This window comes from Agelaius phoeniceus, chromosome 7 (assembly GCF_051311805.1).
Source record: "Agelaius phoeniceus isolate bAgePho1 chromosome 7, bAgePho1.hap1, whole genome shotgun sequence".
Classification (NCBI taxonomy): Eukaryota; Metazoa; Chordata; class Aves; order Passeriformes; family Icteridae; genus Agelaius; species Agelaius phoeniceus.
This window is the reverse complement of record NC_135271.1, coordinates 33,403,942-33,476,030: the sequence shown is the minus strand read 5'-3', so window position 1 is coordinate 33,476,030 and position 72,089 is coordinate 33,403,942. Positions and strand designations below refer to the sequence as shown.

Sequence of the window (72,089 nt, the reverse complement as noted above, 5' to 3'; positions counted from 1 at the left end):
CTAGCCCAACCAGGTATGGCTGCCATTACTGAGGTACCCAGAACCTGCCCTGTGGATTTAACAGTGATAACACCAAGGACTTGCTTTCCTTTTCAACTCTTCTACTAATTTCTTCAGAAATGTCTTCCTTCTGACTTGCATTACTAGAGTGAAACATACAGAGCAGGAAAACTAATCTACTGTAATAATGTTTTAATTATTAATTAGATACAGCTTGTTCTCTCAAGATAAAAATATTTCCATTATGACTAAATCTTTATTCTAGAGAAGGACTAAAATATCATGATTTGGGTTCTGAACCATCAAGAGAGTACAAAAATCAGGTGTTTAACAGAGTAAGTCTTCCAACAAAGCAAAAGTGTACTTCTGCAGTGTGTCAGTGGAAAGGGAGTACAAATTCTCATGAACCACAATAAGGCAAATTCAGTTGTTCCAGCTCTTCTTACAGGGCCAGATATCTCCAGACATCAAAACTGGCTTGCTTACATATTCCCCTGAAACTTGTATGTAGTAGTGTCTAATATTTCCTAGATCGTGTCTATGCTATGTCAGCTCTTAGCAACTGACTTCAAATATGATTTGCTATTATATGAAACTGGGATTTGCATCTGACTTTAAATTCAGCACTAGTTTCAGAGGAGTATCATCCGAGAGTCAGCTAATCTCATTTCACTTTCAGTGTTTCTAGATGTCTGTCTGAAGATTAAAACACTCATGAAAGCAGCTGCAGAACTAAGCAATCACAATAGCACTAAACAAGTTCATTCTTGATCTGCAATATCATTAGAAAATTTGGGGGATTAGTGTTCATTACATATGGTATATATTTGTCTTTATTTTCTACGTACTTATCTGAAAGGTTAATGAAAATGCAGATGCAATGGTTCCTTTATATGGGTTTACCTTCCACGAGTGCCAGTTTTCAGACTAATTGATTATGTCAGAAGCTCTATAAATATCAATAGCATATGGAAAGGTTAAGCCGAGGTCTCCACATAACTGGATTCATACTCTTTATTGATGGTACAACCATTATCCAACCATAATGGAAGTGCTTTGAGTGTGAAATAGAGTAGAACATTGGATAATTTTCACCAACGACTGACTGGAGGAATCAAACTGAATGACTGACTTCTGCAAACTAATGAACAAATGTATGATGTACAATGTGTAAACTAAAATTAGAATTTTAAAAAATCAAGAATAATGTAAAATTAAATGTATGTAATCATTGTTTTGTTGTAGTTTAATACTATTTAGTATGCTCTTCAATCTCCTCTGAGATGAACAGTAGGAGGCTGTATTAGAATGAAATCTTGCAAAAAGAGAAAGTAGTTGACAACACGTTAGTTTTCCCTAACAGACCTAAAGATCCTTTCTAGCTTGGAAGAATATTAGGAGTCTAAATCTAGTTCTAAATCAGAATTTGATTGTGCTATCTTTTTTAGGATGTTAACAGCAATTTTTCTGAATGGCTTTATTGTTCTCTGTTAGTTTTTCTCCTTTACTACCTCTGGTGGGGTTTTTTTGGTACAATATAGAGGATTCAATCCAATCCCTAAGTGTCATTTCCCTGATAGCTCTGGATAGCAAAGAAAGCCTGAAAGCAGTGTGGCATTGTGGCATTCCCACTGCCATCACTCCACGTGGTGGTAGTGCAGGAGGGGTATTGTAGGTTCACCAGTTGTTACCAAGAAAGCTGGATTGGTTTATTAGAAGTTTGAGTAGTTACTGATGTATGTTCTACATGCTGTGGAACAACTGGGGAGTCATATTCAGTCTGCCACATGGAGCCACAACCCCATTTTCACACTCAAGGCTGGATTGCACTTGGACTGTTCACCCTCCACTCTGTTCTTTCCTCTTCAGAAATGATCTCTGTGTCCAACAGGTTTTCCAGGAAGTGCCAAGATTGTGCTTCATTGCAGATAATAATTTAAAAACTACAGATTAGTGCTTTGAAAATAAAATCACTGTAAACATGCCAAAGTTTTTTAACCAGCTGAAAAATGCAGCCAAAAATCCTGTACATTTCCACATCTGGACTGCTTATTTCAGTAAGAGGTATGGGAAGTTGTTCAGCTGTTTGCATTAGAAACGAAAAGATATGCTCTTTTCTCAGTAGTCAATACATTTATTTTCATTGAAAAAATATACAACAGAAATTGCAATTCATTTTACTGTGTTTTTCTCTGATAATGAGTGTGCTTAGACCTCAGATTGTATCCCTTTGCCATATAAATTTCCCTTAAATTTAGCATATAGCAGCATTAGGAAATGCTGCCTTCTTTTGGTTTTGAAATATTGCTAGAGAGAATTTAGGGGAAAACTAGGTATAATCAATTCCATCTTTAACATCTGTTTCTAACTGCATGAAGCTTCGTGTGCGAGTAAAATTCCCATGCTGGTGAAAGCAACAGTAAAATTCCTTTTGAGTTTATCCCAATTGATCAGGCTATTCCTTTAGGACTAGACTTCTCCACCTTCACTTGATCATGATCCACACTCCACGTGATCTGACCCAAATGAACGCGCAGGAAGATATACTTCACTCTGACCCCCGATTCTCAAAAATCTACTGTGCCATCCAATTGATACAGAGTCTATCTCTATCTTGGAGAGATTGGTTTCTCCTACAGTTGAGAAGTCATGAGTGACTTTACGCCAGATTTACTCTTATCATTTGCTAAGCATGTCTACATCAGCCTTTGAGCTTTATCAGCTAAGCACCAATGAGGTGACCCTGGTTAGACTATTTGCATGAGCAGGACAAACTGCTGCCAGCTGTGATATGTGCAGCCCGTTACCCTGTCTGGGCGGGAGGTGACCCACATCAGCTGGGAGCAGCTTTGGGCACACTGTTAAGTAGAAGCAGCAACTCATGGGCCGCTTCCAGTAGGGAAAATGCAGGAAAATCTCCATGAAAAGCATGGCTACAGGTGCTTCCACATTCCTTGTGTCCAAATTTTCACTGGCTCTTTACAACCGTTAAGGTGAGAATTTACAGTGAACACATAGCAGAAAAATAAAGAGAGCTGTCTTTCCTACTGCTAAGAGTGAGGTGGGGGGAATATCTTTTAGCTTTTGACATGAATATAATATGATATTCTTGATGATTGTCATCCAGACCAGTCAAAAATGAAAGGTCAAATCCAATTCATTTTAGTCATGTAAAGAACCCTACAAAGTCAGTTTGACTAATGTTCTTCAGGGAGAGAAATTTAGCTTTGAGCATTATCTGGAGCAAAAGGAAGTGTAAAGCCATTGCTTTCTCAGAATTGCTGTTAAGGACACTAAAAAAAGCTTTAAAAATGACTTTGAATTGCTTCAGTTAAAAAAGTGCTAGAGTTTGACTGAAGTAGCTGAAGAGTACATTAAGACCCAGATTTTCCTGAGGTCCAGCAAAGACTTAATCCCAGTAGAACACCATGCACTCTCAAGGCAAATAGTATGGTCCTGTGTAGACTGGTGCTTCATCCACCCTCTAAATGGAAGAAAGCTGCTGAAAATTACCTCTGTCTAAGTCACCAAACTGCACAAATTATCTCTAAGAACCCTAGCATAAATAAAATGCTGTTTTGTTAAATGCACTGCTTTTTTCCATTGAGAAATGTGAAGGTCATGGGAATAGTCGTTTCTTTTTCAAATTTTGAAAATAACATAAAGCTATTGCTATGACACGAGTCACTTGATTTCTGGAAGCACCTCCAAATCCTCATAAATAGATAATACAGTGCCTATGTTGTTGTGAGAATGTCTCTGCTTATGAACTGTGCTTAAATTACCTTGTACTACCCCAATTAGATTCACAACACACCTATATTGCAAAAGGCTGTTTTCTCTCTCAATTAGTTGAAAAGGATTAGACACACTGATAGATAGTACTAAATGCTAATGGGTCAGATCCTAAAGCCATTACATTGTTTTCATGCTGCATTCTGCTGGCATTGATTTCACTGGAGTGCTGAGGAAAACCCGAATATGAACATCAGTATGCAGCTCAATATTTTATGGGTTTTCTTGTCTTGGCTTTTAAAAATATTCTCCCTCTGCTATTCTTTAGCCAGAAGAGCAAAAAGAGCTAGTTCCAGCCCTGACTTCAAAAAAAAGGCTGAGTGACAGTACAGAGGCTGGAGGAAATCACAAGTTTATATGTGGGCTTTTTTATCGTATCTAATGGCAAAATTAAAATTAGTTCCCAATTAAAAGAGAAAAGTACAAGTACAATCTGAGAACAGAAGATAAAGGGTGCCATGAAGAGAAGATTATTAAGCAGCATAGTATAACAGGACCCCAGGTGCAGAAGGGCCTCATTATACTCACATTCTTGTGCTGCAACATACGGATGTACAGTAAACCAAGGAAAAAAAAAAATATTCCAAAGGACAGTTTTACACAGTGGCTACATTTGAGATGAGTGCATGTTTTTTGAAGACAGACCATAACAACTTGGTTTTTACTTCCAAAATACAGTGGCACATTAATTGCTTGATCAGCCAAATGAAACTAAATGTAATTAAGACTAGTGTGGGGTTAATTTGGTCCATAATTATGTTATATAAAGTAAATGAAAATTGTTTCCTTCCTAAATTGCAATTCATTACAATTACAGATATTAAAATAAGATACTATAAAATTACATGAAGCATGTACACATTAATAGCCATTAGTAATAGCTTGATATTTCTATCCAAGCAACAGTTTATTAGAATGCCAAAAGGTTATATTTGACAACTCACACGACTGATTTTTTACTCATGTTTTCTCCTCCTCTAAGAAATTCAGTCTTCTTACACACAAAACATATGCCATGTCATATTTGTGCATGTTAGGCATATTAGTTTTAGTCTAAGATTTGTTTTAACAATATTGCTTACTGTTCATTAAAATATTCAGCTTTGACAGCTGTCTCTCTGGAACAAGCCACACCAGTCCTGGTGGAGAGGAGCTGCCTCTCCCAGCACAATACAGTGCTTTGTTTCAGGCACAAGAACTTCTAGGTAGTAGGCAAATGCAGACTTAGATCCTTTTGCCTCCCATTTAACTTAAGCATAAATTTAAAGCTAAGCCCATGCTTAATGGTTTTGCTATGCTTTAGTAGCTTTTTACAAGGACTTGAGTATTCTGTAGAATTGGAGCCACTGGCTCTATATGCTGAAATCAATGGCAATGGTCATGGTGTGCAGGGTCAGACCTGTACCTCTTATGAGACGAAATATCCCTAGGTATTTCTACAAAGAATTGTAAACTTCAGGGTATCACATTTTGACCACTCTTGTGAATTGATTTCCCACTGTTTCTTTTTCTGAAATTTTTCCTTTCAGGGACAGAAAATGTCTAGCAACAACATTTTAATATCAGACAAAAAGAGTGACAGAGCAGTGCTTTTAAAATCATAACATCTATGAGATTTTTGAGCTGGTGCTGAATGATGGACACTAGAAATATATGTGGTATTTTAAGTTCTTGTGTACAGATAAAAAGCTACAGGCACAATAATAATTTTTATGCACCTAGGACACTGACTGAAATGAGGGGACAAATAGGAAATGCAGGATGAATCTTGTTGTTAAGGTCCTTCAACTCCAACATGACCACATTTAGTGTCAAAGACATGAAATCTCTAACTGCATTGCACAGCTGGGTATCACATTTAACCACAAGGATTAGGATGTAATCCTGTGATTTCTGAACATCCTGAATTTCTGAAGTACTTCATACTTGCAGACTCAGGATTTTATGTTCCTTGAAAATCGGTGAGCAGGTAAGTTTTATTCAAATGATCTACAATTGTTTTTGTCCTTACATGAAATAGTAAGACATCCTTTGTTAAAGGAAGAGACCACAACGATTGAAGTGCCTTGATTTCTTTTACCATTGTTTTGTACATACTGCTCCTAGATTTACTAGCTTAAAGTAAAATGTATTTTAAAAGTAAGCTCACTGTCTCTCTTCTCTTTATAGCAACTCAGACTCAGGATATTAGTTGCTAGAATCAGGTTATTCCCACTGACAGTAAATATATTTGTCTCTTAACCATTAATTCTGCTAATTAAGCATTTCATAAAAGTGGTTTATAAACTGATGATAAGAGATCAGCACCCTACAGTGTTGGTTATACCTGTACATAACATTAATACTCATTTAATAAGATGACCAATAAAAACATTAGGTAGAATATCTTAATGATGATATCTTACTTTCAACAAACTGAGAGATATGTTTTGCAATATTTAATTGAGCAAAACTCCCAGTGGCTTCAGTGAAAGGTGTTCTTGATTAAGGACTACAGAATTTCACCTTAATAATATTTATCATTTATGCATGGAAATGTAGGTGATAACAGTTATTAGCATCCCAGGTAAAGTAGCTCATGCAAATTATTCTGCTATTAAGTAGTCAGTCACATTGTATTTAATACCCCCAAATAGTTATGTATATTTAACAGGAAAATGACAATAGGAAAAAACAGATTTAGTTCAGATGTGGAGCTGCTATGTAAACCAATTATCTATCCTGAGGGAAACAGCTCTGTCTACAACTACTTAGGCTCTAGGGCCTATTACAAATCCTGGAGTGGGCTGTTGTTTCAGTTCTCAAGGGAATCTACCACGTCATACTGGAAATGGTTGACAATAATTAGAAAGCCTGCTCCTGCCAGTACTGAGCACATTTTTAATACCTTTCTAAGTGTTATGGGAGATAATATATAAGGCTTTTAGAATTCCAGTCAGGCTAAGGTGAACCATGGAAAGGACAACTACACAATAGCCCCAAACTGGACTGTGACAGGCTAATTATTGTGGCTTCATTATAAAACCTCTTTTTGCATAGGTCACCTGGGAAGTGTAATTAAAAATGCATTATTGGTGTATATTTTTATTGAAGCAATTAAATTAAAAAGCAAAAAAAAAATTATTTGACGAGCAAATAATAATGTTGGTCAACAGCATTTATCCAAGAAAGAAAGAACAAGTTAGTGGTTCATTAGCAGTAAATGTGTTAACTGGAATGTCGTTTGAAAAATGAGCCATAGAACAGCATTTAAGTACTCAGATTAAAGGATTTATAATGTCAAGTTTAACACAGAAATTATAGATAGTATTACATTGCCATGAGTAACAGCACCTTTAATCTGACTTAGCAAAAGGATTTACTGCACATGGTATGATTTTCACTATTAGACAACTATAAATCTATCTGGTATCAAATGTCTCTATCGGCCACGTAGGGGTGTCAACACACACGTGTGCTGTGCGAGCACTCCTAGCTGGATGTGCTCACATACATGTAGGAAGATGTAGAATTGGATTCTGTAAAACTGGACAGCATCTGCTGCAGAAAAGCCTTTTAGCAATTCCTGCCTTGAGCAAACAGATCTTAGGGGGTCCACTGCAGCCACTGTTTAAATTTTCCTGACATGGAGCCGTAAGGATGTCCTGGAAGCATGAGGAGATGCAAGGGAATCCCCCTAGGAACTTGGCAGGATCACCATGCTGACAGCATAATTTTCCTGGGCAGAAGTGTGTAGTTACACACTGCTCAACAAAGCATAGCTCTGCTTACACAAACCACCCATACAACACACACATAGTAAAGGCAGCTCTTCCCAGAAAGGATTAGTTGATAGAGCACACGCTTGATGGTTATTCCTCATGGGAACAGATACATCATGAGCATATCATGTTGGCTGTGCTGCTCAGAATCTCTACAGGAAGTATAAGATGGGTGGCTTTACAACAGGCTCAGTTTGCAGGCTGTGGAGTTATCAGCAGTTGCACAAAAGACATATTTGAGACTCTCAAAGTTATGTTAGTCTTTCTCTCTCAGAAACCATTTGGTGCTCCTTAATGGTGTTCACCCCAGCTGCGCATGGAGCTCTGGTTATGCATGTACCAGAGACTTATACACAAGCACAATTATATTTTCTTTCTTTTCTTCTTCTTCTGGTAGCTCCTAACTCTCTCCTTGCCTTTTGTTGCCTATAGCATTGTTCAGGCACTGCCAATAGTCTCACGCTCATCTAAAATCTCCTGAGATGAGAATATATACTCCTGTATATATTAAGGCTGTCTACCTCCAAGTTTTTACCCTTTATTCCATCTGTTATTTTTATTGTTGAGTCATTTCCATAACACTTTGCATCATAGATTTATTCCTGAGCATTCTCATAAACTGTAAAGTGATAACTCGCTACTTAACATTTTCCAGATAATTTATGAATACATTGAACAGCAGAGTCCCAAGTGAGCTCTCCAGTGGAATTCTGTCAGTAACTGTCCTTCTCTGTGAAAACTGACCACTTACTGTTTCCCTTTGTTTCCCTCCTTTTCACCAGTTGCTAATCCTGAGGAATACCTTCCATTTAGCCCATGACTAATCTTCAAGTTTTTGTTTCTCTAAGAGTCTTTGGTGAGGGATTTTGTTGAAAGTCTGTTGAAAATCCAGTCACACTGTATCAACTGGCTGTGTTATCCATACACATATTGATGTGATCTAACAACTATAAAAGATTTTGGGGCATGACTGCTGTACAAAAGTTAATCTTGATCTTCTTCTTATATGATACTGATGTTTTGTTACAGTCTCAACTTTATTACCTGACACAAAAATAAATTTCCAAGCCTGCAATAACTAGCTCTGCAGGAACTTTAGTGAAGATCAATGTTTCATTAATCACACTTTGTTTCTCTGGCTCTGTGGATGCTTTAAACCAAAGCACCATTACTGTGCTTCACATATCAGTTCTCAGATAACTTGGTTAAATATCATCTCACCTTTGAAATTTTTTCTCATCTCCATCTGCTAAAATGTCCTAACATTTTGTCTGTTATACTGATACCATAATTTGCAAAAAACTTACCAGTTCCTTGCCTTTCCAGACTGGCACTGGTGCAAGCCTTCTGATGTGTTCTTTTGAGTAAAAATCAAAGTAGGGTTATTTTGGTTTTTGTTTTAAATTAATGTTTGTCTCTGAGGTCTCTTTTTAAATTATCTCTGCCCTTTCTATCTCTCTCCCTCAATTTTGCTTTCAGATTTGGTACAGCACCCATTTTCCCTTGGCCTGGCAAAACTTTGATAATTCAGGGGTTACTGTAGCTTTGGGAATTAATTCAGCATTCCAGAAGGAGGTTGGTTATTACTGATCCATGCACAGACCTAAGAAAGCCAAGTTCCTTACTGAAAATATCCTTCCTTATGACCACATTAATTTCTTTCTTCAGGTATATTTTACCCCACCCTAAATATTGTCATATTTTCACAATAAAAAACTTACAGGAAAGCAAAACATCTACGAAAAAGGCCATTCTGTGCTCAGTACTGTAAGTATGAATGTATTATGCAGTGACCTTCAAACCAGCAAGGCCTGATCCTGCTCCCAGTGCCGCTGAGGGAGTTTGCTGCAGGCTCTCTCCCTCAGAACAGGACCCTCTTACAGCTGGGCACAGGAGCATCCTCATCAATAAACAACAAGTGAATGTTTTGTTACTGCATTGATTTCAAGACTTTTTCAACAATAAGGAAGGATGTCTAATGGTTATATGCCTCTAAAAATAATATCTTCCAGACGTTCCTTCCTTTCTTTCTCTCTACATCTTACATATGGATGTATGCATGGATGCATGACTGTACTAAAACCAAATATAAGTTTCTGCCTTTTTTTTATTATTTTCATTCCTCACATGAGAGCAGAACTTATGCCCCAATTTGAAAAAATGCCTAAACCTAAAAATGAATTAAACACACATAAAGTTCTCTTACTGGTCAGACCAAAACCATAAGGGTTGCATTCTGTATTCAATTACACAAGTGTTACTCCCATTGGAGTCAGGACTGGAGGGCAGAATTCAGCCTGAAATTGTAAACAAGAAAAATTTGAACTGAATCTGGTCTTCCCTTAATATGCACCAGTATGAACCAAGATACTGTTGAATATAAGGTCTCTTATTTGGGAAAAAAGGGCAAGAAGAAAAAAAAAAAAAATCAGTGAGAAGTTGGAGAAAGACTTCTTCAGGATAAAATTTGCTGTCTAGGTACTCTGGCACAAAAAGATTTGTTAAAGTGAGGAAACCTCAGTTTTTAGACTCCCAAATGAGCTTGTTTTGACTTATTTTTTTCTGCGTAGATATCTTAGTAATTCATCTCTGCAGCCACATCTCTTGTACTGGTCTGCAGTTTTCTCACCCTTCTCTGGGTGAGGAACTCAGACCAGCTCCATCCTTGACACCCGAAATAAGTGGGACAGCAACTGACAGTGATTTTCTTGCACTTTTTTCAAGGTTTGAGAGTTGCTTGTGCTTTCCTCATGGAAGCTGTGGCTTTCCTTTTCTTTCTTAGTGCTTTTTTCTCAGATGGCATCCTCTCTATGCCATAACCCAAGCTTGTAATCTCACAAACTGCTTTACTTTTTGGTGAAGACCTTATCACATTGTTGAATACAGCAGGAATTTGAACAAAGGGTGCACAAAAAATATAGATGTGCCAGGAAGATTTGCAGGGCACCAAGTTGTGCTCTGTTCTCTGCACAGCTCTACAGCTTGGGAAGCTTCCTTGGTTAAACTGACTCACAAGCTGAGCAAGTCTACATGAGAAATCCACTGCATGGCTCCAGAAAGAGGGTCCAAAACCAGAATTAGAATGTGGTGTTTCAAAGAGTTATGTACATGTAGCTAAGGTACAATTATAATAAAACAGAAATTATATGAGAAGCATAGCCCAAGACAAGGCTGACATTCACTGAGTTGCCTCAGAGGATGCTGTACAGACAGTTGCCATTTCAGTGTGTGAGTGGCCTTCCTGTGTCATAGAATGGAGCCATTGTTGGCAGTGGCTGAAAAAAGTGCAGTGTGTGGGCATGAGTCCCTGAAAGACAGAGCTGGGAAAAACAGGGACTTGCTAGAGAAGGCTCTTCAAAGAACCTACTCCAAACTGCTGATGAAGTCAGTGGTTCAGAAAAACCCTCTTGTGAGATGTGGCAAAATGTATTTTTCCATTTTTGCCATTTCACATGTGAACAGATGTAACTGATAGAGTATTTTCCAAACAGAACGTTATCTGAAGCTTAGTAAGGATGTTAATAACACTTGAGGGTCCTGATGAAATTTGTTATTTCAGCTTGGAGCTGCAGTACAATTTAATATTTCTGTTTTTAAAAAACAGCTCTGTTAGAACCAAAATTTCTGATGGTCACCTCTGTCTCTCATGAAAAACATTTGGGAGACTTTGCTGTGTTATATACTGCCTGGTTTGCTTGGGCTTAGGATCCCTAACAGACAGTGCCATCCTCTTTCCCAGTGAAACTTGACCTTCTGGCCCAAATAACTCATCTGATCTCAGCTGCTACAATATCTTAGAAATAAATAGGACTGTACTAGCCATGCAGTGATCCTAATCTGTGAAATCTTTATATACCCAGCTTCTTTCTGACATTAGAGAGGGTCTAGCAACCATGCAAAAAAATCTTAGCTATCTCTAACATGTGATAAAAAATGTAATAAATGTAGAAATTGATGAAATGAGGAGCAAATGACTATGGGCATTGTTAGGCAATGCACAGGTTCAGGGAAGATGAACTTTTCTTTTTCAGAAGTTCTAAAACTACCCCTAAAAGTTTAACTGGCAACAAGAGAGCAGGCTCTAATCCTGGGATTTTATTCCTGGAAATACTGAAAGAAAAAATGCTTCAAATAAGAGGTGACTGTAGAACTGCAAGTCAAGGGTTAATTTTTCTTTTCTTAGGGAAGCAGTAAAAGCTGACTTTTTCCATTCTGTGTTATCTGTGGCATTATATGCGGCAGCTGCAACCTATTTCTATTCCTAAATTCTGATCGTTTATTGCCATTGTGGGAGATGAAGGATTTGGTCCTTGGTCAAGAGTTCCAGGTGTCTGAGAGATTTGCAAGAGCTGTGAAAAAGGGGAAAATGACACAAAAAATATGACATTTCTGGAAATATCATTTAGATTTTGGTCAACAGGGAATAGGAATGGGTGGTTCAGGTCATCTGCTGAACTGGCATTTCAGTACTTGGGCAAGCAGAGAATAGAGCAGACAGACTTGTCAGAGTCATGGGTTAAATTATTGCCTTGAAGTGTGGAGCCATCCACAACTTCAGCTTACAGGTCTAAGTAGATGTTTAGTTCTCTCCCATCTAACTAAGCTAGCTGTTTTCATTCTCAGTTATTTTGTGTTTTATTGCTAGCCCTGGAGAGCACAGACAGTTTTTCACACTTGAAACTTTGTGCAGTCACTCAGGGAAGTGCAGTGTATCCACAGTGGAAGTGGAGCTGAGGTATTATCTTCCAGCTCCTGAATAAATCTGGTCAGTACAGGTGCAAGTCTGCTCAGATATACTGGGTGGAGTCTCAGCTGCACAAAAGAGAGAGAAGTGCACACAGAGATTAGAATTTCTCACTATGTCTACTTAATTGAACTATCTTTTCCACAAATCTTTTGCATTTTCTCTTCTCTTTTCAAACTCACAATTATCCACATTTTAAGGCAAAATGCCATACTATGATTATCTATTCTATTATCCTCCTTTTTCCACATAAGTCAAAGAACATCCTTGAATTAATTCCTTTTTCTAGTCTTACAGCTATGGTTGAGCTGAATACACCTTTTAGAGAAATACCCAATCTTAGCATTTTCTCATGATGAAAAATACACTGCAGTCCTGACTTTCTAATTCCCAATGCCTAATTACCCACAATGTTAAAAATACAAGCCTTATGTCTAGTCTGAATTATTCTTACTTCTGTTTCCAGGTGTTGGATCTTATCATATCTTTCTGCTAGACTGAACAACTGCACATTCTTCAAAGTATGCTTCCCCATGTAGATAACTACAGATTTGAGAAAATCTGCTCTTTTGACCTTCTTTCTGATGAGTTCAAAGGCTTACCTCTGCTGCTTGGTAGCAATGCCCAGATTCACATTTGAGCAAGTAGCTCAAGCCAAGCTGGTAGTGCTGCACAAGGCCTTTCCTTGCCTCTGCCTCTCATCTCTCAGCTCCATTCTTCATTGTGGCAGAGGCAAGCACAAGCCTGCAGCTCTCCAGCCATCCTTTCCCACACCAGGGATGTTTGCACAGGGACAGACTTGTGTGTGGACATGCTTCTGAAGGCAAGGAGGAAATAGCTGTGCTGTTCATTGCTCAACATGTGCATAAAACACAGCAAATTCCAGGCTCTAATTGTGTAGATGGCTTTATTAGCTAAGGAGACATGTCACAACTTTTTATCTCCACCTAGACTTTGGGCCTACCCTTTTGCAATGTTTTTTACAGGAATATTAAGAGGGGAAAAGTTGCAGTTATACAGTCAGTAGCAGTGAAGCTCAAAAATTTTAGATCTTCTAAGCCACCACAAGAAGAAGTTATTGCATTAGAGTAAGTAGTAGATGTACCCCAAATTAACCACAGAAACTTAGTCAAAATATGGCATCCAAGCTATAGATGATCAAGACTCCATATTCAGATGTGAACCAATCAAGTGAATAACACAACTTTACCACCATTTATATTATTTACAGTCATTTTTGCAGCTTTTCTCTTTGTTTTCTACCTCTTTTCTGAACCCTCTAGGATTTTTTGTAATATCTTCCTTAAGGTGTGGACAGCAGTGTTGGACTCTAACAGCAGATGGTCCAATATCAAGACACTATTACCCTCAAGTGTTTTGTTATTTATTTCATTAAATCATACCTTTACTCACAGAAGCCACGATGGCTACTCAGAAGCAACATATATTCAGGTGTGCTGAATGACTGCTACTTCTTCTTTTATTTGAAATACTGCCTGATAATCTTACAATCTGGAATTTCTTTCTTTTTAATATGTGAAATTTTCTTTTAGATAAAGAACCTTTTCTCATTGGTATTGAAGCATGTGTTTGACTGTTCTAGCTCTCTATGCAGTGCAGATGTTTTTATACTAGTGATCTGGTTTATTCTTATTTACCACTTTTCAGTCTTTCCTTTATATGACAACTTCATCAGAAGGTGATTAGGTGATTTCTATGTGTAGCAATTTAAAATATGACAAAGTTGGAAAAAATTCTAGTGCAATCCTACTCGGTGAAAATTTCCCACTTATAGACTTCAAGAGCCATGAACTGATGGTTAATTTACATAATATGTAAAACATTTATTTTATACAGTTCAAATCTTCTAAAAGCACATGGAATGATTTATTACATCAACACTACTGTTGCAAAGCAAAATTTTATGTTCATCAGGTAGTTTGATAATATCTTTCTGTCAATAACTACAGTTGATCAATACTCATTCAATTATCTTGTTTAATTCTTCAAAATAAGAGAAGGTTCACCCCTTTACTGCTTTATATAAGCAGGACTGTCACTAGTAGTATTTTGTGTATGATTTTTCATCATAGTAATGTTAAGGTTTACTAGTACTTATTTAAGTCTGAGCTAGGAATTATTGAGATCTTCTGCTACCAGGCTGAGAAGAAGCTTCTAAATACTTAGCTTATTAAACAATTTTAATAATCTGACTTTAAGGTTTTTATGGCTCACTCCAATATAGTGAAAGTAGTGTATCTTTTAAATAAAATTGCTTCATTCCTTATCCTTTGCTGAGATTTTCTTAGTGGCTTGAAGGTTGAGATCTTAAGTGGAAGGGAGAGAGGTGCAAGGGAATATTAGCAATAGCTATGTATTTGCATGTACAGAGTATTTATGAGTGCAATAGTGCTCAAAGGAATGGATATTACTGGAATGCATATGACTTACCATATGTATCCATAGCATGGTGATGCACATGGGGAGAGAGTGTGTGCATGTGTATGAGCAAGACCCAGCATGAGAGCAGGGCAGGAGCCAAAGAGGGAGGCAAAGCACAGTATTGTCCTCAGCCAGGACAGAGGAGCTGGGCCACTCTCTGCTAGTGAGGCTGCATCTCTGGGAAGTGCTGGTCACTGGCATAGAGGATTAGGGAATGTGGTGTCTTTGATTCAAACAGCTGGAGCTTATAAAGCTTCACGATCTTCCAGGAGAGAGCTGCCATAAACAGCATGTGCACTGTGCCCCTTTTTTACTGGGGAGCTGTAAAGGTGGGAGCTCCCACGTGAGGGTGCTGAGCCAGCCAAGGAAAAGGCAAGTGATGAGAAGGGATCTCTGACCATTCATCTTTATCTTCTGAATCCTTTGCTGTGAATGCTTGACCTGAGCAGCTGAGAAACATTGAGACAATGGCTCAGGAGTACCAGTCTTTGATGCTTTTCCACTCCACTCATAGTGCTAGATGTATGCTAGATGTATGTTCTCGTTCTACTTTTTAGCAGTGGCCTCAGTCTACTGCTGACTAGTTTGTCCAGTCCTGGATTCCTTCAGCCACCTGTGGTGGTTGGGCCAGCACTCTAGGACAGGAGCTGTTCCATTCTTGGCAAATCAAACTCCATCACTGGATAATGACCTGCTTAAACAACCAAAATTCAAGATGGAGTAAATTTCTTGCAGTCACTTTTGTATCTCATTATACATACCTTTCATATCTAGTCCCTGAATCAAATCTCACACAGCCAATGTGAGAAGCCAATGTCATTAATATCTAGTGCATCTACATGTGCAAGCATTCATGGAGCTCTGGCTAGAGGGGTCTGCTGAGTATCACCAGTTCTGATCTTTTGCCATTGGTCAGAGTAGTCCAACATACTACAGGGACATCAGAAGCCACCACATTCTACCCAGTTACCTCTGTAGTAAACCAAATAATTTCTGCTTGACTAGAGTAATTTCCTTAAAAGTATCAAGTTTTTATCTGAAGATACTAGGAATTTGTATAACTTGGAGAAGAGCTATGGGTTTTGGTTTTATACATAGTTTCTTGCTTAGCTGTCTTTGTCCACTTCCACCTGAAATCCCAGTTTCTTGTTCAGTCTGCCTTCACTATGTTAAAGAGCTCTTTAGTACCTGGCTTTCTTCCTCTAGTAAAATTTGTCACCTCAAACTATTGCATCCAAAACAAAATCCATCAATAGAGGCAGGAAATTATCAACACCTTTGTCTTCACTCTCAGCAGAGGACAAAAGACAAATTGAGCATGGACATTCAAACAATAAAATCTGTTGAGCAATTGGACTTCTGCACTGAGATGAGGGCTGATGTCCTGCCCTTGGAAATATTGAAGGATCACTGTCATGCTGAAAGTTACTCTCACTAAAGCAAAGTGCCTCACTTTCAAGCGCGGCTGGCCTCAGAAGTCTTACATGCACAGAAGCATCATATAAATATACATATATGTATATATATTATATATATAGTGGAAGATAATTCAGTTCTATCTCATATGGCTGGTATAATTTTAATTGCATGATAAAACATGAGAGTATTTCTAGAAGCAAAAGATTCTTGAGAACACCTGCCTCCTTATGTTCAGTGTATAAATTTGTTCACTTTCAATATGAGCTGCTTATTAAGGAATCTCAGCTAGGAAGTCTAAGAACTGACTTCACAATCTGATGAATCTATAGACTTACTTGACTTTAATTTTTTTTTGTTTGTTTTTCAGAATTCTGCTAAGTCCTAGCAAAAATCATTAAAAAGTGCCCCGTATTTTACAGGGGAAACTGGTTTCAAAGCCTTTCCCAAAAGTAGCAAACTCATTCCTGTAGTTTGCCTTATTTAAACCAGGTTGGACATGGCACTTCAGAATATCCTGTAAAAAATAATCCCATACGTTCATGAGGAAGAGCAGAGAATACAGCTGAGCTCTTGCTTTTAAAGTTTTTCAATATCACCCTGAGGTCACAGAGGTCTATGGAATGTCTTTCATATTGTAAATCAGAAAAGGAGGAAAAAAGCAACAAAAATGTAATTTCTCAAATGCTTCTTTATAATGAAACACTGGTTGTTGCAGCACTGGGAACTCCCAACAGCTTCAATAGTCCCCGCATTGGGGGATGGAGCTGCACCCACAGCATCGGTCACTCAGTAACCAGCAAGGCCTCCACAGCACCTGCAAATGGCCATAATTCCCACTTTTCAAGGATTCCTGTATCTTTCAAAATGCCAGGACTGTACCTGAACTCATAATGACCTCTGCAGGAGACAGGAACTGTCAGGGAATTTCAGTGCACTGCCAGGTGTGCTGGGAGATGAAGGGTTAATCTGATCAGAGACCAGGGACTTCAGTATTACGGTTTATGCTTGTTCACAGCTTGGCCAGAACGACTGGACTATCCATCACCACAAATACACAGTAAATACAGACACACACATATATATATTTGTATTCATGTACGTACACACATACATGCACTAATATGTGTGCATGTTCTTACACTATGCACAATACAGATTTTTAAATGTACTAAGACTATCTAGTATACATAAACATCCACTTCTAACTTATAAAGGGCCAAAGTTGAGTCATAGGTGAGTCTTTTCCCCACTGCTTTCAGAACTGATTTTCACAATCAAATCTGCAGCTCTACATAGTGCAGACCTGCATTTTCTCTGACTGCTTTACATGGAAATAACACTCAGAAACTCCTAGGTCACTTTTGGTTTCTGTTGAACAATGTAAGCTTGCTAAAAAAATGAAAGGCTTTCTGCTGAGAAATGCAGTGCAAACGGCAAATAAGGAATGCACAGCAGCTCAATGAGGGCTGGGCTGGGCATGGCAAGCGGCTCCAACTCGGAAGGAGGAGGAGAGCTCCTTCCCAGGGGAGCCAGTCCTGGCTCAGACATCTCCCTGTGCCCCAGAAAGAATTTTCTCTGCGGTGAGAGTGCATGTGTTGATTACATTTCTCCAACTTCCCCAGCCACTGCACCCCATCAGCTCCATAGGGAGAGGCTTCTTCCCTCCCTCCTCTCCCTGGCTGGGCTTTGTACTTGGGCACAAGTGTAAAACTTCTTTAGGCACAGCCACAGCTGCACTTGAGAAATATTTCTCTCAAATGCCGAAATAGACATCACAAATAGGTAGAGAAATCAATGGAGGACAGCAAGCTGCAGAAAGGAACAACTCACATTGCCAGGAGAAATAAATTATTACATATCTCCATTCATCACTGGGTGATTTTCTTCTTATAAAAAACGCAACATCTTATTGCTGATCGCTTTCAAGTCCAGCTACATACAGCCTGAAAAGCAGTACCGGGAAGTATCAAATTCTTCCTTTTCAGCAGTCCCTGGGTGGGTTCCTACTCGCTCTCGCAGGCTTTCTCTGTAGTACGGCTCCTCTGGCAGTAGAGGGCACTTAGAATATGGACAAAGCATAAAGAAATGCCTTCTGAAACTTCCTTCAGAAAGCTTTTGTTTAGCTGTGTGAAACCTTCAATGCTGTCAAATGCTCCCCAGTTTAAAATAAGATTTTTAGCAGTGTTTGACTTTGGAGATTATTCAATATCTCTGCTTTAAACAAAATTAAAAAGTTAATTTTGCTTTCTGTTCCAGTCAATTTTTAGCATTGCAAAAAGTCTATTTAGCTTTATGGGTTTTGTCTGCTGTACTATCAGCAAAGCAACAATATTTTATTATTTGCTGACACTAGGAGTAAAGGAAATAATTTTTTCCTTAGAAAATGGTGAAAATAATTTAGTAATATTTTAGGTTATTCTGGGGTCAAGTGAACCCATTCCAAAATAGGGAAACTCAATTATACAAGCGGTACAGAAGAAAGACACTGCAATGAAAACTTAAGAAGTGGAAAAATATGCCCCATTACTACACTTTAATTCTTCTAGGACAAATATGAAGCTTACATGAGACCTCATAGTAGGACTATTTCTTCAGGCTGTTAATCTCTCTTATCTCCCCTGAAGCACTTAGAAAGATTTGGACCTTCAGGGGACATGTGACATCATCAATATTTGGATGTGAATGTTACAGCTCTGCTCATAGGCAAAAGATACATTTCAATTACTCCCATTAATAAATTGTACTGTTGAAGTGAAACAGACTGTATTGCACCACCGTACAAACTTCAGCAACAATCCTATAAACTTAAACTCAATAGAATTGTCCTTAAAAGTCAGTAACATTTACTGATTTGAGGTGCTTATTTTGGGATCATACTTGCATGACATATTTTCCGCCACTTATGGTAGTTGTAACAGTAATTGGTGGGAAAATTATGTCATATCTGTTATATGAGAAAACATAGGGACCAGATCCTATGAAGCAGGACAAAATAGGCAGAAATCTTCTCCTCCTGTAGCTATTTGAAGGTGTTGGATCAGGTCCATAAGTAGAATAAACTGATGTAGCTCCAGTGACTGAAATGAAACTGCAGATTTAGAGCAACTGAGGAACTGGTAAATTGTCTGTCAAAACACAGGAATCAAACAGTGTGGGTGGGTTCTGGTTATATTAAATTACTGTCAGTGTTCACAGAGAACACACTTTAAGAACAGGACAAGGAGCGGACCTTGTTTTCTAAATCTTCTTTCATATATAGTAACACAACATTTAAGTGGCTCATTATTTTTGTTTGGCCTAATTTGTGGTATCACTGGCAGTACTCCTACAACTTGTACAAAACCAACAGATTAATATTTTTGCAAGCATAAACTGGTGTAGATGTATTCATTTATATGTGACAATAATATCAGCAGAGAAATTGATTTAGCAAGGCCAGATATAGAGCAACCAGCTTGCTTTTTAGACTCAGTTAATTAAATTCTCCTAATGACACATTTTTAGGGTGTTTCAGCAGGGATGGGGTCTCTGCTTACCAAAATCCCATCTTTGTGGTCCTTTGGCTCAGCTACCAATAGATAGTGCAGAAATAGTGCTTAGCAGATCTTCCTCAGTTCACAGCACAGCTACATCTAATGTATCCATCCTACAATAGGATATTCCCAATGCCATCTACCTGGATGCAGGATTCCTGCACTCCTACCATGTAGCTAGCAAGAAAACAGACTAAGATGAGAAGTAGGGTTGCCCACCACCAGGAAAAGGATCTGCCAAGAGGGCAAAAGTTTATCCTATCTTATTTGTGTAAGAGGTTCTGGAAAATCTGCTACACCTGTCCTTGGAGCAGCTGCTGCTGTTACCCCTTCACACGGTGTTTGCAGTTCCTGCCCACGGTGTTTTTGTATCTAAGGGGAGCATCTTTCTTCTTACATGTTGATTCTATGAAAAAGATAGCACCAGCACCTTTTGTGTATCTTGGGAATCAAAGGCACTCTGTGAAGCGGAAGTAACTGCCATGCATACAGCAGAAACCAAGCACTTATTTTCCTCTCCATTTCCAAAGGCTGAAGGAACATGTTAATTACCTAAGAACACTCCATTTGACGACTAGAACAAAAAGAGAAAGCAAGCAGAGGAAAGCAAGAACCCAGCTTTTGTCAGCAAGGTATCAAACTGCGACAGTGGTTTGTGAATGTTCCCCCAGATAAGTAAAACTCCTTACTCCATTTTGCCCAGACTCTGAATGCTGCTTATCACATGGTTAAGATTCAACTCATAAAAACATGTCTCAGCAATTGGAATTTACCCTTTGACCTTCGTTCCCCTCCCCTTTGTCCCCCTGCTGTGATGAACAAGCTTTGTCTTCACTAAACACCACTGTTACACTGGTGAAAACTGCTTTTTGCACAAGTTCAAAAACTCAGCAAACAGCAGGAACAAAAGGATATATAGATATAAATATATGTAGTTGTTGTGTTGTATCTTTACTGCACCCAGAGAAACATCAGAATTTAATGGGTTTTGCCATATATTTGGCAAATGTTTCTGTGCAATGATGCATCCTGCAAAAGCAGGACAGAGGAGCAGTGAAGTATTCAGTAGGGTGAAATATTTCTTTTAATTTAAAAACTTTCTTGAACTGTGCATAGGTATGTGCATGACTGTGTGGGGCTAGAAATAGGTGTCATCCTGCTCCTGGTCTCTAAACTTCTAGATGGGGTCACTGTAGAGGAACAACACAGCTGCTTGTGCTGGTTATTTGATGACATATGGTAATAGCTACAGTGTTCAGAGCTGAATGTGACACACCACAGCATCTTAAGCAAAATAAACCTGCTAGCCTTTCCCCCCACCACTGCATTTAAAAAAAGTGTTTTTCTTTTTTGTGGTGAAGAGCCATTATTAGCTGTGGAAAAAAAAAAAAAAATTACAGTTGAGTGTTTCAAGTGCTTGGTTTCTCAATATCTGTGTGCATGTGAATAAAAACTAACCAGATAGGCGGGTCTGTTTTAGGAAATAGGGTACTTCATACACATGAACCAACATATGAGTACACACATGTTCAATATTAAACCAGCTTTTATGTAAAAATAATACCCTCAGACTAGTAGCTGAGCCAAGTGTTATTCTATCAGGCATACAAGAATGGTTTGTGGTGCAATCTGAGGATAACTCTGCTGCACAATTATGAGATTATATCCTCTTTAGAGGGTATAATTATGCTTTCTCTATATATCTTATTTAGAAGGCATAATGCTTCTCCCCTAATAGCAGACAAGCTAGTACATAGAGATGCAGTGTTTTTTGCTTCCAGCACACAAAATGCTATAGACATAGAGAAAGCTTTTGAATGCAGGATCTTTGGGCTGCAAAACACAAGGCTGGACTCCTGATACATACCTGAAAAAATTCCTAAAAATAAAAAAAGCTACACCCTCTGTGGCCTTTGGTGACGTGAAGCTATGTCTTGCAAGAGTTAATCCAAATTTTTCACAGACATCTTAGTAATGACTTCAGGACAACTTAAATTAAACATGTCAGTCAGTGGCATCAGAATTTTTCTTAACCATAATAAAATCGATGGCATCTTTTTAAGCAAAATCTATTTTGTATTTAGGGCAATTACCTACCAATATAGTGGATACAGATTGAGGGGCTATAGATGAGGTGGTAATAAGGCAGTGGTATGTTTTATCCAGAAGGTGATCCATAGTTTAGTTTTTTCTTTCCAGTTTCATTGCACTATTTAATCTTTCCAAGCTTAGATCAAATGATTGCTCATTTTGGATGATAAAGTTTATTGCTACTGTCTGGTATGTGTAATGACTACTTAATAATATGCACCATGATAAGGCAGTAGCTCTTTTTAGTTTGTTTTCAAAGGTGGTAAGGAGTCTCACTGCTACATGCTTTTTCACAGAGCTGAGGTTGCTATAAACCTAAAGATAAATCTGCAAATCTATGTGACTATTCTTTATCATTGTCACTAGCTTGGTGGTGGTCTGCCATTTTTCTTGAAAGCTGGGCACCAACTGCTGGCCAGAAGTATTTTTCACTGAATTTTTTGTACTTTAAATAAACTACTGCTTCAAGAACTGCCAAGTGTTCCTCATTCATCTTCAGGACACAGAGCTTCATGTATATCTTCGCAAACCTTGACTCTGTGAAATGTTTGTCTCATCTCTCTGCCATTTATAGCAGTCTTTGAACTCACTTCTGGTTTATTGATGGCCTTGACTAAATTAATGCAGATGTAATTTTTTTTAAAGGTTTACACTCTGACTAATTTTATGCAAAATGAATCTTCATTTAGAGAAGCTCCTCCTCTTGTTGTAAAAGGTCTTTCTGGTTTCATAGAGTAAACATTGCTGAAAGCATGCAAGGGGGGTATTGTTGTTTCCTTTGGCATGTCTCTTCTTATAGTGGTAGAAGAATATGCATCTGCTTTTCCCTGTGGAGGGGGAGATAATATGATAACCTTCTGATTATATACATAAGCGGGAACTGATCAGCTTCTCTCGTGGTTCGTTTTTAAGGGCAAGTTCCAGTTGGATTGTGCTAATGCACATATTCATGAATCTCTCCAAACAGGATTCACTGCTCTCCAGGGAACTGTTGAAGTATGCATCATTGTTTCAATGAAGTATCTTCATTATAAAACATAGGGACTATAAAAGGTGAATACCATTTGCCTGAGCCTAATATAATCTCTAGTTTGACTTTCTCCCACTATAGTGATTTTTTTAACAGAATCAGAGAGAATAATATGAGACAATTTGAAGTGAAATATTATATGAAATTAGATACACGTTCCTTGATGAACAGAATATTTTATTTTCTATTGTTTTATTGAAATAAGGAGAAATTAATAGCAGTGGAATAAAAATGATCATTAGGATCCCACAGCCAACTCAAAGCACCTCAGTGGGGATTGTTGGCCTATAGAAGTACAGAATTTCCTACTTTACTGCATTAAAACAAGTAGGTATAATAGACTGCAATGCTTAATAAAATCAAATGTTTCAATTTTGGGAAAGAAAGCAGATGCTGGAATCTACTGAAATCAATCACAAAAATGATTTTTCTCATTGCAAAGAACAGGATGACATAAATGTCTCTATAGGTTTTAAATTAGTTGTTACTTCTTTTTTTTTTTTTTATTGTATAGTTATTTTAAAGTGTCCTCAACTTTTGCTTATTATAAAAGGCACATTAAAAATAGCAGTTACCTCTACATTTAAATATTGGGAAGGAAAAAAAGAATGTAGTATTAAATGAAGAGGCTGCTTAAGTCAGGAAGCATTACAGTGAAGTAGCACAATCACTTTCCTATAAGCAAATATATATATATCAGTTTATATACATATATATTTATATATTTATATATATATACACACTATATATTGAGATAATATGAGGGTTATATAATAAATGAGGATTTTTGAGTTCAACAAATGTCTTACAATAGAAAAGTTTTTTGTAGCCTGCAACAGTCTAGGCAACACATAAACAAGGAGACAAGCATGATCTCTGCTCAAAGAGCTTGTGGTCTGAGAAGGTTACAGACAGCTCTGTTCAGCTAGATCTAATACCGTATGTAGGTTGAAAGTCTAATATTAAAATAATACTTGAAAGTTTTATTGTTTAGGTTCATATTCTACAAAAATTAACATGGCATTCAAGGTAAAATACTGGCAAAGATATTTAGGTCTAAATGGTCTTGTGGCTTCAGATAGCTTCATGTTTACATTAGAAAATACATTGTATTTTAATGTATTTTCACGTTGTAAAATTCATGCCTGTGTATAGGAGCAAAAACATGGCCTATGGTCCACTTAAATTCCACTCAAGCTGCATTTGGAAAGCTTAAGTGGGGCTTATATTGTGAATAGGACTTTTCCTGGCACTTTGATCTGTGATGGATTTCTCTTGTTGTAGCAGTGGTGACACAAGTCATGTGTTCCATAATGACACCAGATTTATGAAAACCTGTCATGGTCAAAAGCAGTCACATGCACATGGAAAAAAAAATCTGGTGCTACATCATCAGCAATATTTGAAGAATTACACATATTTCACAGTTTGGTTCAACGTCACCAGGTCTCTGACAGCAGATAGCTGACATTTGTAGTATGACTGGGAGTTTCCAGCCATCCCCTCCTCCTTCTCCTCCAAATTCTGCTTAATTGAGTATGTTGGCAACCAGACCTTGAATTATGCTTTGCTGTCATCCACTTCCTTTGGAAAGGCAAAACATCAATATGAGTTTCTATACCACTTTCTTCTGTGATTGGTATCTTCAGTGACAAACTGGTGCCCGCAGAATGTATCCATACTTGAATAATGTGATAATATCCTAGAAATCCTGTCCAGGAGAGGGAATCATTCATCACGGAGTGTGGGAATATAATATATAAATTAATATACCATATTCATATATATTACCATAGTTAATAACTTATTTCTAGTTTATATAACATACTCTTTAAAATATATATAAATGGATATTAAATATTTTCTATATATTATTCTTATAGTATAGTATAGAATAGAAAAACATGTAAATTAATATATTGTATATTGTATTATTACAATACAGTGTATATGTTTATATACCTAGTATCAATAATAATAAATTATAGAATATTATATTTCTTTTTTTTTCCAAGACCAATTGTAAGTTTTCTACTATTTCAAACTGACTATTTAAATTTGAAATTGCTCTCTTTCTTCCAGCAGATGTTAGATTGTATTTCTTTCTGTTTCTGGGCAGATAGGAAAAAATCATATGTGAAGAAGCCTCTCTGGTTCTGCATGTCACAAATAGGAATTGGCTTTGAGGGAAGTATCCTGTCTGTGAATGTCCACACTTTATGTCATACTTAGAGCACCATGTTTGTATAAAATTCAGTAACAAAGTTATACATGGGACAGGCTAATGCTTTGTCTTCTATAATTTTATTGAGTATTATTCTGTGACTTTTAGAAGTTTATATCTATACATGTCCTAGTACTCTGCAGTAGCCCATCCTCAAAGTCTTGAGTAGGTACATAGGGGAGAGTAGTTAAAATTGTTTACAGACTGTCTCCTAAGCAAATTACATCATTAGAATCAAATCAGAATAAGCAAAATATATTTTTAACATGGGCCTAGAAATCTTGTTACCTAATACTTGATGTATACTGAGTTAACTGCATATCAGTGCTTCACCTACATGACTGAGAGAGGTCTTGTTTTTCAGCAGTTTTTGGAAAGAATCCAACTTGCTTGGATCAAGATATAGGTAGAAAACTCTCCCTAGAGACAAAATAGGGAGTTGCAAAGGCAGCTGGTTCATCTGCCTCTGAAAATGGCAGGTTATGGAAATGATCTTTGAAGGAACTTTAAGAGAGGAAAACAAATGACTAAAGTTACTAAGAAGTAGTTATGGAGATCCATGGAAATGTTGGTAATTATCACAAATGTCTAATGTTAATTTTGCATTTTTCCCCCTATGTATTCCTCATGTTCAGTAAAAAATAACATACAAATAAGTGAAGACTTTCATTACCAAAGGAATGACAGAACAATATAATTATCATATCAGGTGACACAGCATTTTGTAGTAAACCAGTATATCATTTATGCCATTACAGTACTCTTTTTTTTTCAATAAAATCTCCTGGTTTTAAATGAATATATCAGAGTAGCTTGTGAGATACCCTTTACATAATATGATGGGCACCATAGAAAGATTCACATGCCTTCAGACATAGATAGGACCCAAACACTGTTGGTTTGGTTTTCTGGGTGAAATTCCAGTTCCACTGAAAGTAATCCTCCCTTTGACTTCGGTAAGGTGTGACTTTCATCCCTAGTTTTCATGTTGGGACTTGGGACATTGCTAACATAAGGCATCGAATAATTACTTCTGGTCAATCAGGGTTTTAATACAGATCTGATGGTTTGAAGGATAAAGTAAATCAGTGTGGATCAAACCTGTTCTGAAGGGATCTCAAAGGTCAAGTTGATAGTTAAGTCATCCTGATTGCTTAACTCTTCTGCTCTGTGTAGAGACTTGCTGATTACAGTGCTGGGTGTGGAGAGGTGAGTGGTGCTGGACTGGGCCCACCAGATCAATCCACAGAGGTGACTCTCCCATACTCAGATATTAACTTCTCATGCAGAATCTGAATTCTATGGAAGAGTCCTTATATGCCACTCTTAAACTCAGTCTTTCATCTGTTATAAATTTTATTGGAAAATCACATATCATATGAAGTGCACTGATATATTAAATCTATTTACAGCATCAAGTATGAAAACCTCTCCTTACAATTCTTTCAGCTCATTACCATGAAATTCTACTCCCATTCCACACAGTAAGACAAAATTCAGATCTTGTTCAAAAGTTTTGTCTAGGAAATCAAAATGGAAAAATTCTTGTTTCTGTGTTCCAACTTCTTTATATTCAGAAGGACAAAGGAAGGGCTCCAATCTATGCCTGCAGCCTCATGTAAGTGGGGCAGAAAGTCTCCAAAGTTATAGAAGTGCAGGGAAATTATTGAAAGGGAGTTGTACAGTACAGGGAAGGAATGTGTAGGACTGTTTGTTCTCTATAAACATGAGAACATTTGGCAAACAGAATTTTTATCTGTCTCAGTAACAAAAATACATCCTAGGCCACAAACAGATATTTTTCTTCTCTTAGGAGAACACATCTGAATAAAGAGAAGAGGAAATTACACACAAGGCTGAATAACTTTCAGAGAAGCAACAAAATTTTTCATACAATAGTCTTCATACATTCAAATGCTAAAAGAAACTTGGGGGGTATTATTTTGGTTTATCTATCTTCACTTAGCAGAAGAGACAGGGACTACCACTTAAAAAAAAGGAGACAAAAATGATGCATTTGGAAAAAAAAAATCAAAACAAAAGCAATTAAATAAGGGTTTCTTTTTTCTTTATATATGTATTCCCTATGTCTCTCCATGTCTCTAGAAGGCCAAAGTGAATCACAGGTATAGGGCTTTTTTATGCCATGCCTCATACAAAAAAGGTGACACGTATTGGTTGCCTATCAAACTCCTTACTTTTGTCTCTTTCATACTACAGGCAGAATGTAATATAATATATACAAAGACATATATAAAAGCAATATAATATAGACACAAGCAAAGCTATGTATTCAATAAAATTATATATGTTTTTGGAAAGAGACAAAAAAATGTGCTAGAATAGCAATGTAGCCAACAATAATTAAGGAGTAATATGTGCACAGATAAATAAAATTTCTCTGAAATTTTTCATAGTATAGGAGGATGAAATAATCATTCATGCCACCCTCTGCTCCTGTAGAAAGCATCAAATGAATCCCTTCCACTTGGAGTTGGGTATTGTACTTTTTCCCATCATCTATTTGTGCCGTCAGGTCAAATAATAAGGTGAGAGCTTCTAATAGCTCTCTTTATTCTCTGGGAGCAGATCTTTTTTCTTACCTTATCCTGTTAAAAGGTGCATGGATAACAAATAAGCCACAGATATCAATAATAAATGCAGTTTGTTGATTGAAAGCTCCATCTGGTTTATTTGGCACCAGCTCCATTTGATGATTATGACACAATCTCAGTAACATCGAAGTCATGTGTCTTTCAACTCCCTGAAAAAGAAAACATTATTTATGTATTATATAGAGAGCCATATAATGCCTCTTATTTTTCCATATGAGTAAATTTGTTATAATAACAAATCAGACTGCAATAACTACAAAGTCAAAAAAGTATTGAGTAAGGATTTAATTGGACTTTGTTTGCAGGTATTGGTGGACAGTATTCTGAGGCCTTGCATCATGTTTTCAGAAGCATAATTTATTCTGCAGAAATGGATGATAATTGGTTAAAAAATCCAAACACCTCTCTTAGAGGGTCCTTTCAAGTGCAGTGACTTACTTGACTATGGAAGCCCAGACATTAAGAAAATAATTGGGGGAAAATAATAAACTATACATTTCAAAATCACAGGCAAGCTTAATTTCAAGTTTTATTCTCCTTACAGAAAATTTACACATGAAGAAGAAAGTCTCCTTTTTCTTTTCTTCTGTTTTTCCCAGCTGCTGCCTTCATCCTGTAAAAAGGAGATATCATTAAGTGGTAGGTCAGATTGATTTACCTCCAAGTAAAAGAGAAAAGGAGTCTTTGGTTACCTTCTTTCACTGCCAGATACTTTTGGGAGGGGAGTGGAAGGGAGGGGAAGAAAGGCAAAGCATGTTAACATGCAATCCTTTATCCAGATATGGGTGAGAAGCCCTCCTTATCCTTCCAGTCCTCACGTAGCAGAGTGCGCCCTGCAACCTCAGCTGGAGAAGCTGCTTTCTGCTCTGCATTGCCACAGTTCAAAGAGATGCAGCTCTCAGGTCTGTAAAGCACACTGAGGATGAAAATGGACAGGAAAAAAGTTTTCTATACCAATATAGGTCATTATTTCAGTGACTCCTAGAGCCACTTCAAAACACTCTGGACTCCTGTGTATTTCTGCCCCACCGTATCATCATGAATACCTGTAACCAAGAACTAAGCAGTGACATTATTAAGGCAAAATGAAGAGAAGAATCCTGCACTGCTGACTGCACTTTTGAGAAATGGGCTGGATATGGATTTTGTTATTCAACCAAATCACAACTATTACTTCAGTGAACTTGGTAAGTGTTTCAAAACAGGGAGTCCAAGGTAAACTGCATTGCTTGTCTCCACTTGCCCTTGCTCTCTGCCTTTGCTTTCTCCTGGAATCCTTGCGGGAAGGAGGAATTTTGTCTGCATTAGACAGAGACTGCACAAAATAGGGAGAACTTAGCCCTCACCGCAGGGAGTGTGACACACGCTGCAGAATAAGCACGGCCAGTGCAGAGATTCAGCTTTCGCAGAATCCCTTGTAGCCTGAATGGGAATGTAAAGCTACTTCCCACAGGATAAAGCCAAAGAGAAGAGAAAGGGCTGACAGAAGGATCGTACGCTCAGCTCAGTGCAGTTCCCACTGCAAGTCCTTGTAAGCAGACTACTCTCACACTCAGCTTCTGACAGAAGCTTGGCATCTCATCTGAGGGCTTCATAATTAAAAAGATCCTGTGCTGAAATTTGAAAGCTTTGCAGACTTTGTTTCATGTTGTTAACAGGATGGTTATTAACAAGGATGTGGAGCTCTTTGTTACAGATGGAAGGCTGGGAATGGGATGAAATTGTCTTTATATGGTTTTATACAATCAGGTTTTCCAGATTGAAGGATTTTAGACTGGATTAATGTCCTGAATATTTGTCTAGATTCCTCTTTTCTATTCTGAGCTAAATTATCCAAAGCAGAAGCTCATTAAATAATGTTGAGAGACCAAATGTACCAATGCTAGATGTGTTTCAGCCTCACCATGGGCCCCACTTCAGTCTGGTTAGAGGAGTGGATGAAGGTTCAAACCAGCTCTCATCTCATTCATGCTAGCTGGCCCATCTCTAATCATAATGCAACAAACTACCGTGGCAGCTCCCACAACCAAGCTATCAACATGACCTTGTCATTTCAATTTTTCGCACATATTCTTTGCTTTCCCCCCCATGCCTGTGTAGCATATCACACTAAAATCTCATCTTTCTCCAGCCTACTGCCAAGGGCTACTAATCTGAAATACAACTTACTCTGAGAAATGTCAAGCAGGATGAAAACAGTAACACTACAGAGGAGAAGCTTGAGTTGGACATCCCCTCTTCCATGAAAGTCTCTCACTTGCTCTTTGCTTTGCACTGTGCTACAGTCCAGGGCAGCAGTGTTTGTCTTTGCCTTACCTGAGTGACCCAAAGAGAATAATAGATCCTTACAGGGGTTCTGAACATGACAGAAATAAATGTACCACAATCAAAAAAATCTATTTTTTTCTGTCATGAAAACCAACAGCAATACACAGGTTTATATTTCTAAAATCCCCTAATCTTCATTTTCTCTTCCTTGTCCCTAATCTGTTCCCATTGTCTGAAAATACAAAAGCCTCAGAGATTTCTCATCTTATCTTCACAATGACAGCAAAGCTCATTGAAGCAGGGACAGACATTTAATGCAAATAACTCAACAAATAATTTCCAATCACTCCATTCTAAGTAATAAAAATTTCACTTAGAATATGTGGAGTATGTTCAAACAATTAGTGAACTAATGGAACTCATTACTTGCTCACAGGTTTTCTACTTGCAGAAAATAAATAAGAAAATTAATTTATCTGAAAAATAATTTTGAATTACTTGCTCAGTTTCAGGTATATGTACTCCAAGTCAGTGGTTAGAGACACTTACCAGGCTTCGAGCTCTGCCTGATCCAGCTTCTCCAAAGAAAATATGCCAGAAAATTGATGACAAGTATAGTAAATATTTTTCTAAATCTTACACTGTGATCCATTTCGAGAACTGAGAGTCTGATTTATGCCCAGAGTCTCTGGTTTTCTGACCAATCCAATTTCAGTGGAGGGTAGAGTTTTAAGGCTGATAATTCTGTGTACAGAGCAGGTTTTATACACAAAATAATCTTTAACAGTGACTTTCTACATTGCAGAAAGGGACTTCTGATTTACTTCTGTCCGTTTTTTTGAAAAGCCAGAAATCTTCTCCTGTGGGTGTAAGAAAATAAAGCTTGCCAAAGTGTTAGATCAGACACGAGTTTTCATCTCTGTCCATTTTCTCTCACATGAAAGACTTCTGGAGCTAGCAAAGCATGCTTTTGTTGACCAGCAAAGATCAAAAAGGCAGCTTATTTTTGTCCTTCAGCCACTAGACTGATACTCTCAGTTCTGTTAACATTCTGCCCCCATTTGAACTGGACACTTTGGAAGTATCAATAATGCAAGTTGCAGGGCTGCACTAACACTCATCCTGTATTTGCCTCTCCTTCTACAAAATTAAATCAAGCTGAAATCAAAGAAGACACAATCTCAGTCATATAGGCAGAAAATCTCCTGTAGCTTTGCAGCAATTCTCAGTGAAATATTTGAAATTATTTATGTTGGCAGCAGTGACTGATCCACATTGAGAGTGCAGAGTTAACAAAATGCTTCCACCCCGTGGAGACATAAACAAAGTGTTGGAAGCCACTCATCATGTCATCCACCTTTTCCCTGCTTCCTTGACAGGCACATCTCCTGAAAGAGAATGTTGTTTTACAGGAACATCAGAAAGTGCAAAAGTAACTAATAAAACAGTGACAATCCCACTGTGACCACAAGGAGTAGGACCAGCAAGCAGTGCACCTCTATTACTTATGAGTGAAGAGAATATATGCAGCTATCAGAGCCCTTTCTTAACATTGCAGATTGGGTCAAGAATATATTCTGCAGGAGAGCTCAGACTACTTCTCTGTTTCAGACTATTTCCATTATGAGTGTTCTTACAGGATTCAGGTGACCCAGTGGATCAAGAACCAAGATATCAGCTGTGACCGGCTGGGTCAAAAATTGTTGTTGTCTACTACAGCTGGCTGCTCTATACTCAGAGTTCAACTACAGCCCTCCTAGTAGCTTTGTAATTGGCAGAATTATCCTCAATGCATCTGTTGTTGAGTGTGTAGGAATGTTTGCGGGTGAGATGTACATACACATAAAAGGATTGTGTTGAAAACAGTAAAAAGCACTAAGTATTTAGCCACAGCTGAGTTCTCTCCAATTTGCACTAAAACAGAGAAAAGTAACGGCATCTTGCCATACTGAAATACATTTGATTACAGGATTTCTAAGCCCATAAGCAGCCACATTGCACAACAGATGCCACACTGAATAGTAGCTGCTGCCCTACCTTGGTGTCCCAGGCGGCTGTCTGTAATGAGGGAAGCCTTCCTCCACAGCAAACCTGGGGTGCTGTGCAAGATTCTGTCAACTTGTGGGTCAGTGTGGTTCTGGGGACCTGTTTCCTATGCAGACCCCCTAAAAGAGCTAAGATCACAATTCCTGAGGACAGTCTGCAATTGGATCTGGTTGTCAAACTCAAAACATAGGAAGGGGAGGAGATTGCTCTCCTCTCTCCTTCAAAGGCTGGCAAAAGTCAAAATTTCAGAAGCTTCCTTGGCCCGGTTGTTCAGGTCAAATTGCCAGTAACTGTGGAGAAAGGACATGGGGGGGATTTTCGAGATCCTTGAGCAAAACTTTTGCCTGATTTCAATCCAAAGAGTGAAACATAAGCTTGAAATTTAACTGAATTTCCAGCATTTATGCACTTTTAAAAAAATTAGGTTTTGTTTCTGCCAGCACCATCATCCCCTCAGTCTTTCTTTTCCTGCAATAAGAATGGATCTAAGAATGATGAGATGTTTCGTGATATTTTCATGCCAATAATAAAAACTTGCCCCACTCTTGCACAGTTCTCAGGGATGCTCACATGCATTTCACTATCTTATCACCACTTGCAGTTAGTTTCAGCTCTCCTTTGGCTGGATCATGTGTGGTCTTCCTTACCCGACATTTTTTCCAATATTCAATGGCACTGCATGCCTCCATTTGTTTGCTTTCCCTTCTAAATCAGTGGATAGTTCTCTTAGAGAAGACTTTATAGACAAGCGAAGTGAGTAGCTCAGACGTACATTAAGTATTTGAAAGAATAATATAATTTAACCAAGGTACACTGCTCAGTGACCTAAATCCCCTGCTTTCATAGACGGTTGACATTATTTACATTCAGGCTTTTTTGTAGAGAGGCATTTGAATGACCCTTCAGAATGGATGTGCTCAGTAGGAACACTCTACCCGCTGTCTTTGCACCTCCCGCTTACGCCGTGTCTGCTTACCCTGGGTTTTTCAGTCAGGTGTCTACAGCTCTCAAGGAAAAAGATGTCTTTTGTTTTTTATCAGTGAAATCACTGACTTTAAGACATGCTCTGTACACACACAGAACTTGATTCCTCTCAGTGATGAAACATATCTAGTGTACCCTAAACCTGTCAGCTTCCGTATGGGGAGCCAGCCCTTGACAAGGGTGAAGCCAACACTGAGTAATTTCAAGACATAAGCCTCCTTTTTTTTTTCATGATATCTGATGTGGCTGTAGACATAAAACATTCAGAGACTTAGTCGGTATTTTTTCAGTGAAAATATTTAAAAATGAAGCTGTAGTTCAGACAGCTGAGCTGACAACAGCTTACAGAAAGAGAACAAGTAAACAATTGCAGAAGTCTCCAGACACTGCAAGACAAGATGAGCAAATATTTTCTTCCTCTGAAATGCAACTTGTTTTACTAATTTTTATTTGACTATATTCCAATGATATGAAATTATAGAGAAAATAAATACACTAAGACTATGGAAGGGTATCAGTGGGATTTAAAATTGTAATATCACTGTAACATCATAACTTCCAAAATTATTATGATTTTAATGGTCTTCTCATTGAACCTTACAAATTTGGTTTGCTTGATTATTGTTAGATTATTTTGTCTTGCCTGTATAGAGTTGTGAATATTATTCTATGTAATGGCATACTATGACACAAAATATATATGATCCAAAATATACATCATCTGAGCTCCACTATTTACCAGTGCATTGCTTCTAGAACTCTATTGTCTCCAAGTGTTGACTGTGTGGCTTCCCAAACAGTTAAATGTGAGTCACTCACCCAATAAAAATTCTTCAATTAATTAAGCCACAGCTAAGGTGATAAAACCCAGAAATGAAAGGGGTTTGCAGGCACTGAGTGCCAAAGCTGTGATTTGTTGGAGCACCTCCACCTCAGAATGCCAACTTCAAATCTGACAGATAAAGTACTAGCCTTAACCACCAGCAGCAGAAAGTGCTCTTTTGCCATGGGCAGCTTTGGACTTTGGAGCTGATGGTGTGGAAGTATCCATAAGGATATGATAAAGGTTTACAAGCAACTTTATACATCCAGATTTTGTGTAATGTATCATCTTTGGTCTTTCCTATCTCCTTCTTTAAGTTATATTACCTGACCATAGCAGGTATTGCATGACTTCTCTTTGGTGCTCAAAGTTGTAAGTGCAGGAATCATTTAGCATTTTATTTAGCAATTTATATATTGTTACATTCTGAGAAGGGATAACCTTTGTCTTTGTGAATAGCCCCCAAAAATATAACAACTGTCAAAATAAGGCATTCCAAGCCTGCAATTTTGGTAGCTTGTTTATGTTTCCTATCCAAATATAGGTAACATGGAAAATTTCAATTCTAATTGACTTGCCTTCAAAAACCTCGTACTGACTCCTGTGTGGGGGGTGAAAATCTCCCTTGAGGAGGGAGTTTAGAATTGAGGGGTGGGGAAAAAATTCTTTTAGTCCTTAAATCTACCTTAAGCAAAGATTTGCAAAACTCAACCTGATGCTGCCTGTCTTCTTAAGAGATGCATCTCCCAAGAAACCTCAACTTTAAGATCTCAGAAGAATGTGAAAATATGATAGTCTGTATCTCTGTGGGGACCAATTATTGCTAGATGTGGTTTTTGCACAAATAAAAGTGGCTCAGTTTCAGCATGTGGAAAACCTAGGAAACTAATCTGTGTGGTGCACCAATTCTGCTCTCAGGCACAAGAACACACACAGTTTCTGTATGCATTCTGTAATGACCTCCAGTATGATGCAGAAATGTAGGGGTGGCTTTTACAAGATATCCAGCAATGCAAGGCTGCTACGTGTCGGATAAGATCCAAGCCCTTGCTGTGTAACTTCCACAGCCTTAATGATGTTCTTAGTGGCTATGTGGGCTGAAATTTATAGTTTCAATGTGAGAGCTGAAAGTTTTAGTGTTTCTTAATTTTTTTTTTCATTAGATAAAGAAAGAAATAATATGCTGGAGTGATTCCAGAGACAGCAGCTACAGGTTTTTTTCTTTTTTGCAGCACTCAGGTAGTCTACCATGTTTTCTCTTACAGCCTCCCATTAAAGCTGTAAGCCAGACTCTGAACCCCAAATAAACTCACCTTCTTTCAGATGTAAGGGGAAGGGAAGGCAGAGATTGCAGAAATTATATATACCTTGCCTTGAACTTGGGAATCTCACCTGAAAATGGAGATAATCTTTACTCTGCAAGTCTTAATGTACTACATGCAAGTACTTTTCAGGAAAAGCCTGAGTTGTATTGTCTTTTTAAAATATATATATTAACATCCCTTACCTTAAAGTTGCTGGATACATATAAAAATATGGTGGATTTAATCTGAGAATGAGACTAAAGGAGAAAAAAAAATAATTTTAAGATTAATTTATAAACGGCCCTTGACTCTTTCTTCTTGCCATACACTCCGAACAAACGGGTATGTAAAGTGTATTTCCACCTCAATTTATCACGACTTTATTATTAAGGGTAAATATTGATTCAAAATTAAAATATTGTTACAAACTTCTAAAAACAAATTAAAAAATATTCACAAATTAAAATAACTCCCTCTATCCTTTCAGAAAAATACTTTTTCAGTTTTTTAGAAGATCATCATGGCATCTATTTGTAGTGGCTTTGGGAATTAGATATTTACTGTCAGAAAACAAACCAGAGCATAGATATGGCCACACAAAAGGAAACATTTTCACTGACAGTGCTGGAACAATCTTGTCACCAAGAACTCCATCAGGTATCAGGTTACAACTTCATTCATAAGTTTCAGGTGTTTAAATTTTTAAACTTTAATTAGTTTCAGGTGTTTTAATTTTTTCAGCTTCACCTTCTTAAAGTATTTTACATCATTTTATTCTAATGATAGGGTTTTTTTTTTTAACTACTGGATACATCAATTTCACCACAGTTTTTCTTCTTTTTTATTTTAACAACTTGAGGACTCATATCACAACTCAAATGTCTCTTTGTTCTTTCAGCCTGATTTAAAGGAAATTGCCCTATGTACTACAGTAGTTTTGAATGTATTAAAAGTTTTAAAAATTGTTAATTATATGAAATATTCTAACAGTTTAAGCTTAAATGATGCAATTAGCCAGTTACAACTGGAACTACCAGGCCTTATTTAAAATAATGAGGTCTGACAGTTATGGAGCCTGAATTATTCATTGATAACTAGCTTTTCCTCTTTTGCAAACCATGGCTAACATTAATAACAGAGGTGTAAGTGTGAGAACAAAAGAGTTTGACTTTAGGAATACAAATATAAAAGTTCTAAATTATTCCTTAATTACAATTACTGTATGAGCAATATTTTCCAAGAAAAATAATTAGGACTAATATTTTCTCATACATTTCAACATTTGTTTCTGCAGGGAGTCACTGGTTAAAGTAACAGTGCTTGATGATTCATCATCCAAGAGAATATCTTTAAAACAGAGTTAATTTCTGCAACAACACTCTTTTAAAGATACTATTTTAAAAACAAAATGCAGCACTTTCTATTGTGATTCCTGCAGTTACCACACTTACAAAAATACATCCTAATGGCACAGAGCCCTTCCTAGTGTCAGAAATGTTCTATTTCCCACTGCCCTTTATCTAGCCATGCCTCATGTTGCTTTCTCCATGATTACTCCATCAGCCTCAAAGATTGTTGCTTTATTTAGCACACCTGAACACAAATTAAATATTATTATTTTAACGTGAATACTGAGATTTACACTTAATGGCTAATTTCACAAAAGGCTGGATTTCCATGAGCTAATTACTTGCTCTAAGCCTGGATGTTTTTCATTACAATTGCTAAGACCAAAACAGAATCTCTACATAAGCTAATCTAACAATAGTGAACATATCTGTCTTCTAATTGCTCAAGTGTTCATGTGGGTCTGGATGTCTTTTACGATTGAAAACTAGAGCTTATGCAATTGAAGTAGAAACTGTTATACATCCTCGTTCTCCCTCAAACCGAAGCAAACCAAAGCAAAAAAAGAAGAAATTCTGGAAGTAGGACATGCTGAAAGAGTGACTCATCTGCAAGTAGGAGTGACTGATCTTTGTCTACGACTCTGGCACCACAACAGATAGAATTAAATCACCTATGATATCTAAAATAGGGATCTTAAACAAGAAGAAGCGTAGACTCATTTTGGGATGAATTGTTGAGTTACTGCAATCACACAACTCATTAGTGGTGCTGTTTGGAAGACAATTATGCAGCAGACCTTCAGAGTGGCATTCCTGTGAGGCTTAAAGAGGCTGAACCTCCAAATGGATGCAATGGTTCCTGTACACCTAACTTGGGACATTCTGAAGACTGCAGTCTAAACGTGTATTTTAATAAAGTATGCTTCTATTTTATTGTATTGCTGTACAGTTCCCCAGTGCAGGAAGATCAGAGAGGTGAAGGTCAGAATAAATACTATATAGATATTGAAGTCTGTTCAGTGAGACTTTGAAAAGAAGGACTTGAAAGATGACTATTTTTATTAGTGCAGATGCATACAATATAACCTGATTTTTTTTTGTGCAAATGTCAATTGCAGTATACATATTGTTCACTGAAGATTATGTCATTGGTCAAGAGGGAGGAGAGTCCCCAGATGAATGATTAATAATCAATGTGTCTGGGTTCTTATTTTATTCTTCAGAAAGAAAGAATGAATTAATTGTGTCTCTCCCAAAAATGGGAAAAAGGTCCCAGAAATAGGTCACACCAACTACATCTGTACACAGAGGGGTCCTCTCTGTAAGTGGATTTCCCTAGTTTGGGCAGGGAGCCTCAGCCTCTCCTCTTATATCATTGCTTCACCTTCCTATTGTGATGCAATTAGGGAGAAAAGGCAATATGGATTAGAGTCCTATTAATTTTTTATACAATCATGAAAAACTGAGAGAAAGGGTGGAGAAATACCTAGGGAGAAGGGTTTTGAAGGAGGCCCAAGGTAATGCCTAGGTGTGTGCTCTCTCTACAGGTGATCCAAAGTCTTCCACCAAGTCTGAGCAAACAGCAGCCTTAGGTCCCTGGATGAAGGCAAATCAGACTGTGATCCCAGGGGAGTAAGGGGGACAGTGAGCAGCTTCTGAAGAAATCTGTGTTCTCTGACATTCTGTGATAAGGTCTCTCCAAGCAGGTGCAAGATGCATTAAATGTTTGCATGTGTCATTATATATTTATGTGTGTTATCCTGGGGCATTGTTCTTTTTTTGGAAGAATAACATTACTTTGCATTAATAAACATTAGGTAGAATCAGTAGAAATATTTGTCAGGACCATATGGTAGTCCAGGATTTTGGTCCCCCAAAGGAAGAAGTCATTTTATAGGAAGAATGCGTTTGTAATTATTCAATCTCTGTTAGTAGCAGAGTAGGGAATTACTTTAGATTACTCCCATGTTATGCTCTAGGTGCCAGTTAGATCTGCCTCCAGGCAAGCTTGTGGACTTTCCTTTTTTGTCAGATTCTGTGTTTCTTTTCTTAAGGACCTTCCTGCTAATTTTAACAGCTATGCCTTCCTTCCTTCCTTCCTTCCTTCCTTCCTTCCTTCCTTCCTTCCTTCCTTCCTTCCTTCCTTCCTTCCTTCCTTCCTTCCTTCCTTCCTTCCTTCCTTCCTTCCTTCCTTCCTTCCTTCCTTCCTTTCTTCCTTCCTTCCTTCCTTCCTTCCTTCCTTCCTTCCTTCCTTCCGCCCCTTTCCTCTTTCTTTTCCTCTGTATTTCTTTCTCTGTCTCTCTTTTCTTTATCCCTTTACTGATGCTGCTGCTTCCTAGATGCAATCACAAAAAACCCAAACCTGAGATATTGAAGTGCAGATATTCAAAAGCCCTGATTATTTTATGCTAATGAATGAATCATCTAGTGATACAGTATTTCACTTTTTGTGCCCTCCTGGTGGTAGCACAGATAAATCCAATGGTGTGTTTAATTAACTAAAGGAAGCAGAAACAAATCTCCGTGGGTTAATAATATTTATGGCCTAAAAATGAACAAACTAAAGAAAGTGAGTAAATTATTTGGTACAATTCAGAGAAAAATGTAATTGAAATAAAATTTTAATGTATTCCAGAAAGTGCATCTATAAAGATATGTACAAGCAAGGCACATACCTGTGTGAAACAAAGCACTAAAATTGAGGTAATCACTGAGGAGTTAGCAAAAATATTTTTCTAATTATAAAAAAGAATGAAGTCAAACTTCTCAGGAAGAAATATTAGATCTTTTTGTCTACATGGGAATTAGGTCTTTTTTAAATCCATAAAATGCATGGTATCATGTGGTGACTGAACCTTAATTCAAGTAGCTCAACAACATGAATAAGAAAATGCCAGGTCCATTTAACTGTGTCCTTTGTCAAATGCCAATAGAGATGGTGACTTTTTACAAATATCCAGAAGTTAAAAAGATAAAATACTGTAAGTAAATAAGGCTACATGGGTTGTATTAACATGTGGTCCTTTCACTCATTTATGATTCCTATTCTTTGACTGGAGACTCACATTTTGTTCTATCCCTTAAAATAGTCTGTGGGTCTGGAAATTTCTTAGAAAGAAATTGGCACAATCTTCATCAAAGGAGTTCCCAGAAAAAGCATCAGAGCTTCATATCACTCTGCTACCTCCAAGGGAGCCTCAGGAATTTAACTCTATGGGATATAGAGGTGTACTCTCACTAGCTCAGCCAGGCTGTGGCCTGTTTCATGGCTTTCTCACTGAAATGTGCATTTTGGAGTGCTTCTGAGTCCAAAGTCATGTACAGCTCTGAGCCTCAGCCGTGCACCCTTCGGTGGAAAAGACTTCTCCAACAATGAGTAGCTGAGGCTGTTTTTACTGAGACCTTTACTTTCACTTGTGGGACTTGTTCTTTGATCAAATTACTTCAATTTAATTGAGAAATCTATATTTACACAGGGGGCATTAGCATGTTGGGATTAAAATGATGAGTGTTTCCACAGGCCTATCTGTATTATGGACTGAAGATTGAATTTTCACTTTTACTTGTGCAAGTAAATATTGAAGGATGACAATACATCATATTTGAAATTTGCCTTGACCACACATGCACATTCTGTGAAGTACTAAACAGTTCTGACTCTTAGTAGCTTGTCCCCTTCCTGCTCTTGAATTTTTTATGCCACCTTTAGATTTCTGGGTCTTGATATTACTGCAGTGTTGTCTGATTTAGGATTTACAACATTTATTGACAGCAAGAAAACATACTCCACCTCATATCTCAATAACTCTTCAGATCCTAATGGTGACCATGATCTCATTAGCCATTGCTCAATGTCCAAACCTTGCTGTTTAAGTCGAATGGACATTTCAGGAGGATATGTAAAAAGATTTGTTAACATTATGAGATCGATTCACTGCAATGAATTTAAAACAGAGAATACTTACTGGTGTGTGTCACTACATCACATACACACTGTTATTTATAAAACCTACAAGGTTTTGCAAGGTCTATAATAAGATAACCTCTTGAACAGAAAAGCAATGATTTGTGCCTATTCAGTAAAAACCCCCAGTACCCATGAAAACACACAATGAATTATGAGAAATACTTTAACAGTCATGAGTACAGTTTAAATTTTTCTGAACAATTTCACTAGTGTGCCTTATCTTGTGATCACCAACCTCAGGGGTGAGAGGCCTGGTGTTGTATGGAGGCACATTGCTGAGGGCTGGGGGCAGGGGTTCCTCTCTGCAGGTTGAATGCCTGGGCAAGTAGGGGGTGAGCAGGACCTGTCTGGAGGGGCAGAAATGTGCAGAGATGTCTCCATTAGAAAAATTACTGAGGAAGCTGCTTGGCAGCTCCCCCTGTCCCTTCTGCAATGGGCACAGCAGAGCTGCCCCAGAACTGCACATCACCATCATTTCTTCCTGAGTATAGAACATCACCATCCCCAGCTTGAGAGCCAAGTGCTTGGAGGATGCTTTCCTTGCCTGCCTTTAATTTTTAAATGCCATTGCTGTGACTTGCAGGTAGGTCCCCAGCCACTTCCATGATCCTTTTTTGCTTCTCTTTTCTCACTGACCAAGAAGCTGTATAAGAAGGGAGCAGACAAATGGGTGAAGAGTTTATAGAAATGGGCAGACCACTCTGTCTGCTCTGGTAGTCTAATAATGCCCATTCCTTTCACCCATAAATGTAAAAAGACCCAGAACCATCAGATTCCCTCTAGCTTGGTAATGAAAATCGTGGGTTTTTTTTATTTAAAAAATAATTAACTGCAGGTAAGTCATCATTTGTCTACATGCAAGGCATGGATGAGACAGCACTCTAGTTTTGCTTAAATTACTGCTTATGTACCTAGAAAACACAGACAAATGCATGTATAGAGAAGCAGTAAATGTAGAAGCTCCTCTGCTTTAAATGCCTCTTTGAATTTTCCACTGCTCATGCAAAATTATTTATGTCAATATTTTAATTTCAGTCAGGAGGGGTGGAATCAGAGAAAGAGTGACATCCAGGAAAATTGTTGTCAGCAAACTGATGACTGCATACCATAATTAAGAAATAATGTAAGGAGAGAAGCAGCTTGATCTAAATACTGTTGTATTTTCTGAGTTCAGTGCTAAAGAATCAAGGATGAGAAGATATATTAAGATAGATATTACAATATTCATAATTGTATAGTATTGTAAGATGCATTATAAACATAAATGATCATTTCTGTAATCATAAGAATATTAATGCAGCAGCTAATAAATAAAATAAGCACCAAAGGACAAGAATATGACCTTAAAATCCTTACTCAGCTGCCCTATTAACTTTCTGAACACCACTGAAAGTGTGTGTCAGCTGCTTAAATTAAAGAGAGAGTAATTAAAATTACACAAATAATAGGTGACTGGGGTCAGTCTCCATCACCCTATCTCCTATATTTTAGAGTATTTTACATTTTTTCCATCAATATGCAATCTTAATTTTCCTTACACATCTCTCAGGTACTGTTGGTTTAAAAACAACTTACCATAAGAATCAGAGCTTTTGACTGATGATCAGAGCACAGGTTTTGGGGCCATACCCTTAAATTCCTTCCCACAGCATATAAGATGAGTCGATTTCTCAGAATCTTTGAGTATGAATGCACTTAATCATCCTTCTTTTTTGAAAAGCACTTTTAGGAGGAAAAAAAAAGAAAAAAAAAAGAAAAATCAGATCTATATTTCAGATCTATACCTAAGATCCCCTTTCCCATTAAGATGGCTTGCATTCAGCAAATGAGCAAAAGCTATGCTCTTATACTCTGGAACTTTAAAAGTAGTGGGCAGAAGAGATAGTGTCTCAAAAATAATCCAGACTTTTTGCTGTGTTTTTACTGTGATAAAAAGTAATAATTATAATAATAAAAGACAAAAAGTGTGACAGGAATTGAATGAAACAAGACAAGAGAAAACCAAAAGGCAGCAGTATCTCCCCATAGGGTCCTAACCAGAAATAGTTCTTTCTTCTGCCAACATTGAGTGTTCTCTTAACACCAAAGTATTTTACTGTCTTTGCTGGAAGTCATAGCACAGGTACAAATGATTTAATAATAACTGTGCTGAAAATTTATTGGCATTTTACCATTGTCCAGAAAGGAATTTGAGGGCATGATCTAAGCACACTATCCAATGCATATCTTCAACATTTCTTAGAATGAAAGAAAAAAGTGGAGCTATTTTGTGCTGTTAACATTAGGCATTGGTAAGGTAAAGAGGGGAAGGTGTGCAAGTAAATATTGCAGGTGCCTGTCATCTTGACAGGGGCATTCTGCGGCCTGCAGAGCCAAGAGGAGAGGAGAAGGGGCTTGTAGCTTTAGGGAGCCCAGTGCACAGAGGGGTTTCTCAAACCAGTTCTGTGCTTTTTGCATAGCAAGGTCAGTATTACCCAAAGCCCCGGTGTGGGTCCAACCCCATGCAAAAACTGCATGGGTTCACAGAAAACATAAGTAGGGAAGGAAAAAAGACTGAGTTATGAAGCTCTTATTACTGGTTTGGGTGTAAATAAAGATTTAAAGCTTTTGCAGTGTTATATACTGACTTGTACAGGCTAAGAATGCATAACCCTAAGCCTGATCAATCACTTTATTATACTACACTTATTAAGAAACCCATTGCTTTTATAGACAGTTGTGATACACGTGGACATAATTGGTCCTCCGGTCCAAACATTATCACCATTGGCTAACTAAGAAACAACCCTTTGGTAAACAAATCTCCAAAACACATTCCACATGTTCACAATAACAGGTGCAGAAAGTGAAGACAAGAATTGTTTCTCATTCCTTTCTCTGATCTTCTCAGAGCCTTTCCCAGGACAATGCCTGGGAAAGTTATGTGTTGCTCTCGGTGGACAGAGAGATGCTGCCATGCCTAACCTTAATCCTGAACCCTAACCCAGAACCTTAACCCTAAACCTTACCCTGACCCTAAAACCTAGCCCTAACCCTTCTTACAGTTAGGTGGAGAATAATAGAAATTATATGAATAGTGTAACTCTTATTGGTATCTCTAATTAGGGGGATATAAATAAAAATAGGAAAAATAATAGACTCTTGGGTGGTATTAGGATTATGTATATGCACCAGACTTGCTCCTATATAAGATATTTGGTACCGGGGCATGGATAGAAATGCAGCTTTAAACCCTCAAAATGCTAAAAAAGGGGGAGCTTCCTTCAAGTGAACCCCTTAAAATGATGAAATGGGGAAGTTACCTCCACTTAAACTGATACCATCGCAAATTAATGGCTTCTGCCCTTTAATTTAGTCCCCCAAAATATTGGAAAAAGAGGGGCCAAAGAAGATCTTTGGTTAGTTCTTTGCTCCTCAGGTAAACATTGAGACTTCTCTGGGTGTTTAATTTCTTTCTTCAGGTGGTTGAGGAGATATCGTCAATGTATTCTTCAAATATTGTACATGGATGCTAAGGGAGCTAATCCAAGAAAATATCTATTTTTCTTTCTATCTAATCTATCTAATCTATCTATCTATCTATCTATCTATCTATCTATCTATCTATCTATGTCTCCTGACTTTTCCTTTTCTCCTTTTATTTTTGTCATTTCTCAGTAAAACTGAAGACAGGTGGGAAATGTAGTTTCTTGCAAAGTCATTGCAGGTTAGAATGTCATTGAACTTGAAAAGACTTTATTGCAGTCCTCCTAGAAATTGTCTCTCTTCAATGTTTTCCTACACACCACCTTTTTGTGATGACTGAATTTAGGAGGAAATTCTCATTTTAAGCAGTCTATTTTTACAGTAACTTATCAAACAGTGGCCTTTAGCTGTTGTTCTGTGACAGCCACTCTATTAAAATCCTGATGTAAACAAGTGGAGAAGGTGAACTAGAAGTGCAGGTATTTGCACAGCATTACTGTCAGGTAAAATTTTAAAGATAGGTTTTATGAACCCATTATTTGCAGTCAAGGCTTTTGACTACAGCTTGTGAAATCATTTAAGTAGACAAAGTGTTTTGTCAAAACATACTGCTGGGAGTCAGTATGTAGCTTCTTTTTATGTAATTCAATTTGGTTCTGTTGTTTGCATGAAAGTGGGATATCTAGCTGGGCAGCAATAGTGGTGCTGTGTGTGATCACAATATGGTGACTTTCTAGAGTAATTAACGTTAAATGCCTTTTGTTTTCATTTAGTGCTTAATGCATGCATGCATAATTGCAGTGTACATACAGACCTATCAAGGAAGATGCTTGAGGGCTTTTAAACAAAAATAACAATATCCAAAGATTTTATGGAGTGGGATATGCATGATAATGTATGCCCATTTTAAAATCACAGACCCCTGTGTCCTGTAAGGCTGTGCTTGACATGACTCTGAAAGAGATGGGCACTTTAAAGAGGCAGAGCTGTTTCTGGCCTTTCAGCTCTAAGCCTCCTGCCTGAGGTGATGCTGGACGAGACTGCCCTGAGACAAGCTGGCTTCCTCTGCTCCCCCAAGGAGTTGTGGAAAGGCAGCATTGTTACAGCATGGTGTGTGTTAGACAAGCTTCCTCAAGCCCAGAACACGCTGTGTGTGCTGAGATTGGCTGCACGCGAGGCACCTTTTGAAAAACACAGTATAAATGTTCCATTCACTTAAGAGACTTTCTGGACTGTACATTTCTAGCTCCCCTACTTCACCTGGAGAAACAGCAGACAGAGAATGTGACCTGATCCTCTTGGCTGGGGTTTTCCTGAGGTACCAAGCAGTACCATTGGGGTTGGTGTGGTCTGGCATAACTTCATGTAAGAATTTCATATCAGCATTTTGGCCAAGCCATACCTTACAGCATTTTGAATTGAACCAGCAATTCCCAAATGTACTTTGAGAAAGTTGGGAAAAGGTGGAACTGTAACAGTTCCAAATGTAATTTCCAAACATATTTAAACTAGCTACTACTGTCAATAGAAATGGTGACAACGGGAGGAGAAGACATAGTTTTAACATATCACTTTGATGTATCTTTTGTACAAACACGTATATATTATATTTTGGGAAGCTCTAGCCAAATAAAACACATAGTGAACAGCAAGCTGTAATAGAAAAGTTGCATGACATGGGGACCAGATCTTCTGCATTAGCACATTGTCCAAAAATAAATAGATAGATGGAGAAATATGGAGAGATACAAGAAGAAGAAAGCATTTTTTAGGCAGTAGCAATTGTGAGCATAAATAGAGTAGTAAAAAAGTTGTCAGATAAAAAACCAATAACTTGTTGCAGTAAGATTATGTCTTTAAGTAGGTACATTCCATACAGCTGTTCCTTTCATAACTTAGCTTTGATCTGCTATACACCAAAACCATATCAATTGTGAAAAATGCTCAGGCATCCTTTGCCCAGACATAATCCTACATCTCTGGACATAATTCAGGTCATTAAATTAGTTATTGCATAGGATAGGAATTGAGAAAGCTAACAAACAAAATAAAGCCACAATCACTATTGTAGATCCCTATGAGCTTGCCTACACAGCTATGTAATATTAGAGCAGCTACAGCAGTTAAGAAAGTGATTAGAATAATCTTCTACTGTGTATACCATTTATTTGGAGATAACTCTAACCTTGGAGTGGCATGTCCCTGCAAAACTGATACGTTTATAACAATATCCCAGACTAATATTGCGATAGGACTCCAAAAACCCCTTCCATGCATCTCTTGAGCCACACAGCTTTAATGTTTATGTATCGGGAGTTCCACATCAGTCCAGTGTTCTCTTCTTTTCAGAATTAGTCCTGGTTGCAGCATTTAATCTGCACCATTTTGTAAGCCAATTACTTGGAGCAGCGTGACCGCTGGTACCACACTGGCCTCAAGTCGTGTTCTGCCACAGCTGCAAAAGGGGCACAGAAATGGCACAATACCAGCTCTGTTTGGCCCTGATCCAGCAAAGCACTTAAACACCTGTTCAGCTCAAGGTATATGAGTAATCCCATAGAAGACAAGATGATAAATTCTCTGAGCTAGTATCTGCTTAGATTCATAGACTGTGAAAACAGAAGGGAACATCTAAACACCTTGTCTGACCTCCTGTATACCACAGGAGTTCTTCAAATACAACTTTGCTCAATCTTTCCTTTCTCTCAGAGGAAAACAGCCAGCTCAAATGTCTACATATTCAGTGATGAAAAAAATTACCGCTATTTTGCATAAATTGTTCTAATGATTAAAGGTCCTCAACAGGACAAATATATACATTTTTTCAATCAAGACCCTATGAGGTCCTTTGGCTTCACTAAATATTGTTGGTTTTAATTAACTGGAATGAAGAGCCACATACTAACTAATTTCTCTTTTTGTATACATGCTTATAGACTGCAAATAAATCAGCAGTCTATAAGATATATAAGATATATAATATATATATCTTATATATATATATACCTTAAATTTTAGGTTGATGAATTGACAGGCAGTGATTTCCAGGTTTCTCGATAGACAGCAGATTATTTGGCCTTTAAGGAGATTCCTGCCTCTTCTCAGACTCCTCTGTTATTATTCTACATCTCTGCAAGTATGATTTCTGGAATAACACACAGTATTTCAGGAGACATTCCTACTTATAGTTCATTTTTTTTTCTCACCAGGCTAAGGCAGGATCTTTTGGCTTCATGGTCACACTGAAATTTTACACAAAACCATTCTTCACTGCCTGTCCTTTCAGTATAATTGTTTCCCATGATAAGTTCAATCACCTTTAAGTGCCCCCCACCCCCCACTTCGTTTTTCCTCAGTATATGGTCTTACATTCATTGAAATGCATAGTTTGATTGTGCCCAACTTAATTGCAACCAAAGTACCCCATAACAGTTTTCATTATTCTTTCATCTCTTATTTATATGCTCTATTCACAGCCTCAGTGTTTTCTAGAACTTATTGTGACTCTTTTCTCCCATGTCATGAATTAAGAGATCAAATACAGTAACATAACACACTGGAAGTGTTTGTACTCAGTGGATGATCCAGCATTTCCAACTACATTTTCCAACTACATCCAACATCATGTTTAACCAATTTAATACATTGATTTTGTAATATTCACATTTTCTAATAAACTGTTGGGTGAAATCAAATCAGAACACTGCACATAAAAAATATAATTTCTCCCTATATATGTATAACATCCTAAGGTTTTCATCAAAAGATATCAAGTTATTCTGATGAGATCCAGCTTTCATTAACCCTTATTGATTGGCTTGCATTATGCATATATATATTGCATAATGTTGCAATCTCAATATCACCATTATTTGCCTGTAATTTCTGCATGAAGTCATCCACATGGAGTTCCAAATACAACCAAATATTTTTGTAAATATATTTAAAGTTTTTGGTAGAAATCTGAAGAACAAAGAAGGGGATCCGATGTTGTGAAGAGAAAGCCCATAAACTAAAGATCTATTAGCTTACCCAGAGGTAAGCAAAAGTTTAAAAGGAAAAAATACAGAAGGAAAAAACAAAACAAAAAAGCACTGTTTGTAAGGCAAAAAATGAAGGATTATAAAGACTGTTTTAATAAGGATTTAAAAAGTAAAAGAGAGAGGGAAAAAGTTTTTCAGAGATGCTTCAAAAGAAAGCCAATAGTGCAAAGCAGGGAGGAATTGCTAAGGATGACAGTTATATTCCAGGTGCTCCTAAGCTAAGTAAAAGATTCCACACTGAGGCACAACTGACAGAAAGCAGCATGCCAGAGCTAAGTACTGGCCTTGTGCAAGCACTGTTTCTGTGTAACTGTATAGCAATGATAGTTAATCATGGGTTTACACAGGAAGAGAAGAAGCCTTAGCACATACAGAGTCTGATCTCACAAAATCTGTCCATGCACACAGATCATTTCATCTGGCATTTCAGCAGCCTTTCATGCACCCTACCAGAGACAAATAGGAGGCAATGCCACAACTGCCTGGTGCCACTGCCCAGCACAGAAAAATACTGGAAGCTGACATGGTGAGGACATATTCAGCTAAACTTAATTTCACTTTCCCCACAGAAGAGTACTTAAAAAGAAGTAAAAAAAAAAAAAGAAAAAAAAAGAAAAAAAGGTAGTCTTTGGAGAAGGACAGTTTTAACAAGATCTTTTCTGTTTGCTCCATCCCCCTGTGAGGGTTCAGAGCACTGGAATTTCTGCAGGCCTCTGTTTGAAAATAAGGGGCTAATGAAAAGGTACATGCATGGCTTGCTAGCCTAAACTAGTCCTCCTAGAATATCCTGGGATTTGCCAAAGCACTAAATGACGTTGACATAGAACACTTTAAGGGAAAAGTCACCTTTTATTCTTTGCTTTTCAGTATTTAGAAATGTAGCTTCAGTTTCCTTTGTGGTTTTTGTATAAAGGAAATTCATTTTGAATAGAGATGGGTCCATTTCTTTAGGTTTGATCTCAATGGATACTGAAGCTGGACCGCTGCGCCTTCCAATTCTTGCAATTTCTGGGGAAAGAGAGGGCAGACAGGTTTAGATGAAGAGGACAGAGGAATAGTAAAAAAGAAATATTTAACATGGAGAAGAATCTCAATCACTGAGAGGAACAGATTTAATGTAAGGCCTAACTACTTCTCTGGGAACTATGTACAATTAGAACTTTTCCTAACATGCCACACTGACTAATTTATTTTCAAGTCCACCAGATTCCATGGTGCAGTGAAGTCTCCTCATGGCCATTTTAATCCATCAATCTATTGTGTGCTCCATGAAGGTCAGCCTGTTTAGATGCCCTGATGTAGGCAGGACTTTGCAGACATAGGGTTCAAGGGAATGATGCTGCTTAGTGGAGAGCTGGGTCCTCGGAGGTCACAGGTAAGACTCATTTTGCTTATATCAGCTCTGCCTTTAGATGATTTTTTTAGTGATAATAGTTTTTCTAATACATGGTAGAAGCACAAAAAGCCACTGCTGTTCAGGGAAGTTCTGCATGTGCTCAGACAGCTTTTCTTTCTCTGCTTTGGATCTCTTCCTTCCCCAGTGGTAAAGCCTGGTGGGAAGTCCTATGATGATAGAAGCAGTCGATACCTTTGTAAGAACAGAGAGCTGTCTTTACACATGTGTGCCTTAAGTTCAATAAACAACCTAGGTTTGCACCTAATTTTCCACTGAATGATCTAATACCAGCAGAGAACATTTGCAGTATGGGGACAATGCTAGTCTTTTTAGCTAGACATTTCCTTGACTACAGTGAGGTTTTTTCTTCCTTCTAGTGTGGAAGGCAGGGGGATTCTATCATCTGTGATTTAAATTAAGTGATGGCTCTTTTAATGTAAATAATTTTCTACCAGGCTCAACTATTTGATATCTAGATAAAGAAAGTAATTTACCCCACATTAAAAAAAAGAGGGGAGAGAAGGAAAGGGAAGGGAAAGAAAGGAAAAGGAAAGGAAAGGAAAGGAAAGGAAAGGAAAGGAAAGGAAAGGAAAGGAAAGGAAAGGAAAGGAAAGGAAAGGAAAGGAAAGGAAAGGAAAGGAAAGGAAAGGAAAGGAAAGGAAAGGAAAGGAAAGGAAAGGAAAGGAAAGGAAAGGAAAGGAAAGGAAAGGAAAGGAAAGGAAAGGAAAGGAAAGGAAAGGAAAGGAAAGGAGACTTGGAATCAAATTTCTGGCATTATTATATCAGTATAACCATTTTGGCACCACAGTTGGCAGGAATAGGTTGATTTTTTCTGGATACCCTCAGTCTAGTAGGTAACTTGCTGAGAAATTGCAATTCAAATTCTGATTTTGTCAGAATGTTCTGAAGTTATGCCCAGAATTCTTTAAAATTGAGAGTTCATTTCTGGCTTGGTGCAGTTGTAAAATTTCAGGAGAGAGCTGTTCTTTTGTACTTAATGCTGAAATTTTTTCTAAATAATTTGTATCATTATTACTTATTGACTGTGGTGAAAGAAAACCCATTTAAGAAAATACGTTTCAATGACAGAAGCAAAATAAACAGTGGTACATATAACTGATAACTCATTAAATAAGAAGTCCATGCTTTTATCTGGCTCTTCAAACACATTTTAGGCACTTCAACAAGATTAGAAAAACACTTTTATGCCAAAAAAAACCTCCTTTAATCACTTCTCTTCTAAGAAGATACCTTCATGAAAAGAGGAGAATTAACCTCTTTGCTGCCACTACTCCTTTTACCGCAAAAAAAAGAGCATTTGTAACATTTCTAATCCATTTGGTTCTGTCAGAAGGAAACAGCTATTTTTCAGAAGCATTAATCATATGGGAAGATATTTTCAAGCACGTATCTTGCTGGGAAATTATTAGTATGCACTAGACCATCATTAGTCTACTCGAATGGAACAGCAAGAGCCCCAGATTTTCCAAGTGCCAGAGACAAGACTAGTCCATCATGTTCTTTATGGTCCAAGATGACTTTTTTTTTGTAGGTTTATTTGCCATAATGCATTTAAGAGATGGGGGAAAAAAAGGACTCAAAAACTTCTAATTGTAACAATTTAGAAGGTAAATGAAAACCAACAAGGAGAGAAGGGGTGAATAAAAGAGTCACCAACCAATGAGTGAATCCCACTGAACCAGATACAAAATAGCTGCTGCAGTGTAAGATGACAAAATAATGAAATCATGTGCTCAAAAAAAGGGAAGCAAAACTATATATATATATGTATATGTATGTATGTATGTATGTACGTATATACACAAACATATAGCATGATTGAACACAAATCCTAAGACAGAATCTTCTCCATGAATCCTGTAAACACATCCTACAATATAGCAAAGTAACGAGATGCTACAGCTATTGGGTGGTTCTGGTGGGACTCTCTGCAGGACCTGTGGAAAGCCTGAAAGTCAAACAGAGGGAAAACCCCCTCACAGTCTGGATCCCACTGCCTCATTCCCCAGCCTAAAGCCTGGCCAAGGCCAACCTCTTGCAGAAAGAAAATTCAGCTGTTGTTGGAAAATTCAGCCTCTTCACATCCCTCAGTGGAAAAAGAGGTGGTACTGAGGGGGAAGATGACTTCCTATTTCAACATAGAGAATCTTGCTACCACCTCTACTGCTTCCACCAGGCAGTCTTAATCTGTTCTTAGAAGATTAAGTACTTGTGTCTCTTATATCTTATTTTTTGATGTCTTGTTTGTGGAAACTGGTATAGCTAAAATAGATAGTGACCTCAGGACTATATCACATCTTTTCTAAAAGGCAAAAGCTATTTCAAATTTTTTCATCTTTTCCAAACTACTCTTGCTTTTCTTGCTCCCAAAATGCAGTGAAGTGAAACTCTGTTTTAGTCTGTTCAGCCCTATCAGCACTGCCTTCACATCCCAGCAGGTATCCTGCTCATTTTTGGGTTTCTCCAGACAGCAGGTAAACTTCTGGATACCTGTCTGACTTAACAAAGGTGTTCTTTTGATGTTTGCCTTTAGGAACCTTAAACTTTGGGTCCTTCTATTATTTTGTCCAACAAGTCAAGGCATTGCTGTCAAGGGAGATGTTATTGTGGAAATGACAGAATATGTTCAAGGGCAGTGAATAAGTTCCCTTTCAATAAAAGCACACATTATGTCCAAGAACAGTCAAAAGGGTTAAAATACAATCTTTCCAGATAAATTTCTAGCCATATGAGGCTCAAAAAGTCAAAAGATTTGAAAGCTATTAGTACTTTTGTAGATCATCCTCTTCCAGACACTCTTTTTTCTCTCTCTCTTTTTTTTTTTCTCCTTTAACTGACAGGTTGCAGTTAAAAATTAAAGTAAAAAGAGACCCTCTCTTTCCTACATACTTTTAATGGAACTCAAGCCAAAATAAGTCAGACTAAATTATGGGAGTAAATGACCTCCTGGGAAGTATAATACCAAATTCTGAAGAACTGTAAAGAGTTTCCTTTGATCTTTTTAGCTTCGCAGCCTGAAATTCAAAATCTGTATTTAATTTTAGATTGCATATGCCAGCTTTTAAGTTTCCTCTCTAACATGATATATCATTTTAAATGATAGGACACCTTTAACTTGTATTTCTTGAAAATGCTGACTATCCTTTCTTTATTCTTTTACACTATAAAAACAGATATAAATATTACTAATTGCAAAAATAATTTGAGGTTGGGTGCTATAATGGAGAAACCATTGACCTTCACTTAAGAGACTGTGCCTTCAAGCTCAACCTGAATTTCTAAGTGAAATGACTTTGATCTGAGACACAAGTAACTTCAGTTCAATGCCCTACAGGATATACATCTAGAAAAAAGGACAAGCTGAGCACTTAACTATATATCCATGTTACAATTTAGGAGCTAGACAAAGGATGCTATGTTTCAAATGTGGTAGAATAGGCCTATTTCTTTCTATGGCCACACAGTCACATTGCAAGAAGTGTATTCCTAAACCAGAAATCTCAGAAGGCACAACAAGCTGTATTAGCTCTTGGCTGGAGAATTTTCTGACCTCTGCACTTGAGCACAGACTTTAGATATAGGCAGCTGGAATAATCTCCCTCTTGAGTCCAGAAGAGAGCCACAAAAGTCTTTATGCCTTATGCATTATGAAAGAAGCCACCTTTTTGAGGAAAGTAAGTTGTATCAGGTTGGCTGGAAACAACATGAAAGAGCAGCTGCTAACCATTGGACTTACACAGACAAAGCTCTAGGAAATGTGCTGACACACAGTGCTTTGTTATGTGTCTGTCTCGTGATCAGCCAAACAAAGATATAAATACAGTCCAGAATTTTGAAATATAATAGCGTTCTGAATTGAGTCCTGGGGGAATAATTTGTAATGAATAATTTATCTGCTGAATTTAGTTTCTCCTACTAACAAAATATCCATAAACTAGTCATGGTTGCCTTACATGTTATTTTGAAGAGAAGCAACTGAAAAAAGTTGTCTCCAAATATTTGGAGCTATTTGAGCTACATAAAGATAGTTCTGACTGACTGGCTAATTTAAATAGCTTTGTTTCACTATCCTGATTATGAAAACCAACCAGTCAACCAAGATACCTGTGCCCCAAAGCGTTTCCTATATGGAAATACCTGGCATGAGTACACAACACAACTAAAAGCTCTGCATTTTTCAGCTGTTTTGAACGGGTGGTGTCATTTTGACTGTGTAAAAGAAATGGTCTTGAAGCAAGAGGCTGAACTTTCTGGGGTCAATCACTGCAGAATTTAATCCAACCCTTGCCTCTTATCACAGCCTACCCCAGAGAGCAGTTACTGTTACCTTCCTTCTACCTAGTGAATTGCTGACAAATCACCTGGCTGTTCTATGGAAAATAGGAGATCAAATGTATACAAAATAATTTTGAAATTGTATAACCTCAGAGAAAAATAGAAATGGCAACACTGGAACAGAACAATGGACTTAGTCAATGTAAAATTGGGTTGTGCATAAGCCCTTTCGCTCACTGACAAGGTAAAACAGATTGACATGCTTTGAGGCTGTAGTTGCTGATAAGAAATGCCATTTGTAAGCCTTTTACTCCCAGCCAAAGTGAAGCAATTAAAATATTTAGAAGTAGCCTTCTCCTCCCCATCCAACATGAGGCTCATCTGGGCTTTCTTAGCAGTAATCCCAGCTGCCACATTTCTGGAGACACAGAGAGACAGACCAGAACCAGCACAATCCTGGAAAACCTCAAGTTGGAGAAGTACAGCTAATAGGTGTGGTATCCTCTGTGCTATTGCTGGCTGCCCAACAGGTTCAGAAAGGAATATTGTTGCTTTTGGTTTACCTGTTTTCAAAGATTTGATAGTGTTTTTCTTCATTTCTGCTTGCTACAACACCTTACTTTTCTCAAAGTTATAACAATAGAAACAAGGTTTATGGAAGAATTAAGTAAGTAAGACATCTGAAAGCAATATTCCCAATTCAAAAACTAACTATTCTCAAAAGGCCAGGCTTGTCTAGTACCAATATTCACCTGAATCCTTCTAGACTATCAAAAAAGTTTAAACTTTCTTAAAGTTTGGGATATTCAGATCTCAGTTTTACATTACCTTGCCTCTGAAATAAGTACCAAAATGTGTTCATGTAAGATTCCTTACTTCTGCTGTTGCAATATTAGTCATCATTTACATAAAACTTAATATTTACTCCAGCAGAAGCCAATTTATGATTGTTAATATTCCATCCATGACTATAAATGTTCTTCCTAAAAAGCAAACAAACAAAAAACTGTCTGATTTTGACCAGATAACAGAAAGAAACTGAGCTGAAGATTGGAGAAGATTCCCAGTGAAAACACTGGTGGTCATTTACAACTTGAGAAACCAAAGCATTCCAGAACACACAGCAGCTCTTAAATGAAAGTAGAGGAGACGACAAATAGAGAAAATCACCTTTACATTGTCTGAGCCAGCCTGCTGCTGAAAGAAAGGTAATGAGATATTGCAGATATATAAACATGTTTATAAATATTAGCAAATCAGCAGATTTGACAGTATCACATATCAGTTCCATCAGTTCCCTACTTTATATACAATTGTCATATACCTGGTGCTCAGGTGAGTACCAGATGGCCTCAGCTGGCCTCACTCAGGTGAGGCCTTTTCTCCCAGAGCCATCAAGCTCCAAAACTGACAGAGACATCATGATTTTTCATCATTTTTATCTACATTCTTAAATAAATAGCCACTGTGTTTTTAACAACAATAGGAAAACAAGAGCAATAATGTTCTGCCCTACAAGTCAGTGACTGTCTTATCTAAAATATTTGCTTTATTATTTTTACACATTATTCACATATTTCACATAATTACTTTTTGAGCTGTAAAGGATTTTTGGCAAATTGGTCGGTGACAACTCTACAGAGCTACATAATCTTAGGATCTTAGTGGCAACAAAGGACGACTATTTAACCATTATTTTCACTCAACTATTATTCTACATTCCTCCAGTATTTTAAGTTAAAGATTGGTAAATTCCTTCACCAAGAAGCATGTAGAATTTTACAGTTACATAAGCTGATGCAGTGTCAATCCGTGACATTTTCATTATTCTATTTGCTTCTGACCTTGTTCTTACCTACATGTATGTAAATGAAGAGAAAGTTTTCAAGTTGTCTTGGTTCTCCTCAGAGTGGGACTGCCTGTGTTTGTACACACACTGGAATGATGGGGCTCCTGCCTTGGTTGTGAGAGCTTTTAGGTACTGAGGTAACCCAAATACTAGAAAAAATCAGACTTGGTTTATGCCCTTGTATGTGAGAGTGTCTAATTAGTATTCAAAAGGCATTACTCACAGCTGGATGCAGGAATATGTATTGTATGCCAAATCTGTGATTCATACTGACTAATACAATATAGGTGATAGGCTCATTTATTTATTTGCATGTAATTTAAAAGAAAGAGTTGTGATCATACTTCTTCAAGATTACATCAGATCATTGTCCCAGAAAAAACTCAAACAAGAGTTTGCTGAAATGAGTAAAAGGTAGGGTTTGATAAGTTGGAGGGCCATTCTCTCCTTGTGCACTGCATGTATCTCCCATTCCTATTATATGGTGTTATATGTGCATATTCAGGGAAGAATATCAGTGATTAATAAGGACCCACATTTTCCAGTGTGCTGAACTCTTAAGTTAGGAACACCAGTGAGATCTGCCTAGTTTGGCTCAGCTGTACCTTAAATGAATATCTGTTTTGTAGCAGATCTTTAAATAAACCAAATGGATTTGGTGACCATTTCAAAGCCAGGCTGGTGTTAACTTTTGACATACAGCAATGTAGCTAAGTATGCTCAGGAGTAAGAAAGGGTATTTATTTCAATGCTGGCAAATAGTGGTGGTTGGTCTGTCTGCAGCTCCAAATTAGGCCATTTTGCACTCAAAAGCACTGTGGATTTTTCCCCTCTACTGGTTAATGATCTTAACTAGTCATTTGTTCCTAAGAAAAGAAGGAAAAAGGATGTGTCTTAGGCTCATAGTAACTTCAATTAGTTGTTAGCAAAAGATTTTATCCTGGTAGCAAAACCAGAAAAAAAAATCTTTTAAATTAATTTGAAGATGCCTACATTTAGAGAATGGCATTGCTTTAACAGGGCTATGCAAATGAGTCCAATTTAGCATCTTGTATTCAGCTGGAAACCATTGCTAAATGATCGGGATAGCCAGTCACAGATATTAAAATGAATTATATCTAATCTGAATTTTAGTCACGCTACATTAACTAATAGAAAGTTATTAACATTTCAAGAGAAAAAAAGCTTTTGCCTGCAAAATTAACAGTGGCTGAGATGTGACCTGTGAGCCATGCAGCCTGATCACTGTAATGACAGTGTAATGGCATATTTACATTAAAATCTCTGCAGCTAATATGTGATTCAGAATTGGACGTTAAGTCGAGGATTATTTAGTCTGGCCTGTTGGCCTTTCTCTAAGTAGTTTTTTTTTACTTCAATACAAATCTGAAACTTTTCATTTCATGACTATTTATGTGACTAGTTTCTATGGCTATGTCTCTCCATCTTTACATCAGCTGCTTCGTGTGGCCAGCTTGCTCTTTCATTTTTCCCTTCCTTTTTCCAATATATTTATTGTTTGCTGCGGGCATGTACAACTTCAAGAAACCCACATTAGTTGCAAGCTAGTCAGGAAAAGGGAAATGTTTTTCTACTTCATTTTTACTGCTAATTTGCTTCAAAAGGCACAATGTTTTCATGTTTTAAATCCTATACTTTTTAAATATACAGCACCCTGGAAAAATGGATAATTCAAAGCCATCTTTATCTGGAGAGAAGAAAATGTGTAATTATAAAGCTGTTCTTATCCTTAGCAGGCATTGACAACCTGCTGCAATTTCTCCTGCTACCAGTTAATTTCTACCAAAGCAAAGGCTTGAAATTTATGTGGCAATATCTATATCATTTGTGAAATTTGTAAAACACTTCCACATATGAAATTGTTTCCTTCATTATTTAAAAGACACAGCAGCATTTTAAAAATTGAGAAAATTCAATGAAATTAAGAAGCTGACTAGATAAAAATATCACTTTCATTTTATAATTACTGTATTATTCATGGAAGTCCAGTTTAAAAATGGGCTTGAGTGGGCTTGTTTTGGTTTGTTGTACAAAACCAGGACATTTTCAAAAAGTCTCAGATTCCAGATAGACCTTCAATGCTGAGAAAAAAAGCTGGATACAATTTATTAATGCACCTCCTTTTTGTAAGTTAAACAATTGATTTAGTTTTTGCATTTAATATGTGTTTCTTTGCCATTTTCTATTAATCTATATACAGATACTAATTTGCTGAAGAAGATACTTTCTTTATGTAATGAAATTTTAAATAAAATGCTAAAGCTAAAAGCAGGAAATAAAGACTGAAAAAATATACCTTATATATTCCAGACACGTGTATGTATTTGCATACAACAACAGGCCAGTATAAAATTTTGCTCTTGATGTTCTTTAAACTTTAAAAGAATAAGCGGAGCCTCATGTGACTCAACTTTTTAACTGGTTTATTCTCTATTTTCAAAAGGTGTGTGTTGTGCTCCCTCTTCAACCTAGACATATGTCAGCCACATAGCAGTCGTGATATAAATGCCATCTCACCTCCATTCTCCAATTAGAAAAAGAGAATTAATACAGAGACATTTGTCTGACTGACGAGTATCCATGCAGATAGAACTCACTAAACAGATTTGTGATAAACACAGGTGCTTAGTTTACTCCAAATGTACAGCTTCATCATATTTCTGAAATCTTCACTATGATGCATTCATATAATAAATGCTGATTGAAGAAATAACTAGAAATTTGATGTAACATTGCAGTAATCTTAACTTCATTTGATATTTCTGAACCATCTCCTAATATCTGAGTTTTCTGTTCAAAATGCACAGATAATACTGAGCTCAGAGCCAAGACTCCCTCCTTTGTGGTGCCAAGTGTACCACAAGTGCTGTAGACCCCATGGCTGGGAGATTCTGACGGCAGTGGGACCAAAGCTGTTTCCTTGATCTTATGGGGCAGCCACTGAGACCCTTCCAAAGCATCTGTAATTTTCCTCTTCTCATACTTTGGAAGTAGCAAAGTACACGAGAAAGCTGCACCTATCTGCAGGAGTTTCTGTCCCCTTTTTTAAGCAGATCCCAATGCTGAAAATTAGACAAGCCCTCTAAAAATAATACTAGGGAATTAATCTTTGCTATAGCTACAGGATTCAGTTGTCCCTTTTACCCAAAACCCAGCATGAAAGCCACCAGCCCCATGCCCCTCAACCCGCTAGGGATGAGAAATTCTCTCTTAATATTGCATTTGGCTTTGAAAATTATATTCTCTAGTTTAGTTTGTGTTCTTTTTTGTTTGTAGATTTCCTGTAACAATTGCTGTAATTAATATTACAAATCTGAACATTTACTGTGCAAGAGCCAAGACCACATTTTACACGACCTCTAGTCACATCAGTCATATATAATTAAATGGTTAATAATGTGTCCAGGTGCTTTCCTTATCCTACACAAATCCTACAATTTGGTCTTCTCTTGGTTGCTCTCTAATTCTAGTGCTGGCAGTCAAGGGCTAGGCAAGGATATCACAGATTGCTTGAGATACATCATAGGGAAACTTTTCTCCTGAATCATGAAGTTCAGCAGATGCAAGTATCATAAGCATATGGAAAAATAATTAAAAATTTAAATAGTAAAAAATGCTTTATGACCACTCTGGACTAGCCTTATGGAAAAGAGAGGGAAACACTGATTAAAGAACTTGGAACTAAATGTCAGCAAGCTACCCACTTAACAAAGAGCATCCTAATTCCTTCTTTGCTTTCTATGCTGTCACTGTAGTCACATAAGGCACAGCTTCTGCCCCCAAGTTATAATTTCTGCAGAAAACAGGAGGATTCAAGTAAGTAAAGAGAAAACTGAAAATATTTGGGGAAAAAAGCAGACTTTTATGCACATTCTGCTCATCCCAGAATTATTGCTGGGTTCTCCTATTTCTTAGTCAGATATGGAAGAAGAGTCAGAGAACTTGCAGGCAAAGTAAGGACTGGCATCTTTTGCTCCTGGGCCTCAGTGAGGAAGCATCCATTAAAGCCAAGAGCTTGACCTCATAGAGCCAGAGGAGGTAAGGGAGATGAATGAGCCATAAAGTCATCACTGCCACCTCTGAAACACTCCTCAGCTGTGAGGGGTCCACAGAAACTGCCCAAGCCATCAGGAACCATGTCCAACAAGCTGAAGGCTTAAAAGGTAAAATCTCAACAGACAGGTTAAAATATGTACCAGAAGATGGAAAAGACAGGAAGGACAATGTAAAAATTTATTTGCTGTCCTAAAGTGTCCTGCCATGTTTCTGAGGAGGAAAGCCTTACACTGAAACCTGAGTATAAGTTCAGAAAAAAACCCAACCCAAACCATTGCTTATAAAAACAAAGAACATCCATTACCGCAATACTCATTCTTCTCTAAAATCATTACATCAATGCTCATTACCTCTATAAACTCTTTTTTCAAGCCAAACTTCTGAAGACAAATTCTCAAAACAGTCTCTGATTCAGCATCTGGGTCATGCATCATTTCCCCTCTGCCCATACATGTAAACCATAGCTATATCAACATCTTGGCTATTCAATAAACACAGCCAGTTCTTTTAATCAGTTTTTCCTTCTGAAGAGGCCCATGGAAGTGACCAAAATTCACTTAGGACATGCTGTGTGCTTGAATGTTAAAATCAGCACGATTGCTGCTACTGGTAAGTAACATAGGGATTCCAGTGGTCTGTTGGCATAATCATCATACACCTGGCTCAAAATACCTGTGACTTGGAAGCACAAAATAAAAAATTAGATTATAATTCCTCCCCTAATTCCAGAATAAATTTCTGGAAGTACTACACAGTTTAGATAAGCACTTCCAAGTTGTATTGATCAACTATGTATCTCATACCACACTTATTTTTTTCTAGTATTAAATTTAGACCATTCCTAGTGTTACTGGATAGACAATGTCAGCAAATACAAACTTTTGAGCTAAAGTTTCTTTTAAAATACAGTTTGACTTTGGCCTTTACAAGGACACTTCATGTAAAACTAACTCACAAACATCTAAAATGCTAATGCACTACAAGGTTAACTGCTCTTATTAATCCATTAAACAAGAACTGTATGCCCTTTCTTATATTAACCATTATTTACTTATTTCATTCTTATGTCCAAAGTCCAAAAGCTCTTATCTTTGTTACAAAAACTAACAAAGAGTTAGCTAGATCTTACAAAACTTCAACTGGTTTCTATTTTTGTGCGTTCATTAGTACTAAAAGTCTTGGCATAAAAAAATCCAATGTGGCAAGCAGGGTGGTCAGCAATTTTTTGAGATCACTTGCTGGAGTAGTGCAAGTCAAAGAAGCGAACATATCTCTTTTTTTTAGTTAAAAAAATATTTCTTTTTTTCCCTTGCCTGTGATTTGAGAAGAAGAGAGGAGATTTTTATGTGCATATGTAGCAATGGCAAGCAGCTGTAAAAACCTTCCACCCTAAAGATTGATGAATTTGTTTCATTAACACCAGCACATCTGAAAGACATTTGACACTTTGGAAAACCAACTATAGTTCTTTAAAATGCCCCAGATGAAATGCCTCATAATATGATTATTAATGGCCATCCTAGGAGCCTCTGGTGCCTTCTCTATTTAAAAAGTTATAAAACCTTAACTTCTGATTATACCTGACCCCAGTCTAAATGTTTATTTTGCTAGGAAATCTGGAACTCTACTTGCATGAGGAGCTGTGAGATCTGCACCAGCAAGATTTTAAAAGCCTTTCTGAAATTCCCCTTTTATATTCTTTTCTATTTATGACATTAAAGACTCACCACATCCTTTGAATATCAAACAATAGAAAACCACAAAGCAAATACTTTGTGGCCATCCCATGCCATATTCATTGAATGTCTGTTAAGAATGAACACATCTATGTGGTTCAACATCTGTTTTTGAGTGTAGTGCGAAGAAATTCAACCTGAACCAAGTGGGCATCTGTTTTCTACATTTTCTGAGTGCTCCTAAATCTGAGGCAGCTCTGGATGGAGGCCATGCACCCAGTGCTTGTGAAGGAAGAGTTCTCCTACATGTATCAGTGGTGTGGGAGGAGGGCCCTACGGGATGCCTGTCTCACACCTCTGGAGAAAAGACTGGCCTCCACTAATACACACAGCAGCAACTGAGGACAGCCAGGCAGACTCAGGTAAGCTCAAAGGCTTTTGTCCATTCAGAATGAAAAGTACATTGTACTTGACAATAAACCTGCCATTTGAAACCTCGGGGGTTTTAATCTTATAAATAATAGAGTTCAGAGAAGAAGGGGTTTGCAAGTCTGCATTGTGCTGCCAGAATTCAGATTTATGTAATGCGCTCATAGGGACCTGGTGCAGAAATGCATGCAAGTGTTAGGGCATTTGAGATTCAAAGCCAATATTGCCCAAAAATATGCAATGCAACACTAATATTTCTCTCTGTTATGCTGTTTTCCCCAGCTGCTGTGAGAACATCCATCACTCAATGGCAGGTCAGAGCTATCCAGTCCACTGCATGCACTAGTACAGCTTTTTGTTTTTTGTTGAAGATGCTGTTAGCTAGCATGATGTCCACACCAGAGGAAACCAGGCAAAATGAGCCAAAGACGGTGCACATTACTAAGCACACTGAAACAGTTTTTATCCATTAGGGCTGATAGCAATTTCTTCTTTGTAAGAAGAATACCAGCCTACATATCATTTGAGAAAACTAGAAAAGTAGGGTTACTAACTCTCCTGTATTGAACAAGCATTTGAAAAGATTGGTTTATAAAATATATAGAAAGAGCTATGGTTTAGAAATGTAATAACAAAGGGTATGAAACTTCAATTATTCTTCTTTGATCATCAAGAGAAAAGTTGCATCAGTTCTACTGCAAAATTAATTAGTCCCTCAAATGCTTTCAGGCATCAAAATAATTCCTACTGTTTTAGGATGTGAAAAATTGTTTTGAAAAATTCAGCAGTATAAAAAAAGAATCTGTTAAGCACATTAAAGGCTGTCTTTTTCTGCAAGTGCATTCAGAAAAGAGAGATCATTTCTTTAGCTCCCTATTGCACTTTAAAAATGCAGAATACTGAAATGGCAAGCATGAAGCTAACTGTCAGGCCATGCAGTTTCCCTGTGGGGAGGTTATCACATGCAGCTTTGCTGCACTCATTGCTTGCAGCTCTTCCAATCAGATAACCTTAACAAACATGGTACTATCAATTGCCAGATGTGGTACATGCCATGCAGCATCTAGTTTTTGACAGACTAAAATGGAACAGACAATTCTTCCCTTTATGTAATCAACCATCAGTCGCACTATGAGATTCACAAGGAGTATCTGGAAGTGCTGTCAAGTGCCAATTAGTGATGTTGCTAACCCAAAAGGTAAAGAAGATTGTAGAAGAAGCAGCCCAGTATAATTCTCCACTCCAGTGTCCTTAAAGTGGACTATCATTTATGAATGTACTCCTACAGATGAAAGAGAAATGGGAGGTCAGTGGTTCCTGTCTTCAACAATCTTCTGCAATCTTGTCATAATGAATTGTAAATAGTATCACCATCAACCTCCTCTTCCTGCACTGGAAACCAGTGCAAATGGCTCTGCAGAGACAAACACTGACAATGCTGCTCCTCAGGACACAAAGCTGAAGGCTGCCCTCTGTCCTCTGCCTGCCCTGCTGTGTGTGGGTCTGCAGGGCTGGGGCTCACCCTTTCTGCCTTGCCACATCTCCCCCATGGTTCTGGGGTATGCTCACACCACCGATATGCAGGGCTGAAATCCTGAGCTGTTTATCATTTGAAGATAATCTGAAGATTGATGAACAATCAATGGAAACGTCTTCCTCCCTCTCAGAGCAATTCTCAGCACAATCTGGCAAAATGTCATTATCACCTAATATGGTTTTATCATGAGGTGTTCCTGCTTTCAGAACAGCAAATGATTTTTACAAGGTCAGAAGCAGAATATCAGGCCTGGGTGTTGGCCATCTTGAACTGCATAATGAAGACACGTTCTTCAAAAGGCAGCATTACCCTGGTGCACAGAGAATACCTGACAAGCTTGGATTTGAAGTGACCAGCCTATGTGCATCCTTTCCTTTTAAGGGTTACAGTATCCAGTAGTCAGTGTAGATACAATGCATTATTAATTAGCATATACAAATCCTATTTATATTAAAAAAGCTTGTTTAGTGAAGGAGACATAATTCCTGTTATTACCATTCCAAATAGCAAAAAACAAATATTTTCTACAGAGTAATAAAAACACAAGATGAGAGCAACAAACTTGGAATATATTTGTACACTACACACTTCTTTTTTATGTGGGACCACTATTTTTCATGGTAAATAATATATGCTAACAGAATTTTTCTGAGTGTACCTATGCTCCTGAATGACAATGTTCTGAAAGAGCAGTGCTGAAGAGACTTATCATATGGATGTATAATATTAATACTACACAGCTATTGTGTATGCAATAGACTTGTGACTTCTTAAAATACATGTGCATGGAAGGGGTGCCAAATCACTTCAGAGCTCCCTGGGCAATCATAAGTTGGTGCAGAAAACTCCACACCACGGATCCCTGAAACAGTTTGTATCAAACCAGCAACATATATGGAGAGTCCGATGAATCTGGGGCATCTCTCCACTACCACTAAAAACAGATGTTGTATAAACATTAAAAAAAGTTGAGCAAACTTTGAGCTTTTTCATGTATTGGATTCTATGGGAATGCAATGAAAAAGTCTTCTCAATGCAGAAAAGACCAGATCAAGCTGGCAAATCATCTCCCTGTGTCATAATTTAGCAAACGAGGAGAGCTATTCCCTGGAAGGTGCCACACAATTAGAAGACAAGTCACAGCAACAAAGGCGTTCCTACCCAGTGTGAACACTTTGTCAAGGAATGGAAACAATTTACAGTGTTTTCAAAACTGTAGTTCAGGTCAGTTCATTTTTATACTCTCCCATATGGTTCTGCTCCTTCTATTTCCAGAGTGAACCCTATTTACCTGGACGGGTACAGCAGAAAATATATTGTTTGCAGAGAAAGTGAGAGTCATCAATAAAGAAAACTTCTCAAGATAGGTATATTGAGTATGTGTATTAGCTTGATCTGACAAGGGAAGAAAATGGCAAACAACTTGTTTTCTCCTTGAGAGGCATCTGAGAACAGGGAACCACTCAGGTGCTGCATTGTGCCTTCCAGAGGCTCAGTAATAAAAGTACAGTTTGGGTGGAGAGAGCAAATAAAAGTGGCTTCCAGCCACATTTTTGTCTTTATGAATCTGAGCCTGGCAAAAGACCAAACATCATTTGCACCAGGTTTTCACTTGCCCCAGGCATGTAAAGAGAAAAAATCCATTCAACTCTTCCATGCATAAATGCCAGCATGGACCATATCAAGTGGTCATAGCTCTGCTGTCCCCTAACATGAGAGCAGAAAGGACATATGCAATTAACAGAAAAATCTCTATGCCACGCCACTCCTTATGGATCCGGGCTTTCCTCACCACAAATGAGGTGGTGAGCCACCTTTCACAGTGGCTTTCACCCACTGAACCACAACAAAGCAATGCTTCTCTTGTTCCTGAGCACAGACCTCCCACCCAAAATACTATAGCTCTTACAGTCACACTTGAAAAAATTCTTTCCATAGTGAAGTTCCTAAACACAGTATAGTGATTGCGCCAGGTCTACACTAGATCAACACAGAGCGTCCAAAATGCTTAGGAAATCGGATGTTTTTTCCCTTAACAAATTGTTCAGTATGTTGTCCGTACTGAAGTGACACATTAGGTTGGAGTTTCAAGCTTTTGGAAGGCAGCCATGGAAGACAGAAACCATATGATGCCAGAGTGGATTTATACTCGTTAACTTACATGAGACTGGCACAAGCCTCCAAATATTAGCCTATGATTTTTGCAAGAAAAAAGAAGCAAGACTTTGGGGTGTTAGCAGAGCCTTCATTACTAGCAGCTGCAATGGATTAATCTTAGACAGGGAACTACAGTATTTAGTTAAAGATGGAAAGGAATAGTGGCTTAGCACCTCTTTCAGAAAAGGCGAAGTTAAATGCAAAAGCAGAATGTCTTCTCCATGAAGCAGCACTGAAAAATACTTTTGCATTCATGTGACATTGAGAAACAAATGACAAAGAATTTTCCATTAATAATTTAATTTGGGGGCCAAAGGGCCCTCAATAACATCATAAGCATATAACATGGAGACAAGTTTATCCCTGAGATAAGCAATCACTGTATAGTTCCTACAGCATGTTTGAATTTGACTCTATGGAATGCAAAATTTAAAAAAAAAAACATAAGCTGCCAACCCACCTCAGACCATCATGATTTTATGCTGAACACTAGAAGTGCAAAAATGAAGCTGTGGAAAGTAGCATATTTCCAGGAGGTTCTCAGCATCTCCATCTCCCATGTCTATAAAAGATGACACAGAAACAACACAGTCATCATCTGGCAGGATCATTAGAGCATTAAAATTCAGCCCTGATGTCTAAAACAATACATACAAATATGCAATTTCTGAGGAAAATTTGGGCATCCGAGTTGAAGATCCAGATTCCTTTTGTGGTACATTCTTACTACTGGAAACAAGGATTTTTATCAGAAAGTATGTGGAGTTGAGGTGATGTACAAATCTTCTAGGGAGTTATGAAGAGAGGCTAATAATCCAAAATCATATTTCCTATAGAACTAACCTGTGCACACAGAGCCTCCAGTTAAGCATTAAGATGTAACCCTCATTCACATTCAGCAAAACCCTCTGACTCATAGGAGCTTTGTTCCTTGAGGGCTGGACAACTGGATTACTCTTTATTTTTAAAGATGGATGGTGGTGATGCTGCTGCTCATCTTTTATAGCAGTGGTTAAAGCACTCACCCAGAAACTGGTGAGCTGACTACGGTTCAGTGACCTCCTCAGTGTGAGGGGGTTCAAATCTACAGCTCCAGCCTAGGCTCTGACAACCAAGTTAAGCCACAATTGCTGGAGATTTGGGGAATGAGGGCAAAGAAGGGAAAAGAGGGGGGCAGTCTGCTTCCTGCTGAAGCTGCATGACTGTTCAGCAAAGAATGCAAGATTTTTTGGGTCAGAAAGAAAGAGAAATGGAAAAAAAAAAAAAAAAGAGCTTTAGACTAAACATGAAGGCTTCCTCTGGGAAGAAAAAAAAGTCATCCTCTTCAATGTTTTTATTGTTGTTAATTAATTTCGTTTTAAACAAGATTTTACAGTGACATTTCCAAATTTGTGAGATGGAAACACTTTTATACAATCATAAAATTTAATGAAAATTTCCATTTGCAGTAAACACGTGATGAGAGGCAGTGGTGGGATGCAGAGCCACATGCCACTCTGTGTCACACTGCCCAACACAGTCACCCCAAGAGCTGCCTTACGTGCCTGGGGAGTGAGTGTTTGTGACATGTGGGGAAGTGGCCATGGGCTACAGTCCCTAATCGGCTCTCTGCTCTCTTCCTGCCAGCTGAAGGACACCTGGGAAACAGGATGCCCCAAGACTGGGGGCATGTAACTACACCAGTACCAAGTGCTGGCCCTGATTACCGAGATTCATCACTAAAGGGGGTGGAGTAGTAGCTGGTACAATAGAAATCCAGCATTGGAACATGGACAAAGGGAATGAAATTGTAGGTGGAGCACTAAAACCAGCAGCTTGCTGAAGGCAGTGTTTGCTGGGAAGAGGAGCTGGACTCCTTGGAGTCTCTCACACGCTGCTGCCTCCGCAAGCTCGGCAGCGGACAGCAACGCAGGAAGAAGTGTAAATGAGAGGAAATCTGAAACAGACCAATTAAAGGATTGTCTACTTTCTTAAAGCAGCCTAAAGCCTAGTGAGACTGGAGTCTTGTACACTTTTCAGTGCATTAAAATACTGTTTTGTTTTGCTTCCAGATTCATTCACAAGCCAGGTCACAACCATCACTGCCTTCCTAATTTCTCACTATTATTCAGTCAGGCACTTCAGTTAGTCACTATGTGGGGCAAAACATTTAGTGAGGTCACAGGTTTACTGATTTTCTTTTTAATTCCATCTCTATTTTATTTAATCCTCAAAAGTTTGGAGATCAGGAGCTATGCAAAGAATTGTCTCTTTGTGAAAAGCTTACTTTGGTTGGCTGTCAGTGAATTTGTAGCCACAGCAAAGGCTCTGATACACCAGGGAGAAAATCATGCTTTTACCTAATCTAACCAAACCAACCTTGGTCAGATTGATTCAGTTTCCAGCCTTGGCTCTGACCTCACCCTTACCCTCAATCCTGCCTCACTTTCACACTGAGTATTTTATACAGCTTCTATTTTCTCCCTGCATTGCTTCTACCAGCCCCCCGCTGCCCCCCCCCCCACCACCCCCCCCAATTTCTATGTTCTACTCATCAACCATTGCTTTAGAATCTTCAGGCTGGATGGGCAGGCATGCGGTGCTGGCAGGTGGTGTAGCTGTTAGGCAGCCTTGTGTATCACAAGAGATCTAATGCTATCAAATTTCTTTTCCCCCAAAGACTAAAGAGAGCAAGCCTTTGTAAGCATGCAGGAGGGGGATGAAAACACTTTGTCTCCTGAGCAGCCAGCCTTTGTCATTTTACAAATGAAATCACTTTGGAAATTTAGAGAATTAATATCATAATGAAGACGGGAGTACCCATTAGGGTGGTCTAATGTTGCTCTGGAGATATATGATGGATGTCCAGTTGCTGTAAGCCCTTATTTGCAGAGAGTCACCTCTGTAGTTGCCATTATTAGGAAGATGTCTGAAGCAGAGGATCAGACACAACCATTGCAAGATGAGATAGTGTTTGACTGGTTTCCAGGGAACCGAAGGATACAGCCTTAGTTGTACCTGTCACTATGGCTCCCAGCTTTTTTCCCCCTTAATGTCTTTTTTAGCTGTAGGAAGTTTCTCTTTAAAGATTCACTGCTTCTCTAATAGCACGAAAAAGCAGGAATAGGAACATAAAAAAATGCTACCTGGATTGCAAAAAAGCTTCCACTTATTGCAAAACAATTGGTATAGTTCATCATCAAAGGACTGCAATATACTGCACTAGCCAGCTTTTGCAAATAAAGATAACCAGAGGATCTAACCTGTAGTGTATTACTTGTAGTAACTGGAAATATTCACCTGCTGTGTCCACTTCTGGAGATACCTAAAGCACTGTCAGAGCAGTGATGCCATGATTGCCATTCCTGGAAATACAGCCTCAAGAAAGTAGTACTTCCTGGAATTATCTTAATGGGCAATTGAATCATCATTTCTAGCACTCCAGCATCTTTCCCAGAAGGACAGTTTTCCACAGGCAATGATTCCAGTTAGAAACAAATGTGAATTTCCAAACTTCAGTTCTTTTCCCTTTCTGACTGGTTTTTCAGAGAACAGAAGCTTTAAGCAGATGTTAAAATTAGGGAGAAAGGCACCTAGGACATGAGGCTGGAAGGTGTCCAGTATAGTGATTTACCTGCACTTCATTTTATAGTAGCTCTTCTACCCAGGTCATTTATTTTCTTCCAATTATCTGTGTTCCTTTAATAATTCTCTACTGGTCACTAACACTGCTGCTTTGTTGTGTTATTTCCAGGGAAGCTCAGGTGCTGGTGTAAGTTGTCATAGCTGCAATGTCTTCCATGAGGATTTACACCAGTGAAGTGCCTGTGTTTTAAGAAAATCAGGTTAAATTCAGTAATGTCTAGATTCTTTTTTTTTTCAGCTGTGGAGGTATGCAAGGCAGCATGTTGTTACTAACCTTTTCAAATAAATGTGACATGACGAGTCCACACTTTGCTCTATATATAATCAGTACTGATTTTGGGGAATAATCAGTAGTAAATAAATTGAGTGCTGTTGAAATACCCTTTGCGTGTGTTCTCATGAATTACTCATGAAACAGGGGTTGCAAATTTGTGCCTCTGATACCCAGTATTGGATATGTACTGCTTTTTTTTTTTTTCTTTTTTTTTTTGCAATATATGGAGATAGAAGGTGTTCGGATTTTTTTTTTATATGTTGGGTTGTTTTGTTTTGGGATTTAGGGTTTTCTACAAAATTCTATTTGTTTCCCCTAAATCTTCAGTTCAGTGGCCAAATTCACCTTGGTGGGAGCAAATGCAACTCTATCAATAGCACTGGAATTTTCTCTGCATATGTCAGCGATGAATTTGTCCCCATATTTATTGGAAATACATGAGCTGCTGTGATATGATGTGGTAAATCATGCTGAGAGCAAATCAAACAGACAGGCTGTGGCTGCATCACTATTTCATACAACTCAGGTCATAATGGACAGGACAATGCTGTAGTGTGAAATTCAGTGCTAAGGAAAGTACATTCTTTCTAACCTTTTATGAAAATACTCCTCATCCATTAAAGGACCATTTAGGCAATGTGACCACTGCTGGAACCAGTGCAGGAGCATTTAGAAGGCAAAGAGAAAAACACCATTGCCCAAGAGGAGAACAAGTTGCCTGTAGATATTCCCACGCTTTTGCTATTCCAAAATTCCCATCAACTGTTGCATACAGCTTCCAGAAATAAAGCTATTCAGTCTTACTACAGTAAATGAAAGCAATGCAACATGCCAGTCTTCAAGCCCAGCAAACTATAAATGTAATATCAGACGGGGAAGAGCTAATGAAAACAATCACATTAAACATAGCTCTTCAGTGCTTGGTGCTCAATAAGTGAGCAGCAGGCTTTCTCTGTCTAGCTTACAGAAAACAGGAGGTAGCAGTTTGCAAGGAGCAGCGTTTTAATGTGATTGGACTATAACAGACAATCTATTTACAGCATGCTCTGGGGAGCTTATAAACAAATGTTGAGTAATTTCAGCCAGCAGTAATTACCCTTGCAGCTGACAAGGATAGCATGATACTTTCTCCTTCACCTTCAGCCCAGTCCAGAAGGCACTGTACACAATGGCACTTCTAATTATTTCTGCATTTCTATGGCTAAAGACCAAAGTGTGTTATTAGAGAACATTTTAGAAGCTTTTTAAAAGCTTGTTTATTGGGACAATTAAAAGTCATCACTATGACAGCAAATAAAAGGTTCCATTCCCAGGCACGCGGTTGCAGCTGGGGGTCTGCCTGCTTACCTTGTAAGCCTTGTCTGCATGAGGCAAAATTTACAGCCACCCCTCACTGCTGCTACCAGTTCAATGGCATCGATGCTGCCAAGGTGGGCAACCTTCAAGGGTGCAGAGAATGGGGCTTTGTAAATATCATATTATCTAACACTGGTTAGAGAACATTGAATAAACACGGTACATAAAATGCTGTCCACTCACCTGTGCTTGAGCTCCCAACATAGTCAAACATAGTGGGGGTGAAGCCCTTGTAGCTGTAAGAAGATATTTTTGCAGAGTGCCTGTGGTGCAGTCAGAGCTTCAGACAACATGGCATTTTGTCTTCTGTTGAAAGAAAATTAAAAGCATGCTCTAAGACATCCATTAGCACTTAATTACTGATGAAATACAATGGTTTGGGGTTTTTTTCCCAGGCACTGGACACACAAATAGGGGCTGGAATTCTGGGCTGGAATCAGCTGCCACAGTGAGTCAGTAGGAAGGCAGGGGGAGAGGCAAAGAGACACCCGGGCTATGCTGGAAGAAAGCCAGGGGACTGGGGTGCTCCCCTCTGCATTCCTCCCACTGCTGGCGATACGCCCTTTTCCCTATCCATGGCCATGTGAAGGCAAATCTAGATCTTTTAATTTCCCCAAATCATCAGTGACCTATGCAATACTTCAAAAGCCATCTCCCCACTGTTACAGAACACCCCAGAGCATGCAGGCTACATTCACCGACATTTCAAATGCCCACTCTCCATGGCACAGCCCTCTGGCTCCTCAGGCACCCATGGGCACAGTCTGCCCTGCTCTGTGCCCAAGCCTGCTCCTCCAGAGCTGGCAGAAAGCCCTGGTGAGCTGCCACTGTGATAAAAGGGTGCAGAGCCTGTCCAACCCTAAAATGTAGGTGCTTTTTGATCAGTAACTTACAGAGAGATACAGCTGTGCCAACAAAGGAAGGAAGGTCTCCAGCCTCAGGGAGACCTCAGGAGGTTACGCTGTCCTGAGCAGTCTCTTATTTGGCCCAAAGCACTGTTTTTTCTCCCCAGTTATGTCCTATTTACGACATGATTTTCTGTTCACACTGTGTGTTTTGCTGTGAAAAACACCACAGCTATTTCCAACAAGTATATCAGAAAATGTACAAACAGCTACTCATGGCCAGTCATCATTGGAGTGATTGCTGTAGGCAGGGATAATTAACAGAATTATTGAGTCACAAGACTGTACACCACAAGAACTTCTATTTAACATCGTAATACAGTCATATAAGAGCCAAACTACCCAAAAGCAATTGGGAGAGGCAGTGAACTGTGATGTGTGCTGGTTTGCAAACACCACTGCACAGTTTGGTGTTTGCTGAGCTCCCATCCGCCTCAATAAATTCAGTTCAGGTTCCTGCTATAGGAATTGACAGCAGATATCTAATCCCCAAAAGTGGATTATTTACATTTTTTTATATGTTACATTGCATTACATCCTGTCACGTTGCATCTCATCACAAGCAGATATAATATTGCATAACATGATGTGACATGATGACAGACATCAG

The 72,089-nt window shown here is 38.1% G+C and overlaps 3 long non-coding RNA genes across 3 annotated transcripts in view; all 3 read right to left on the bottom strand.

The window, feature by feature from the left end:
• Window positions 1–25,600: 25,600 nt before the first annotated feature.
• LOC143694524 (uncharacterized) lies at window positions 25,601–34,299 on the bottom strand. The gene is made up of 3 exons (XR_013183078.1): window positions 30,472–34,299; window positions 28,197–29,970; window positions 25,601–27,803 (listed from the first exon to the last, which is right to left on the bottom strand). It is a non-coding gene; the product is annotated as an uncharacterized LOC143694524 (long non-coding RNA).
• Window positions 34,300–35,277: 978 nt separating this feature from the next.
• LOC143694525 (uncharacterized) lies at window positions 35,278–48,842 on the bottom strand. The gene is made up of 3 exons (XR_013183079.1): window positions 48,750–48,842; window positions 41,971–42,102; window positions 35,278–35,336 (listed from the first exon to the last, which is right to left on the bottom strand). It is a non-coding gene; the product is annotated as an uncharacterized LOC143694525 (long non-coding RNA).
• Window positions 48,843–65,780: 16,938 nt separating this feature from the next.
• Window positions 65,781–72,089, bottom strand: part of LOC143694460 (uncharacterized) — a 15,268-nt gene continuing 8,959 nt past the window's right edge. The window contains exons 2-4 of the long non-coding RNA XR_013182946.1: window positions 70,758–70,880; window positions 68,934–69,124; window positions 65,781–65,882 (exon numbers count right to left, since the gene is read on the bottom strand). This is a non-coding gene — a long non-coding RNA (uncharacterized LOC143694460). The remainder of the gene's footprint in view (window positions 65,883–68,933; window positions 69,125–70,757; window positions 70,881–72,089) is intronic.